Source organism: Carassius auratus, unplaced genomic scaffold (genome assembly GCF_003368295.1).
Source record: "Carassius auratus strain Wakin unplaced genomic scaffold, ASM336829v1 scaf_tig00026259, whole genome shotgun sequence".
NCBI lineage: Eukaryota > Metazoa > Chordata > Actinopteri > Cypriniformes > Cyprinidae > Carassius > Carassius auratus.
In genome coordinates this window covers 440,951-513,039 of record NW_020525500.1, presented here as the reverse complement: position 1 = coordinate 513,039, position 72,089 = coordinate 440,951, and the positions used below count along the sequence as shown (strand labels likewise).

Genomic DNA, 72,089 nt, shown 5'->3' with positions numbered 1-72,089 from the left:
GTTGGTTGGTCATCTTGCTTGGTTCTTGTGGCACTAGAACTGATTTATGACTTCCTGAGGAATTCGGCTCTCATGTTTCAATGCATACAGCTTTGATAGACTCTTTAATTTGTCTGGTTCGACTCATTTCTGTTACATATATCCCCCTTTCGATCTGCGAGGTGTTTAGGTGAAGACATCGTCTATCGCTGGAGAAACAAAGGCAGAAGAAGCAGACAAACACAGCAAACAGCAAGACAACACCTCCATGACAGTTACTGTACTGGTGCAGGCATCAGGTTATTTAGGTACACGTGGTTAAGTTCAATTAGTCAATGTAGATTAGCACATTGAGGATAGTTTAGATCATCTTGGAAATTGTTTTTATTTTGATTCATCAATCAAATTTGTGGTTAGCTTTGTTTGGTTCTTCTAGGTTGTCTTACTTTACACATTTACCATTAGTTTTCTAGTAATTTCATTTTCAATTCAATGAATTGACCTATCATGCATGGAGCTCTCTGGCTTCCATTCAGTTTAGAGTGGCTGGCGGATATTAGGTGTTGCGAGTCAATCCTAATATCAGACCTTCGACCCTCGCAGGGTGTCTAGGCGTTTCACCTACTCAGAAAAGAGGGGAAGGAGAAGGATAGGTAAAAGAAGAACAAAACAAAACAAGGCTGCTGTGGGTTTTCCTAGCATGGGTTACAACTACTATTGAGCTAGGATGTCAGGTGCAGCTAGTGTGTCATGAACCTTAACTTAGTGTCAGGTGTTCTACCTATTGTGAGGATGGCTGTACGTTTCTTCATGGTGGGTATGTGTAACTTTGTTACACTAAAAGTTGGATATTCTACCTGTGGGAAGGATATGTTTGTTGACTGTGTTATCAGTAGATATGTTTACCTCTGGGTGTAGGTAATGTTGTGTGTTACTGGTGTAGTGCATGTGTGGTCAGATCTGTTCAAGTCTGTGTTGTATCCCCCTTTTTCTAGCATGTCACTGAAGACTGGCTCTCTGCATCCTTGGCTTGGATGAGGGCATGTCCATGGTCTAATGAGGGGTCAGTCCAGCAAGGCAGGAAGTTCTTTAGCACGCAGTCGGAGGCAGTTTGGCATGGCTGTGTGAAGCTGGGTTGCAAAACTTTGTCTCCTATGTTGCATTCTTCTTGTGATGCCTTCTGGCTGTAGCAGACTTTCTGACCTTCTGTGCTCTGGTGGTTGCTGTTGCACAGACAGGGAATGTGGTTCTTGGAGTTGGAGTTCATTTGACAGTTTGTTAGTGACTGTGTTAGGTGACTGAGGTGATGTCTTTTGATACCTCAGATTTTTCTCAACAGTTGGCCGTGAAAGACTTGTTCGTTCTGGGTTGTTGTTGAACAGGTGCTTGTCATCATGTGGTGCACCAGGTGATCACCGGCCTTCCGTTCTGTCGCTGGTCACAGCGAGCATGACTCAAATTTGTGGTCACCTGCATGTAAATTGTCTTGAAGGAACTCTCTTAGTTGTTCCATGACTTGTTCCGTGTCTTCTAATGGTAAGCGGTTATGTTCTTGTGCATACTCAGCACTGTGCGTGTCTGAGTGGTGCTGATGTGGGTTTTGTTGTCGCTTACCCACACGAGTTGCTCTTGGATGAGTCAGCTGATTACCTTTGGATATCTGGTTAGGTTTCCAGATGTTCTTATCCTTTTGGTTTCTTCAGAAGCGTGGCTGGTCCCATGGATTTTTCCAGCAGTTGGGCTGAAAGCGGTCGTGGATATGGGATTCACGTTCTCTGTGCTCTTGATGGAAGACTCTGGTGTTGTGATGCCACTGGGTGTCGTCCAGTGCAAGGCTTGAGTCTTTGTTGACAGAGTTCAAAAGTGTGGATGTTTTGTTACCTTTCTTTGAGGCCAACTTCTGCTTGTTATAGGCCTTCTGTGTTAGGTCACGCACGTGTTGGATGGTCATGGAGTTCGGACAGGCCATGACACCTAGATGGTGACTGACTCCGGGGTGCAGATTCTTTAGGAAGAGGGTTTTGAAGTTCACATCCTCTTCAAGGTCAGGGCTGTTGTGTGCACCAAAGTAGGCTTGTCTGAGTCGGTTGTAGTAAGCTTGTGGAGTCTCTTGACGACCTTGTTTGGTTTCCAAGGCAGTTAACAGTCCATGTTCAGACTCTGGGTCTGTAAACTCTTTAATCAGGACCTCACGAAGTCGCTGGTAGTTTGACTTAGTTTGACTGGGCTGTCGATCTAGAAAGTTTCGTACCTCGGGACTGGACGTGGCTCTAAGGAGGTATAACCAGTCTCTGTCAGTCACATGAGGTCTCACTTCCAGGTGAAATTCGATATCTCGCAGGTAAGCTTGGATGTCGTTGCTCTCTGTGGAGTTCGGGTTGAACCTGCTGATGTTTTTAGACAGCTTGTTGAGGTCTTTGATGGTCATCCCGTGTGCAGCTCCAAGGTCTTGGACGGGAGGTTTTCTTTCGTTGGCAGGAAAGGGTTGTGTGGCGAAGGCAGGTGAGGTTTTGGGTTGTGGCCCTTCGCTCCTTTTGTCATATGCCAGTTCTTGGACGTGGGACTCTGATCTGCTCAGCAGTGATGAGGCTAAGAGAGGTTTCTCTTTCCTTGGCTCTTGTTTGTGCTTGTAAGCATTTTGGAGTTCTTTTCTGACCATGTAGAGCTCATCGTTGGTATTGTCTAGTTGTTGGGTCAGATTGTCCGTTTCAGTTCTGTACCTTTCAAGGTGGTCTTTCAAAGCACTATTTTCAGAATTCTTGTTTCTGATGTCTATCTTGGCTTTCTCTAGTAGCTGTTCGGCATACTGGAGTCTGTTTACCAGGTCTTTATGAGCAGCCGTTGTATGTTGCTGGTCGAGCTGAGCTGCTGCCAGGGCTGCTTGGAGCTTCATAACTTGTTCCGTTGTTTCCTGCTCCCTCTCGCTGGGTGCTTTGAGTTGATCTTGAACTTTCACTTCCAGCTTGTCTATGTGACGTTGAGCTCGTGTCAGCTCCTCTTGAAGGTGGGTGATGTGCTTGTCGCTCAGTTTCAGCTGGGTGGTGAAGGCATAGCTTAGTGAGCTCGTGATCTTGACTAGCTCCTCGTGGTTGTTGTTCTGGCTTGAATCTTGTGTCAGGAATCTTCTCAGGATTAGGATTATTATTAAAAATAATAACAGTTCAAATGTCTTTGGAGTGAGGCTGTCTGTCATGCCTCTCAGCCAAATGTTCACATCTTCCCCATGGGAAATGGGGTCTGCAGTCTGCGGCATGTTGGCACGCTGGGGAGAAGAGAGACTGACACAGATCTGTGTGGAGTAAAAGCCTATGTGTGGTTGGACAACTAAGTGTTGTATCAGTGATTGTGAACCACTAGTGAAATGTGGTGATGATTGTGTTGGTCTCAGGGTGTCTAAGTAGACTAGAGATGCGAAGACTTTGTCACTCTAATGAGGAAGAGGAAAAGAGAGACAGAGGTGAAAAAAAAATTCAAATGACAAGCAAAATTTCTGTTTTTCAAATGAGGAAAATTATTTTTTCCAATTAAATATTATAAAAAACGTAAACAATATTATTATCTTTCTTGCTTTGGACAAAATAATACAATAGTAATTCTGATATCTCTTTTCTTAGTCTGACAGGATTGACACCATACACCTTACAGTTGGACCGCTCATCAGGGAGTCTGCGAAGGCGACAGTTTCTCAACACGTATCTCTATTAAATTGATCTCAACGTTGGATGAGATGCTAAAACTTGGATTGCGTTTCCAAATGTAGGGAGGTTAGGAAGAACAAATGAGAGGATGATTACAATCAAATTCATAAGGATGATTCGTCGTCTTTGGCACGATTGTGTGTTTAATTCACTTAGAATTGATTGAGGGTTCTTACATGTCCTACAAATGTAAAAAGAGAAGAGGAGAGTAAAGGAGAGAGAGGACGGAGATGGTAAGTCTCAGTAGCGGTTATCTCAACTACAAGGAGAGCGTTATGTTAGTTGCTGCACAACTAATCAAACAAAATAAACTTTAAGTGAAAGAGAGTTGTCTTTCTAATTTATTTGAACTCCTAGTGAGGGATAACAATGTCTCCTTTTAGGGCTCAGGTTTGTCGTTCCCAGGCTAGGATACACAAAGTAAAGAAATAGTAAGAAAAAGTAAAATTAAAAAAAATAATAAATGGGCAAAATATGCAAAAATGAAATTAAAAAGAGGAAATCAATACGTAAAACAATAGTGGTTAAGTGTATAACCAAAACAGGAAGGGGGTAAAATGCATTCAAATAAGTAAAGGTCTATATATTCAGATGGGTAATAAATAAATTAGGAAGAATAAGTTTACTTAAACTTCCAAAGTTCAAGGCTTAAGTCTTCCTAAAATAATTAGGCCCAAAAGAGAATACTAGAAATAAAAGATCATGTGAAATGATCTGAGAGGGAAATTTTAAATGCTTCAAAATAAATGTAATGTTTCAATTAAATTTCAATTTGACAATTAATAATTGTGAGTCAGTATTTCCCTTTCTAGTAAAATGAAAATAAGTGGTCTAGTGAGAAAAGAGAGCGATAAAAAGAAAGAGACTAACAAGTGTTAGTTAAGATGTTTAAAATGGTTAAATCACGTCAGCGTCGCCCAAACACACATTATTCTACCACTGGATGGTAATGCTAACGGCTAACCTTTGAGGCTAGTGGCTTTAGCATAGACTTCAATATAAATGCAATGGTTTCGTTAGCTTAGCAACACCGTGGAGTTTGTTTACACTAGTGCGCTGCGCGTGCACAGTTCAGAGTTGCTCCGGAAGTGCGTTAAGGCTTCCGCGTCACGGTCGTCACTATGGCAACCAAAACACACTCTAGTGGATAACGTTAGCACATGAATCGTTGCATTGTTGCAAATACAGTTAAGCATGTAACATGAAATGTCGGCTCATTTCAACCCTGTACGGTAACACTTTAGAATAAGGTTCCATTAGTTAATGTTAGTTAATGTATTAATCAACATAAACAAACAATGAATAATACATTTATTACTGTATTTATTCATATTCGTTAATGTTAGTTAATGAAAATACAGTTATTCATTGTTAGTTCATGGTAATTCACAGTGCATTAACTAATGTTAACAAGCACAACTTTTGATTTAAATAATGCATTAGTATATGTTGAAATTAACATGAACTAAGACTTATAAATGCTGTAGAAGGATTGTTCTTGCTTAGTTCATGTTAACGAAAGTAGTTAACTAACATTAACTAATGGAACCTTATTCTAAAGTGTTACCCACTGTACAAATAACAACAACGCTTTTAGTTGGTTATGTGGCACTTAAACTCTCAGTTCGTATAGAGTTAAATTTATCTTAATTCAGATATAGCAGCTTCCTGCTGTAGTTAGGGGGGGACAGCGATAGCGACCTTCTGCAGATCTGAATCTCGGTGCCAGTTTCTCTGGACACAAAAAAGTTTCCTTCGCTGTTGGTACACAGTTAAAATTTACTTGATCAAGCTTTTAAACACTCCCATTCAAATTACTCTCGGACACACGCAGTGTTACGCGAGATTGCATTCACTTTGTGAACGGATACAAATGGGCAAACATTGTTCTCTAATGTTTAACGTTAACTTAGGGGAGTCAAATATCAAATTTGATTCGGCAGTGGAACACGCACTGGCAATCAAACTATATGAAATATGAATACGGGGGCTTTGATAAATAGATTGAGGAACACGCTCAAAACTATTCTTTATTCACCGATTTATATCCCTTTTGAAACACTAACAGTTTAGCTCCGTTCAGCAAACAGTGACTGAGATAGCGTTTGAGACACTGGAACACGCAGTGAAATCAAATCAGCTATAAAACAAGGCATTACATAAATGAGGAACACGCTCAATTTCTACCTTATTGTACGATCTCAGATGTTTACTTTTAAGTTCACTTACTGCTGTTAACAACGAAGAGACGGACATGAGTTCTAGCTGCTTTCATTCATTTGAGGGGGGCGCGCGCTGCTTACGTCACGGGTCACACAAACACACACACGTCTCGCTAGCTTTCATCTTTCATTCCTTTAGCAAAATCAAAGATTAAATAACTTGGTTTATGCTCACAATTTAGATTAAACTGCCCGCATTCTCCACCATGATAAATGTAAGGGAAACAGGTCAATTTAGATCAAAGGTAATCATTTAAGATTTTAAAGGGAATTTGAACAGAATCACTGTTTCACAGCTGATCAATGAGACGCCCTGCAATTTACTGAACAAGCCGTTTAACATAAAATCTGCGCTGGATATTAATATCCAAACTATAGTGAAAACACTATTAATTAGCACAGTAACAAGATCGGCATTTTAAGACATTAACTTGTAAGCACAAAACACAAGATACTTCTCTTTTCAATATGAATAAGGCTTTATTAGATAAATCTAAGACATATAAACTAATCTAACACATAAACGCACGCACTCACACATTCACACAAGTTGCAGGAAGATCGAAAGTTAGCAAAATATGAATTTAAGAGAATGGAAATATGGAATCCCAAGTTCACAGCAATACGTTAAATTGCATAAACATGAACAACCATCAATCACGTAATTAGCGCTCGCATTGAGTTCCTCAATGAGGTTAATTATATTAGATACACCAGTAAAGGTCACAGTTTGGAGGTAAAGTTACTTGCATCTCCTGTGAAGAAGGAGCCTCGGTGAAAGGGCTATCCCGAGGTCGTTGATTGGCTGGAAGTTCAGTCTCTGAAGTGACGTCTTGGGAAGCCTGTGGTTGTTGGGCGTTGGCTGAAAGTGCAGAGTCGTGTGGGCTGGTTGGAGCTGAACGGACGTTACAAAACTTAACTCAGAACACGAAACTCTCAAACGGAAAAGAAAAGAAATAAAGTTTGAGAGACTAGGTTGTGTTCCTTCTCATCGTGGCATAGTAGCAGCAGGCAGGCACGCTGGAACCGCGCTCAAAGAACAATGATGACTAATCGCATGGCTAGATGCTACAAGCTAAAGCTAGGTAGCAAAGCTACAAGCTAAAAGCTAAGAGCAGGCATGACTAATAGCATGACTGATAGCATGAGCAAGGCTGGAACTAAAAGCCGACATGGCTAATAGCAGCAGCTAGGGACTAAAAGCAAAATTTCATGGTGTCCAAAGTATTTAAACTTCCCTGTTGGCCACACCTCAAATGTTGTCTTGACCAATCAGATATGGTCTTGGCTCGGGGGTATCATAAATCATTTGTTTATCTTACCAAGCATGTGGTTCTTGCCTCGCAGGGTCTAATTTTGGACATGATTCCTATAACACGATTATGATATATTTTACGAATAAATGATTGTCAGGACAATATCAAGAAAGATAATTCGATTATATCAATACTAGACATGACTATGTATTCTATAGTTATCAAAAGACATACACAATAAGTGATTATACATGTTAGTCAAATGTGTGGGTTACACATAAATGAATATGGAGTTAAGCAATGGAATGATTCATTTATAAGTCTTTTTGAGTTCATTCTGGTCCATATATATGAACAAAAAGCAGTTTCTTTGCCATTCTCTGGCAAAGGGATGTTCTGTGAAGGTTTAAAGCCCTTCCCCCTTAGGAATTTCAGTCTGGTTCTGCTAGGTGTGGGGGGGGGGGGTCTTGCTTGGTTCTTGTGGCACTAGAACTGATTTATGACTTCCTGAGGAATTCGGCTCTCGTGTTTCAATGCATACAGCTTTGATAGACTCTTTAATTTGTCTGGTTCGACTCATTTCTGTTACAATAATATAAAGATTAGTAATACAAAGCATTAAAAAAAAAAAGTTTTATTAGTGTTTTTGTGCCATGATGGTGAGGGCGGGAACATATGTGACATAGCCACGCACACTTACTAATCAGAATCAGAATCAGAAAGAGCTTTATTGCCAAGTATGCTTACGCATACAAGGAATTTGTTTTAGTGACACAAGCTTCCAGTACACAGAGACAACAACACACAGACAAAAAAAAAGAGATTTACAAATTGGCAAATAAATAAGTGTATAAACAATTGTGCTATAAATGATAATGGAATAGGATTGAGTGAGATGCAGGAATGTTCTAGGATGGAGGGTTAACAAATAAATATAAGGATATTGCACGTTTATAAGCATAAGTAGGGAACATTTAACTGTTCATGAGGTAGATTGCCTGGGGGAAGAAACTGTTCTTGTGCCTTGCTGTTCTGGTATTTGCGACTCTGAGGCGCCGGCCAGATGGCAAAAGTTCAAAGATGGGATGACTTGGATGTGAGGGATCCAGAGTGATTTTCTGAGCCCTTTTCCTCACTCTGGATGTATACAGCTCTTGAAGGGTGGGCAGGGGAGCACCAATAATCCTTTCAGCAGTCCAAACAGTTCTCTGTAGTCTTCTGATGTCTGATTTTGTTGCTGAACCAAACCAGACAGTTATTGAAGTACACAGGACAGACTCAATGACGGCTGAGTAGAACTGTTTCAGCAGCTCCTGTGGCAAGTTAAACTTCCTCAGCTGGCGAAGGAAATACAACCTTTGCTGGGCCTTTTTCTCAATGGAGTCAATGTGATTGTCCCACTTCAGGTCCTGAGAGATGGTGGTTCCCAGGAATCTGAATGACTCCACTGCAGTCACAGGGCTGTTCATGATGGTGAGTGGGAAAAGTGCAGGGGGGTTTCTCCTAAAGTCCACGGTCATCTCCACTGTTTTGAGCGTGTTCAGCTCCAGGTTGTTAAGACTGCACCAGACAGCCAGCTGCTCAACCTCTTGTCTGTAATGTAACGGATATGCAGATCATCGATTCATGTGTTTAATTCAGATTTTCCAAATGAAACTCTTTTTGCACCAAGTGCCTGGCCTGGCGCCAGCCTGGCTGGACTTAAATTATTTACGATGCCCATGCGAGCTTCAAAGAAGAAATGAAAACCCCCAACCACATTCCAACATACACAAAAGGAAACCTTTCGTAAAGTTCCTTACTTTTGTAAGTCCTTATTAATATGTATTTTAAATATGTTTATGGATTGCATAAAATGGTTAATCCTTGTTATGTGAAGAGTATAAGTTGCAAGCTCATACTTTAGGAAATGTCTCTCCTCACTTTAACTTCCTCAAAGAGAGCCACGTTTCTGCAACCCCCATCTTTGCAGGTCGTAAAACTTTACGACCACCCTTGACACTGGAGAGGAGAGAAGCCAAATCTTCTCCCCAATGCATTCTATGGAATGAATTCGTTACCTGTTAGTTTTTATGTTTTATAAATGTATTACGTATTCCCTTTTGGTACATTTAGATGTTTCCCAACATCTGCAGTGTTATCATGTGTTAAGCAAATCTTTAAATATGTGTAATTCTACATTTGAATGTAACTTCATGTTTTGATCACATATACCTATTATGTTTAGTCTTGTTCTAATCGTCATGCTCTGACAGACCCATTTATCTAGAGCAAAGTAATGGAAAAATGTATGTAATCTGAAGTACGAACCGATAGAAACATCCCTGATGGAATCGGACAAGCACTAGATCACCAGGGGGGGTTGTCTCCACAGAGACAAAGGAACTTTTCCCTCCGCTTCAGATCGCGGACATTCATTCGATGCTCCCTCGAAAATGGGCGTGAACTATTTCAAGCTATAAGAATTGACCAAACAAGGTCCACCCTCTCTTCTTCCACTTCTTCTCGTTCTTGGTTCTCGGACACGCTGCTCTCCTGTGCGACCCTCCGCGCGGCCTCGCGCCGCGCTCATAGCGCAAGCCCCCCCCCTCAGCACAGGGGCTGAGAGAAAAAGCCATTTTAATGGCTCCTTTAGAAGCTTTCGTTTTCGTTCTTTTCTTTTCTTTACTAAGTTTATTCAACTATTCGCCTCTCCACGCAAGGAAGACGAATTCTGGAACATTGTTTGTTGAACCTTTCAAATACCGCGCGAGGACAGAACAAAGGACCACGTGCTCCACGCTCACGCCAAGATCAAGCGCAGCGTGCACGCGCGTCACATGGCCTCCGGCACACGCCACGCACATTGGACATTTTGCAAGTATCAGTTTTTCTATGGAGATTTAAATGCTGTTTTAAATTGTTGCTATGATCTGATTTGTTGTTGGCTTCCAAAAGTTACTGACTATGATTTTCATACCTGAGCTCCTTATGTGATCTCATTCTATTTTCTCTCTCTCTCTCTCTCTCTCTCTCTCTTTTATTTGGATTCGTTATGTCTTGTATAAAGCTTACTGTTTGTAGTGTCGTACGTATATTTACTCCGTGTGATGTGTAGTTTGATGTATTACTAGTTTAATTAGTAAAAACCCATATACTGACGATTGGCTTGGACTCCACCCCACTCACATTATGAGTCACTGAGATGTCTGATCTATAGCTACAAGCTCTAAATTTAGAAACTAAATTTATCATAAGGATAGGATAATATTTTCATGGCCAGAGAATACTTTTCCTTGAATTATAAGGCGTGATAACTTTATTGAAAATTGATAGGTCAACAGTGGTTTGCTGGACATACCACTGTTTGATTTGCAGTAATTTACAGTAAGAGATATCACAATAATTGGTATGAAGAATGGAATATTGACATATTAATGAGTAAGTTACAGTGCCCTGTGATTATTTATTGGTATAGGCAATTGAGCTATTTTTCATAATCAATCAAATTTAATGTAACTGTCATCTGAGATATAAATTAATCATATTCCTGATTAATTATTCAAATTCCCTATATATCATTTGAGTTAATTATTCAGTAAAACTCATTGTTGCTACAGTAAGCAGACGCATCACCGTCCTGGATGAGGCCGATGACTGTAGTGTCGTCTGCAAACTTTAGGAGCTTGACAGAGGGGTCTTTAGAGGTGCAGTCATTGGTGTACAGGGAGAAAAGCAAAAGGGAGAGAACACATCCCTGAGGGGCACCAGTTCTGGTAGAGCAGGTGTTTGATATGAATTTCCCCAGTCTCACTAACTGTTGCCTATCTGTCAGAAAGCTGGTGATCCACTGACAGATAGAGCTAGGAACAGAGAGCTGGGTCAGTTTGGTCTGAAGGATTGTTGGGATGATGGTGTTGAAAGCCGAACTAAAGTCCACAAATAGGATCCTCACATAAGTCCCTGTTTTGTCCAGATGTTGCAGGATGAAGTGCAATCCCATGTTGATTGCATCATCCACGGACCTGTTTGCTCGGTAAGCAAACTGCAGGGGGTCCATTAAGGGTCCAGTGATGTCCTTCAGATAAGCCAGAAACAGTTTTTCAAACGACTTCATGACGACAGACGTTAGAGCCACAGGTCTGTAGTCGTTAAGTTCTGCTATCTTGGGTTTCTTTGGGATGGGGATGATGGTGGAGCGTTTGAAGCAGGAAGGCACTTCACACAACTCCAGGGATCTGTTGAAGATCTGTGAAAAGATGGGGGCCAGCTGGTCAGCACAGATTTTCAGACAGGCTGGTGTAACACCATCTGGGCCTGGTGCTTTTCTTCTTTTGTTCTTCTTGAAGACCTGGCGCACATCATCTTCACAGATTTGAAGAGTAGGAGGTGTGGAGGGTGGGATTGCAGGATGTGTTAATGGTTGTGTAGGGAGATGGTCAGAATGTGTGTTAGGGGTTTCAAATCTGCAATAAAACTCATTCAGGTCGTTAGCAAGTCGTTGATTAGCCTCAGTGCAAGGGGATGGTGTCTTGTAGTTTGTAATGGCTCTTAGACCTCTCCACACTGAAGTTGAGTCGTTGGAAGTAAACTGGTCTTCCAACTTTTTAGCGTAGGTCTTTTTAGCCGCTCTAATCTCTTTGTTCAGTGTGTTCCTGGCCATGCACACACTCTCTTTGACACACACCCATATGCACAGACACCCCCTCCCCTCTTGTATCCAAGCAGTTTTAGGCAGAGAGCAACCCATACTAACCCCACCCCAAAACCTCCTTTTTACTGCCACACCATACTCCCTCTGCCTCCCTCTCCATCTACCCCTCTTCTCTATTGGAGAACAGAAACTAGGGGCAAATAGCAAGGGGAGGGATTGGAGAATGTATTACTTGTGTCTTGTGTGTATACTTCTCTGTAAGACATAGGGATAGAATGTGACTTCATATTATTTTGGAATGCTTGAATGATGATATTTTGTGAAATTAGAAGAATTTCCATTCGCAAAATGCAAATATACTGTATTTTTGTATGTACACAAAATAATCTTTTTATTTATTTATTTTTTATTTTTATTTTTATTTCTCACAAATTAATTCTCATTAATAACAGAAATGACAACTGCTGGTATTTTTTGTGCATGTCCGGAGGTGAAAAGATTGGATAAAGGTGCAGTGGATGATGTGCTTACTCACTCATAATGCCTGACTCTCTCCAGTCTGTCTCTCTCTCCCTGCTGTGTTCATTCAAAGCAGTCCATTAGTACTCACACAAGCTGCCCACAAACACATTCAGCAACACTGCTGTCACAAACAAATACATAATTAAATCACACATACATAGATTTCTCCATGAAATTATGAGAAAAAAAAAACATACAATTATATAGCATTGATATACACTAACTGCCTAACAACATATTACTCACATTTATCACATTTATTTTGAATTTTCTTTTTTTTTTAGATAGTAGAGGAAAGTGAAAGGGTTGGTGATTGGCTGTAGTAAAATTTCTTTAATTTAGCTAGTGCTTGGCTGCTGTTTTGTTCCATGCTGTGGTGTTTTACATTCATAACACACATACACTTATTTGAATGAAAGAAACACAGTAATGCATTTGACTACTTTTCTTTTCTATTTATTTTTTATTAAAAAAATATACCCAGGTACTGACTGGTATAATGTGTAAAACAATAAGCATGGTTCTCCACTGACAAATCTCAGTCATACAGAAGAGTTGCACAAAGCTATCCAACCACATTTTCCAATGGCTTGTCCTGTATAGAGTGACACGGATTCTAGAGCCTATTAGCATTTCTGGCCATAGAAACAACCTAGATGGATCCATTACAGGAATAATAAAAATCCTAACTGCTTAAAAAATATTTATATTGCTTATAAATGTTCATATAAAATAATTTGATAAGCGAGAAATATTACTAGAAAATCAGAATTGTCATGAAATTTGCTTTGTAAATCAGAAGAGAGAAAATGAGCCAAAAGTGAACAGACGGAATGTGTGTCAGACTCTTTCCCATGTTTTGTGTTTTGCTTCCAACGTGTTCTATGTCCTGAGGCCCATTTCACTAAGGAGGTTCAACAAACTCTGAGTTTAAACTTGGACTCTGAGTTGACTTACCCTGAGATGGGAAACTCTGAGTTTTAGGTTACAGAACAGCTGAAATGACATGGTTTAATCAACTCTAAATTGACTGACTCTGAGTTAAGCGTGTGCACCACAGCTATAAAAAGCCATTATCAATAGACCGATATTACGATTCACCATGGCAAAAGCTCCCGCCAAAAAGCCATCTGCATACTTCCGACTCAATACAAATGTAATTCTTCTCAGTGTTATAAAATCACAGATGAAAACTGGCAGAACGTTAGATTAATGAACTAATAGCTAATAATCTCATGAGGAAAAAATATATATAAAATAATAATATTAATAATAATATTTTAAGTGCATTTTTCTTATTTTCCAAATGATCTGCCAATAGAGTAAGAAAAATACGGCAGTGGCTATTTACACTAAGTGGAATTAACATACTTTGTTAGCGATAGATTCTATTTACAGTAGGCTTAGTGCAAGTAGCTCTAGAAGCTATTTACAGAAAAAAAATTACTTTGTGTAATTAAGTAGTGTAAGTGTAAATAATAATAAGTTGCTAGTTATACTTTATACTGGCAGATACATTTGCACCTCAGTATTGTTATACATTAACAGGATGCAATAATAACAGATTGTAAATTATTATATTTATTACAATTATAAATAGTTGTATCATTATTAAAAACTTGTTAGGCATTTTACTTCCATTTTTAGAAAATTTTGTTCATTTTTATTGAAAATAAATTCTAATGTGACATGTGATGGGAAAAGTGAGAACGACCTCGGCAAGAGCCGAACTCTAACCCAATCAATCGCGTTACAAGCTAGATCCTCTTCAGGAACTCGAGCTGCATCGAGAACGATTGGGGAACGCCTCCAGCTTGATGTCTCAGTTGCACAAGCACCAGTTGCACAAGCACCAGTTACACAAGCATAGTATGCCTAATATTATAATAAGCAGCATTAATGAGAGTGGAGCTTGCGCCGTCTGCTCTGAAGGGGCTGATTGTGCTTTTCTCGCTGTTAAGCTGTGCTTTTCTCACGTTAAGCGCTCCGCTCTCGCACCGGGCCCCCTCTGAGGAGTGTGTCCGTGCATGCGATATTGCGGTTATGGTCGCGCTGCTTCTGAGGCACGGCGGCGACCGCGATAGCGGGAATCGCACATGATCTGGTGAACGGGTTGGAGGCAGCTTGTCCTATCTCCACCCGTGTTCACTAGATCTAGAGCTCGTTCTCGAGGCTTGGAAACCAGTGCTGCAGTTTCTTCACCCTCTGAGACAGCTCGCTGCTACTGCATTCTCTGTCGCCGGGCATGCTCTGAGGAGTGTGTCCGTGCATGCAATCTTGCGGTTGCAGTCGCGCTGCTGCTGAGGCACATGATCTGGCGAACGGGTTGGAGACATCTCGTCCTATCTCCACCCGTGTTCACTAGATCCAGATATAATATAAAATAAAAAAAGACATGCGTGCTGCCAAGGTAACGCGTGTATTACATTGTTTTGTTTTTATGTGAGTTTTTCTACACCAGACTGTGTTGACTCATCTGGTTGTTGACTACATTTAATTCTGCATTTAATGCCACACCGACAACACAGCAGTGGTCTCTTACATCAACCATCAAGGAGTTCTGCACTTACCCCTTTAAACAAATTAGCGTACCAGATCCTTGTGTGGTCCCAGGGTGAACTCCTCTCGTTGAGAGCAGTCCACATTCCTGGGCATCTTAATATGAGATCAGACATCCTGTTGAGGCAGGGGCTGAGGCCCGGGGAATGGTGGCTTCACACCGAGGTGATGAAGCAGAGTTGGAGAGGTTGGACAGATTCGAGTGGATCTGTTTGCGACTCGAGACCTCTGCGACTCCCCTCTGGCTTCCTCTGACTCATCCAGCTCCACTGGGGCTGGACGCCATGGTACAGGCATGGCTGAGGTTTCATCTGTACATTGTTGCCCTGATTGCTCTGCTCCCGGGAGTTCTGGAGAGAGTGCGCCGGGACAGAGTCCGGCTGCTGTTCCCGTTCTGGCTGGGCTTGATCTCTGGCCTGATCTTTTTTGACGGCACTCCCTGGGAGGTTCCCGTCAGGAGAGATCTTCTCTCGCAGGTGGAGGGTGCGCCCCCGCACGGAGCATAGAAACTGTAGGTATGGTCTCTGAGGAGGCACAACTCTTAGCTTCCGGTCTCTCAACCGAGGGTTGTTAAGACCGTTCTCCAATCCAGAGCTCCCTCAGGAGGAAACTGTATGCCTTGAACTGGAAGCTTTTCACTTCTTGGTGCAGAGACCGCCAGCTCAACCCAGTTAACTGCCTGGTTGGTACAGTGCTGGAGTTCCTGTAGGCTCTCCGCAGGGTTGACCCACTCCACCCTGAAGGTCTATGTGGCGGCCATGGTGGCCTACCGCGCCCCTCTCTGTGGCCAGTCAGTGGTGTGCTGAGGCCTCCGGTCAGAAGAAGCTTATGCTAAGTGGTGATAAAGATGCTATCCTAAGCCACGAGTCCTCTGATCTCCCCTCTCCTGGGGGTCAAGACTCACTCCTTCTGAAGTTTGGCCATTGGACGGTTTGTCCCCGATTACTGTAAGGCTCCTGTCTCCTTCTCTTGCTTAAGCTGTGCTCCTCCACACTAGGCAGAGATTTGAAGTCTGGCGGCATGGACATTCTCGTTCCCCAAAGTTTCTCGATGCAGCTCGAGTTCCTGAAGAGGAATGTCTAAGGTTACCTATGTAACCCTGGTTCCTCGAAGGAATGAGATGCTGCGTCGCATTGCCACACTTCCGGCATCTCTGGCCAGCACTTGCTTCATCTTTTGAGGATGATTATTGGCTTCGCCGCTCATGCTTTTATGCTTCCTGGTCTCTGATGTCACCCGACCATGGCGTCTCGTCCTACCATTGGACTGATTACACATGTTATTAGAGACATCATGCTGGAGGCGTTGCCCAATCGTTCTTGACGCAGCGTTCGTTCCTTCAAGGAACCAGGGATAAATACATAACCTTAGATGTTTTCCATGCCCAAAACATTACTGCCTACACCACTGATGCAGTTATTCACATATGTCATATTTAACCTTATGTATCGAGGGAGCAGTGTTGTGCCTGAACGCGTTAATTGAACGATAGTTCATGAACTCGTTCATATTTTGGGCGAACGTGAACTGAACGTGCTGTATTAATGCCTGATGAATGTTACTGTCAACTCGTTCATTCTGGTGTCTGTGAACGGCACGCTCTCTCAGGTTAACTTCGTTCAATAGGGTGCCAGATTTCTATAGAGCCTTCCAGGCGAAAACCCGGCTAAAACACACCGTAAACGGGTCTAATATGTAGCGGAAAAACGCCCAATCTGGTAACACCAGCCACCAGTGTCGCACCGTCGTCCACCGCATGCGTGACGCGTCATCAAAAAAATATAAAAATAAATAAAAAGGCATGGAGGCGACAGCAGCATGTAGCAAGAAGGCGTATGATCATTTAAATAATTTTATGAATTTTTTATGATGTTTATGACAAGGTCGGTGAGAATGGGAGACAAAGCATTAAAGCAACAATGGGGAAATGCTGTCCCCTCAATGCTAATGTAAACCCTGGTTGGATAAGGATTAAAAATTGGATATGAAGATGAAATCTGACGCATAGCTTCATTGTTAAAACTGATAAAATAATTGCTGTCTGTGATTCTATAAGGGCTGTGGCAGTAATTGTGAAAAATAATAGCTCGCAGCAACATATGGAAAAAAAGAACTATGAACTATTTCATTTTTGGAACTTAGTGAACTTACACTGCGAGGGAGGGCGGAGCTACAGTAGATTCGCACTTATTAATAGAGACTCTGAATAATCTTGTTTTCCATTTGCATTAAGATTATTTTTATTACCACACTGGCATATAATTTTACTCAAGTAAAATGCACTTAATTTAGATCTCCCCCAGGAAACAAGATTAAGTATCTTATATCATTTTTCTTATATAGAAAATCAATCTTTATTTTATAATTTGTGAATAATTTTTACAGAAAAAAAAAACACTTAGTAAGAAGAGCATTTTTCCAGCGTGCATTAATGAAGTGTTTAAAAATGGGGAGGAGACCGAAAGAAACTCTGGGTTTATCGAAGAAAACCTGCTCCTGACCAGATGAGGTTCATAGAGTAAGTTACCATGGTTAATGGACTCTGATTAAAAATTAGCTCTCTTTCAGAAATGGGATTGACTTACCCTGCTTTCTCGGGTTTGACAAACCTCCCATTCTGAAACAGAAAACCAAAAGGTTCCCTCATTTCAGGGTTAACATACTCAGAGTTTTAACTAAACCTCTTTTGTGAAACGGGCCCCTGGTTTTCCCATGTGTTATGTTTATGTCAACCTCCTCAGCTACATGTGTTTTCATGGTTCCCTTAATGTCATTAAAATCTTCTTGTTGATGTACTCCTCATCTCCTCGTTCCTCGCTTCGCACTCCCTCACAGTAGCAAACATGACAGAATACCGGACCAAAACAGAAACAGTGAGCAGTGAGTGTTGTGTTTATTTATTTATTTATTTTATTTAACCATGCTTCTTTGCAATGAATATCAGCTATTTGTGTTTTCTATAAAAAAAAATCCCTCTAGGAGAAATTTTAGGTTTGGATTGAAAAATTAATCTGATATTTTTATTCTTACAGGAATGAGAAAATAGTTTTATACCATCAACTATGAACTCCGGATGCTTCCTTTCGCTACTGCCAAAAGTAAGGTGACTTTTCATAATGTTTTAACCCATTGTGAATAGCTTTAACAACTTGATGAAACTCTTTAAATGGAATGGGGAAATTGTAAATAAAATATAAATTATAAATTATAAATTATAAATTTTAAATTTATATATATATATATATATATATATATATATATATATAATTTAAAATTTATATTTTATATATATATATATATATATATATATATATATATATATATATAATTTTCTTATATAGAAAATGGGTTAACATACTACTTTTGTAACAACTCTTTTGTGAAACGGGCCCCTGGTTTTCCCATGTGTTATGTTTACGTCAACCTCCTCAGCTACTTGTGTTTTCATGGTTCCCTTAATGTCATTAAAATCTTCTTGTTGATGTACTCCTCATCTCCTCATTCCTCGCTTCGCACTCCCTCACAGTAGCAAACGTGACAGAATACCGGACCAAAACAGAAAAAGTCAGCAGTGAGTATTGGCTCCAGCCCCAGACAGGGAATATATACATTTTTTTTATATTTGGCATTACTTTATAAGCTAAAGCTGTATGATAGGCCATTTTAATTACTGTTTGTTTCATAGACAATCGTATATGATAGTAGTAGATAATAGTAGTAGATGATGATAGATAATATTACATGATTGTGCTTTTCTCTGCTGTTCTCCAAAATACCAAATAATACATGTTTCCATAACAAAACAAAACAATTGTCAGTATTTTGTGCAATAAAATCACAGACATTTTGCCAAAATGGTTTTACAAAAGGGCAATGCCAAAACAAATGTACCACAGTTTCAGGGCAACTGAAGCAAAAGGAGCAACTAAAACCAACTTCAGGGCTGCGTTCAGCTCCGCCAAAATGGTGCAAGACATTTGTGGAAATAGTGGTGCATTGAACACCCTGTTCTGATGACGCTAGAGTTGCAACTTTGGCAACTGAGAAAGCCATTCTTTGTGTTCTTTTTGAAGAATTTTCATAGCCTGGTGAACAGTATAAGTACATGTTTAATTCTGCAAAATATGCTCAGTATTACAGTGATCGTCTTTGTCATCCAGAATAAAAGAGAACATCCCAATTCGAGTGAAGGGATTTGTGGAAACCGTGGTTCCTGATTATTGTGATCCAACATTTCCCTTGCATTTTAGGATGAAAAGACAAAAATTTCAGATGAAGGATAATCCAATTCTTACTTCTGAGACTGTGTTATGATCTACATGACCATAATATTTTAATTTTGAGTATTAGGCTTATCATTATTGCTGATCACTGTTGTTGTGCAATGATATTATAATATTTACCATTATATAATCATTGGAGAATAGAAAGGTTTATGAAAGTGTCACTCCACAATACAATAGCAAATTATATAAATATGTAGGCTATAGCATTTTTATGCTACATTAATCTAGGGTGACTGTGGCGAGTGGGGCGGGGCCGAGAGGCGTGGGAACGAGGAGTGAGGCCAGGTGTAGTGATTGAAGATGAGCTGCACCTGCGCCCCACCGCCAGTATCAAGTCCCACGTAGGAGATGGAAGGATATAAAACTGGAGCGACAACCATGAAGGACGAGAGAGGACCAGGCCTGGGACATTATTTTATGTTTTGGCTTTTATTTGTGCGCGTCAGTCGCCCGTGAGGGGCTGGTGCGCCGTTTTGTATTTATTTTGAATATTAACATTATGTTTTGATTGGGCGCCGGTTCCCGCCTCCTTCTTCCCGATGAGTATGGAGTTTTTATCGTTACAGTGGTGCCGAAACCCGGGAGAAGGAGGGACGCGCTGCTGAAGATCCCTCGCCGCTGTGGTGAATCCGCGGTGCCCTCGAGCAGGCGAAGTATGTGCCGCCATGGACGCTCGAGGCGGTGGGCTGGAGCGAGTTGCCGGGGACGGGCGAGCTCGCTGCCGGCCGCCCACGATATGGAGGGGCGGCTGCCGTCCGTGAGGGAGCGGAGGAGTCGGCGCTGTTCGCCAGGGGGCCGGAGCCTGCCGCCTCCGTGATGGAATCCGGAGGGGCAGGGAACGGGGGACTCCTGCCACTGCCCAAAATCGGAGGAGCCGTCGCCGTCCATCGGGCGGCAGAGGAGTGTCGTGCCGTCTGCCGAGGGCCGTCCAGTGCCACTGCCAGGCACCGCGGAGGAGATCACCCAGCTGGTGGAGGGCCGAGCAGCAGTGCGTCTGGGAACCGGATTTTTTTTTTTTTTTTTCTCCCCTCTTTCGTCCTTGTCGCTCCTCCTTCCATCTCCTTTTCTCTCGCCTCGTCTGTCCTACCCCCAGGTTCCCGCAGGTCCCCATGAGCGGCCCCCCCCGGAGGGGGGGGGGGGGGGTTTGGTAGAGCGCAGTCTCGGGACTGGGGGTATGTGGCGAGTGGGGCGGGGCCGAGAGGCGTGGGAACGAGGAGTGAGGCCAGGTGTAGTGATTGAAGATGAGCTGCACCTGCGCCCCACCGCCAGTATCAAGTCCCACGTAGGAGATGGAAGGATATAAAACTGGAGCGACAACCATGAAGGACGAGAGAGGACCAGGCCTGGGACATTATTTTATGTTTTGGCTTTTATTTGTGCGCGTCAGTCGCCCGTGAGGGGCTGGTGCGCCGTTTTGTATTTATTTTGAATATTAACATTATGTTTTGATTGGGCGCCGGTTCCCGCCTCCTTCTTCCCGATGAGTATGGAGTTTTTATCGTTACAGTGGTGCCGAAACCCGGGAGAAGGAGGGACGCGCTGCTGAAGATCCCTCGCCGCTGTGGTGAATCCGCGGTGCCCTCGAGCAGGCGAAGTATGTGCCGCCATGGACGCTCGAGGCGGTGGGCTGGAGCGAGTTGCCGGGGACGGGCGAGCTCGCTGCCGGCCGCCCACGATATGGAGGGGCGGCTGCCGTCCGTGAGGGAGCGGAGGAGTCTGCGCCGTTCGCCAGGGGGCCGGAGCCTGCCGCCTCCGTGATGGAATCCGGAGGGGCAGGGAACGGGGGACTCCTGCCACTGCCCAAAATCGGAGGAGCCGTCGCCATCCATCGGGCGGCAGAGGAGTGTCGTGCCGTCCGCCGAGGGCCGTCCAGTGCCACTGCCAGGCACCGCGGAGGAGATCACCCAGCTGGTGGAGGGCCGAGCAGCAGTGCGTCTGGGAACCGGATTTTTTTTTTTTTTTTTTTCTCCCCTCTTTCGTCCTTGTCGCTCCTCCTTCCATCTCCTTTTCTCTCGCCTCGTCTGTCCTACCCCCAGGTTCCCGCAGGTCCCCATGAGCGGCCCCCCCCGGAGGGGGGGGGGGGGTTTGGTAGAGCGCAGTCTCGGGACTGGGGGTATGTGGCGAGTGGGGCGGGGCCGAGAGGCGTGGGAACGAGGAGTGAGGCCAGGTGTAGTGATTGAAGATGAGCTGCACCTGCGCCCCACCGCCAGTATCAAGTCCCACGTAGGAGATGGAAGGATATAAAACTGGAGCGACGACCGTGAAGGACGAGAGAGGACCAGGCCTGGGACATTGTTTTATGTTTTGGCTTTTATTTGTGAGCGTCAGTCGCCCGTGAGGGGCTGGTGCGCCGTTTTGTATTTATTTTGAATATTAAAATTATGTTTTGATTGTGCGCCGGTTCCCGCCTCCTTCTTCCCGATGAATATGGAGATTGGAGATCGTTACAGTGACCAAACGTGCCATTTTCCCAGGACACGTCCTGGCAAGGATTTCTATATTGCCTAAAATATCCAAGTTTTGGCTTTGTTTGCACTGTGCAGACCATTTGTTGTATGACAAAGAGTACCGTGAGGGCTCTAGAAAGCAGACGGCTTCTTCTGCTTTTGAATCGCTCTCATGGTACTTTGATGTCATACACTGATCGGTATACTCAGTGCTGCTTCAAGTCAAACACTAATATTTACACATAATATTACTAATATTTAGTATTGGTATCGCTTTGACCATTCTCTGTAGATCCCACATTCTCATGCACCATGATTGGTCGATTACGTACAATGTCTCCATGTTATTGGTCAAACGATCATATCCTTCATTAAGTACGATAACAGGAAACCAAAGCCAAAACCTGGATATTTTAGGCAATATAGAAATCCTGGCCAGGACATGTCCTGGGACAATGAGACATTTGGTCACAGACCATGTGTTTAGCACAGCTTCCTAAGGAAAGGATATGGACCAGAAGACATTGCAACTACAAAATGACAATTACAGTAGACAGACATAAAGAAGTTCCAGATCTATACATTATTTCAGTTATTTTGCCTTTAATTTACAAAAATATGCAAACAATATGCTTGCTCTTTGTGAAGGGTCTTTTTTTAATTTTTTTATAAATGACTCAAAAACATAAAATCCAGCAACTCAACATACAACAGCAATGCTTCACAAAACAAATATCACACCTTTAGACAAATTGGCATACACAAAAAAAGTCACACACACACACACACACACACACACACAAAAAAACTAAATGTTTCCTCCTTTTTCCTAATTAGACATTCAGTATACATATAATTAAACACAGTGAGTACATTATATTATCACAAATTTCTCCATAAATTTTAACTAAATTTAATTATTGTTATTTTTAATTAATTTAACGATTAAGAATAAATTACATTTAGGAATGCATTTTGCTAATTTTTGTTTATGGATGTAATATTTACCATGTAAGATGTAAAAGTTCACCTCATATTCAAACATTTAGCTTAAGTGTGTGAAAGAACATATAACATCTTTTACAGATAATTTATAATTCACCTTTCTTGGGGCAAATAGAAAAGAACTAACGTCAGAACAAAATTTTAAAGATACATCACAGTTGTAAAACAAATGATCCAAGTCTTCCTCATGTTGTCAATGTCCATGAATTTTGATAACAAAGATTTACATGGGTAGATTTTGTGAAGTATTTTTAAGTGTACCTCTTTAACTTTATTTGGCATACAATTTTTATTTATTTATTTATTTTTTAACCATGCTTCTTTCCAATGAATAACAGCGATTTGTGCATTCCAAAAAAAAAAATTCCCTCTAGGAGAAATTTTAGGTTTGGATTGAAAAATTAATCTGATATTTTTATTCTTACAGGAATGAGAAAATAGTTTTATACCATCAACTACTGTATGAACTCAGGAAGTTTCCTTTCGCTACTTCCAAAATGAAGGTGATTTTTCATCAAATGATTTGACCCATTGTGAATAGCTTTAACAACTTGATGAAACTCTTTAAATGGAATGGGGAAATTGTAAATAAACATAAAATCTTCATAGGACTATCCATGACAAAAAAAATTTATATTATATTGCCATTTATATAATAAACTAAATGGTGTTATGAGCACAATATACAGAGTGAGACCTTTGACTGTATCTAGATTAATTATGGAGCTAAATCTTCTCTCTTTAATTTCACTATCGTTACTTATTTACAAAGATTAAGTGGTAACACTTTAGAATAATAGTCCTTTAGTTAATGTTAGTTAATTCATTAATTAACATGAAGAAACAATGAACAATACATTTATTACTGTATTTAATCATCTTTGTTCATGTTAGTTAATGAAAATACAGTTTTTCATTATTAGTTCATGCTAATTCAGAGTGCATTAACTAATGTTAACAAGCACAACTTTTGATTTAAAAAACGCATTAGTAAATGTTGAAATGAACATCAACTAAGATTAATAAATGCTGTAGAAGGATTGCTCTTGCTTAGATCATCTTACCTAAAGTCATTAACTAATATTAACTAATGGACCGTTATTCAAAAGTGTTACCGATTAAGTTTACCATCACTTGATTATAAGGATTTCATTGCTTTTCATAAAACTGTGAACTGATTCTATGTATTCTTTTTTCTTCCCTTTTAGCCATTTGAAAACAGGACAAGGACAGCCTTAAAGGGTAAGTTCACCCAAGTTTGGAACACAGTTTAAGATATTTTAGATTTAGTTCGAGAGCTCTCAGTCCCTCCATTGAAGCTGTGTGTACGGTGTAAACTGTCCATGTCCAGAAACGTAAGAAAAACATCATCAAAGTAGTCCATGTGACATCAGAGGGTCAGTTAGAATTTTTTGAAACATCGAAAATACATTTTGGTCCAAAAATAGCAAAAACTACGACTTTATTCAGCATTGTCTTCTCTTCCGTGTCTGTTGTGTGAGAGAGTTTCAAACAAAGCAGTCTTGATATCCGGTTCACGAACGAATCATTAAGTTCACCAAATCGAACTGAATCGTTTTAAACATTTTGCATCTCTTATACGCATTAATCCACAAATGACTTAAGCTGTTAACTTTTTTAATGTGGCTGACACTCCCTCTGAGTTCAAACAAACCAATATCCCGGAGTAATTCATCTTCAGTTCTCTCTTCACAGCAGTTCAGTCAGTGTACTGTTTGAGTGCATGCATTACTCCGGGGTATTGGTTTGTGTGAACTCAGAGGGAGTGTCAGCCACAAAGTTAACAGTTTAAGTAATTTGTGGATTAATGTGTATTAGAGATGCGAACAGTTTAAAACGATTCAGTTCGATTTGGTGAACTGAATGATTCGTTCGCGAACCGGATATCCAGCTGCTTTATTTTGAGCTCTCTCTCATAACAGACACGGAAGAGAAGACAATGCTGAATAAAGTTGTCGTTTTTGCTATTTTTGGACTAAAATGTATTTTCGATATTTCAAAAAATTCTAACTGACCCTCTGATGTCACATGGACTACTTTGATGATGTTTTTCTTACCTTTCTGGACATGGACAGGATACTGTACACACAGCTTCAATGGAGGGACTGAGAGCCTTCGGACTAAATCTAAAATATCTTAAACTGTGTTCCAAAGATAAATGGAGGTCTTACAGGTTTGGAACAACATGAGGGTAAGTTAATAATTACATAATTTTGCTATCTGGGTGAACTAACCCTTTAAGGAAAGCTGTTCTCTGCATTTCCAAGAGACAAGACTATACCTCCACAGACTAATGTTGTGTTTGTACTAAACCCAGAGCAGCCCTGAATGAATCAACAGAATGAACCTGGACCGCTCATATTCTAATACTATAGACTGCATTTGAAAAGCTTTGCACAGGCTGTTTAATGCAGATAATGTACTTAAGTAAGTGTAATTGATAAGTGTCTTTACACCCCATCCTCATGAAGTGCTTTGAATGGCTAGTCATGCACCACATCAAGTCTAAGGACCCCTTCCAGTTCCCATATCGGTCCAACCGCTTGACTGATGATGCCATCTCCACTACCCTCCACTCAGCACTCACACATCTGGACAAAAAGCACTCATATGTCAGAATGCTGTTCATTGACTTCAGTTCAGCATTCAACACAATCATCCCTCAACAGCTCATTTACAAACTGATCCAACTGGGGCTCAACACTTCGCTGTGCAACTGGCTGTTGGACTTTCTGAATGGAAGACCTCAGGCAGTACAGGTCAGCAGCAACACATCCAGCACCATCACACTGAACACTGGGGCCCCCCAAGGATGTGTGCTGAGCCCCCTCCTCTTCACTTTGCTGACCCATGACTGCACACCTTCACACAACTCCAACCTTTTTATTAAGTTTGCAGATGACACGACTGTGGTGGGTCTCATTAGCAACAAAGATGAGACAAACTACAGGAGCTAGGTGAGCCGCCTGGCCGAGTGGTGCAGTTACAACAATCTCTCTCTGTGACAAATCTGCCTTGTTGTCACCGCTGAGGGAACAGCACTGGCACGCACACACAAACATATTTGCATACATACCCCATTCACTCTTCATTCCCGTCCTCACCTGTTGTTTCTCCATCGGCAACGGGGGTGCACATGCCGGTCTGATGGATCACGGACATTTCTCCACACCACATTACCCCTTCAGTCCATAAGCATACCCGATCATTTCATACACACACACATCGTCCGTGTCTTGTGTTTTGTTCACGTGTCTTCGTACGTTTGTTTGTTTGTTGTATGGGCGTAGTCGGGCTTTGGCGGGTAAATGTTGTGTCGGCCAAACCGAGCAGACGAAGAGCGGATACTTGTGGCAAAACAGGGGGGTCGCACCTGCGCAGTGCCGCCAAAGCCGGTGAAACCATTTTCTTGTGATTAAGGGGGGATTATATGTGAATTAAGTGTTTGGTATTTATGTGTTTCGGTGTTGTTAATAATGATGTATTATTACAATGTATTTATTTGATAATTACCAGTGAGAAATGCGGATTAATAAACATTTTGGGTGGGTATAATGTAACTGGTAAGAATTTAAATATTATATCTATACCTCTCAATGGGTGTTCTCAAAATAGGCGGAGTCTGGCCTATAAAAAGGGAGGCCAGACACATAATCAGGACTTGTTAACCAAGTCAGAGCGAGAGTGCAACTGCGGTGCCTCAAGCAAACTGTTTACTGTGGATACATTTTGGAAAGTTTTTCATCTTTATTTATTTTTATTTATTTTGGTACTTTTTAGGTTTTTGTGTTCACCTGTCTATATATATTTCACTGTCTGTGTTTTTGGCACTGTAAATAAATTACACCTTTCACGAGAGTGCTCTGCGAGTAACCCATCACTCATTTACATCCACACGGACCCAAGTTACCTTTATTCCCTTCCCCAGAAGCGAGCAGTGGCGGTCGCTTCATCACATTTGGTGGCAGCGGTGGGATGGCTACTCGCAAGACAGCGCCAAAAGGCAGAAAACCCAGGGCGGGGTTGAGGTCACAGAGGAAGATATCAACGATGGAGGATGAGGCGTGGAATTCAGCTGAGACTTCAGAGGAAGAGGACATGATGGCAGAGCTTCCTGATACCTCGAAAAAGTCCAGGTCACCACGGACGGAGCCAATAACTCCAGTTGCTACAGCAGGTGAGGGAATGGTTTCCCTAATGCGTCAGTTCCTAGATGCCCAGCAGCAGAGAGAAGAGAGATATATGCAGGAGCTCCGGGGTCTTCTTAAGTCTATCCGGCAGTCGACTCGGCCTGCTGAACCATTGTCTGACAATGACAGCTTGCGAATGGATCTACCAATACCAGCTACACAGAGGTAGTGGAGCTATTATCTGGTTCCATTACTGACGGGGCAAGCATTGGAGGCGTACCTGGCGATGGATGAGGAGCAGGCAGAGGTGTACGCTGATCTGAAGGAGGCATTTTCTGGAGAAATTCAACATCTCACCAGAAACATATCGGCAGAGGTTCCGAACACCTACTGTTCCAGCTGGAGAGTCACCATCCGAGACTTATCATTGCCTAAAGAACCCATATTAGCGATGGGTACGACCGAGGGAGCATTCCAAGGATGAGGTTGGTGAAGCCATTGTCCTTGAGCAACTACTCCGGGTTCTTCCGTATGATGCTCGCACCTGAGTAAGAGAGCATGAGCCAACTTCAGGACTGGTGGCGGCTAAGCTGGCGCAGCAATATCAGAACGCTCATCGTGGGGGTCCACGCACTCAACCATCTAAAGGTACTGTCCGCACGCACTTTGGGGCTGAGAGGGGTCATGCTGAACTGTCAGACAATGTGCAAAAACCAAAGTCAGCAGGGGGGAAAGAACTGGTATGCTTTTACTGTCAGCAGCCGGGGCACAAAGCAGCAGTATGTCCTGCGCGTAAAGCTAAGCTGACCGGGTACTATTATGTGCCAAGTGAGGGAGACTTTGACTTAGATTGTGTGAGGGAAAATCTAACAATGTGCAAAGTGACTATTAAGGGACATTCAGTACATTCATTATTGGACACTGGATGCTCTATCCAGTCAATGTTGAAATCCTGTTATGTAACAAATGTTAACTATCTGAATACTGCCTCTATTCAATGTGTACATGGAGATGTGAAGCAGTACCCCAGAGCTGAGGTATTGGTGGAAGTACAAGATCAAGTGTACCTGTTGAATGTTGCTATAGTTGACAGTTTGCCTACAGACATGATTCTGGGACAAGACTTACCAGTGTTTAATGACCGGCTACAAGCCACTGTTAAAGTCTCTGGAAAAGCCATTGTAAACCCGGTGGAAGTCTCTTGTTCCGCCATTACTCGGTCGCAAGCCAGGGCAGGTCTTCAGCCACTGCCAGATCTTGATTGTAGTCTGTTGCAGGGCGGGACTAAGGGCCCGAAAAAGTCACGCCAACAAAGAAGGCTTGAGAAGTACCTCAGTACCCCCATCTCTGAGCCTTCTGTAGAGGGTCTCGATGTTAGTGGCTGGCAGGTACTAGGGAATATTGCTGAGTTACAAAGAAATGATGAGACGTTAAAACCTTTGTTTGAGAAAACTGCTTCGGATAAACCATCGAATCTGTGTAATGAGAGGTATGAGCTATTGAATAATGTGTTGTATTTGCAAGTCAATGATGTGACCCGTCTTTTTGTACCAACTTATTGTCGTCCACTTGTATTGCACTTAGCACACACAGTTCCGTGGGCTGGGCATCTAGGCCAACAAAAGACATATGCACGCATCAGCTCACGGTTTCACTGGCCAACATTATATACTGATGTACTGACACACTGCAACACATTCACTATATGTAAAAAACCCAGTGCTGTGACCCGGCGGAGCAAAGCACCCTTGCAACCTCTCCCTGTGATTTCTGAACCTTTCAGGCGGATTGCTATGGACATTGTCGGGCCACTGGAGAAAAGCAGTACAGGTCACCAGTACATCCTGGTAATCAGTGACTATGCAACGTGGTATCCAGAGGCTTTCCCACTCCGTACCATCACCACACCAAAAATTGTCCATTGCCTTGTACAACTCTTCTCCAAGGTAGGAATTCCAGAGGAGATCTTGACGGACCAAGGGACAAACTTTACGTCAAAGCTCATGGGGCAATTGAACCGACAGTTGGGCATTACCGCTATTAGAACAAGCCCATACCACCTACAGACCGATGGCCTGGTGGAGAGGTTCAACCAGACCCTCAAAAATATGCTGCGGAAGTTTGTTGCAGACACGGGACTAGATTGGGACAGGTGGCTACCTTTTGTCCTATTTGCTTACAGAGAAGTTCCTCAAGCATCGACAGGTTTCTCACCGTTTGAGCTACTTTATGGTTGGCAAGTGCAAGGACCACTGGACCTCCTGCGAAAGAGCTGGTAGGAGAGTCCTGCAGCCAAAACCAAGGAGAAAGGCATTGTACAGTATGTGTTGGAGATGAGAGACCGTCTAGAGCAGTACCGAGAACAAGCGAAAAAAACCTGCAGGCGAAACAACAAGCACAAAAGCGGTGGTATGATCAGCATGCAAGACTACGGCAGTTCCAACCAGGTCAAAAGGTATTACTCTTACTACAAACCTCAACACACAAGCTACTGGCGAAATGGCAAGGGCCATACACTGTGGTCCGTAAGATGGGGCCAGTGACTTACGAGATCCACCATCCCGACAAGGGGAAGTCCAAGCAAACCTACCACCTTAACCTGTTAAGAGAATGGAAGGAATCACCAGGGAAAAAACCTGAGTCAGCGTTGATGGTACGGATGGTGAAGGATGTGGAGGAGGAAGATGGGTCTGAGGTTGCAGAGAGGCAAGCATCTGTGGTGAGTCTAACTCACTTAGAGGACATCAAGCGCCAAGAATTGGAGAAGCTACTAGACCAGTTCTCCACTTTGTTTCGTCAGAGGCCTGGACAGACAGAGATAATACACCACACCATACACCTTACCGACTCCACCCCATCCCGACAGAGACCTTATTGTGTACCTGAGAGACTGGTGGAACCCCTAAGGAAGGAAACTGAGATGATGAGAGAGTTGGGAGTGATTGAGCCATCATTGAGTGACTGGTGCAGTCCCATGGTCATCGTCCCAAAGAAGGATGGATCCTTACGTGTCTGCATCGACTTCCGTAAGCTCAATGCCCAATCCAAATTCGATGCATACCCAATGCCACGGATAGATGATCTGCTGGAGAGAATAGGAAAAGCCAAGTACATCACTACCCTAGATCTCTGCAAAGGATATTGGCAAGTGCCCCTAGAGCCAACTTCCAGATCCTACACCACTTTCAAGACTCCGTTGGGGCTCTTCCATTTTACTGTGCTTCCTTTCGGACTGCATGGAGCTCCGGCAACATTTCAGAGATTAATGGACAGAGTCTTGCAAGGATGTGAGGAGTGGTCTGCAGCGTATCTGGATGATGTAGTCATACACAGCAACTCCTGGCAAGAGCACTTACAGCTCATGAGACAGACCTTGGAAAGGATAACAGAAGCGGGATTAACATTAAATGTGACAAAATGTGAGTGGGCAAAACAAGAGGCAAACTATCTAGGTTATCATCTAGGCAATGGGCAACTATTCTAGTCATTGAACTAGTCATTTCTAGGACTGGTGGGCTGGTACTGACGGTTCGTCCCGAATTTCGCCTCTGTTGCCACACCCCTGACCAACCTGCTGAGCAAAGGCATGGCAAATCCGGACTGGAGCACATCTTCTCCTTTCAAGCTTTGAAGGAGAAGATGTGATCCAGTCCGGTCCTGCAAAGTCCAGACTTTACGCAAAGGTTCCTAGTCCAGGTAGATGCCTCCGCTACAGGACTTGGGGCAGTCCTGGTGCAGGGAACCCGGGAAAATGAGAGGCCAGTTGTATACCTCAGCCGTAAGCTTTTGCCAAGGGAGACTCGCCGACAGATCACCGAGCCCTGACCTGGAAGGCTAAACGTGGTTGCCAACTATCTGTCCAGGTTTCCGGCAAGTACTCGGCTTGAAGAGGGGGAAGGTAATGTGAAAAACCTGTTTTATTGTCACCGCTGAGGGAGTAGCACTGGCACGCACACACAAACATATTTCCATACATACCCCATTCACTCTTCATTCCCGTCCTCACCTGTTGTTTCTCCATCGGCAACGCAGGTGCACATGCCGGTCCGATGGATCACGGACATTTCTCCACACCAAATTACCCCTTCAGTCCATAAGCATACCCGATCATTTCATACACACACACATCATTGTTCACGTGTCTTCGTACGTTCGTTTGTTTGTTGTATGGGCGTAGTCGGGCTTTGGAGGGTAAACGTTGTGTCGGCCAAACCAAGCAGACGAAGAGCGGATACTTGTGGCAAAACAGGGGGGTCGCGCCTGTGCAGTGCCGCCAAAGCCGGTGAAACCATTGTCTTGTGATTAAGGGGGGATTATATGTGAATTAAGTGTTTGGTATTTATGTGTTTCGGTGTTGTTAATAATGATGTATTATTACAATGTATTTATTTGATAATTACCAGTGAGAAATGCAGATAAATAAACATTTTGGGTGGGTATAATGTTACTGGTAAGAATTTAAATATTATATCTATACCTCTCAATGGGTGTTCTCAAAGAAGGTGGAGTCTGGCCTATAAAAAGGGAGGCCAGACACATAATCAGGACTTGTTAACCAAGTCAGAGCGAGAGTGCAACTGCGGTGCCTCAAGCAAACCGTTTACTGTGGATACGTTTTGGAAAGTTTTTCATTTTTTGTTTATTTTTATTTATTTTGGTACTTTTTAGGTTTTTGTGTTCACCTGTCTATACATATTTCACTGTGGACCGTCTGTGTTTTTGGCACTGTAAATAAATTTCACCTTTCACAAGAATGCTCTGCGAGTAACCCATCACTCATTTACATCCACACGGACCCAAGTTACCTTTATTCCCTTCCCCAGAAGCGAGCAGTGGCAGTCGCTTCATCACACTCTCTGAATGTGGAGAAGACGAAGGAGATTGTTGTAGACTTCAGAAGAGCACACACTCAGCACGTTCCTCTGACCATCAAAGGTGCAACTGTGGAGAGAGTGAGCAGCACCAAGTTCTTGGGTGTGCACATCACAGAGGACCTCTCCTGGACTGAAGACACAGCAACACTGGCCAAGAAATCAAATCAGCTTCTCTACTTCCTCCGCAAACTGAGGAGAGGCAGAGCCCTGCCCCCTATCATGTACAACTTCTACAGAGGCACCATCGAGAGCATCCTGTCAAGCTGCATCACTGTGTGGTATGGCGCCTGCAACGCGTCCTGCCGAAAGACTATGCAACGTATAGTGAGAGCAGCTGAGAAGGTCATTGGTGTCTCTCTCCCCTCCCTCCAGGACATTTATGGAACCTGTCTCACCTGCAAAGCCCTCTGCATCGCAGGTGATCCCCCCCCACCCATCACACAGCTTCTTCAGCCTGCTGCCATCAGGGAGGAGACTGCAAAGTCTCCAGGCCAGGACCAGCAGACTGAAGGACAGCTTCATCCACCAGGCTGTCAGGAAGCGGAACTCACTCCCGAACTTGCCTCCCCCTCCCCTCTTCTGCCCCAGGCACCACTGAACTATGAATATACCTCTATATTATACTATATCATATATAATATTACCTACCAAAAATACCTCTTCCGGTTTGTCACAAGTTTCGGAAAGTTTTTTTTTTCGAGTATGGCTCTGTGTGAGTTAGATGGAGTGGAATTTCCTTATATGGGTCCTAAGGGCACTTCTGCCGGAGGAGCACATGCTCCCGTAGAGCAGAGCACAGACATTCACTGATCAGAGCGAGAGACCGAATTGTCACAAAAGAAGTGTGTTTTTGGTTGCCAGGGCAAGACAACCCTCCACAGATTACCAAAAAAAAAAAAAAAAAAAAAAAAAAACAGCATTAAGGGACCAGTGGATGGAGTTTATTTTTACAGAGCATTCACAGAGTTGTGCAAGTGTTTTAGTTTGTTCCCTGCATTTCGAAGATGCTTGTTTTACAAACAAGGCCCAGTTTGACGCCGTATTTGCACATCGTTTATTTCTTAAGGATAATGCAGTCCCAACGAAAAAGGGTCACGATCGTGTGTTGGAACCGCATGCGGTGAGTAAAACTGCTTCAAATATCTCTGTGTTGTTAACTTAGCTATCGGCGCATAAGCACATCAAGTAAATAACATGCGATGTTGTCATCAAACTGCACTTTCCACATGTACAGCTTAAAAAAAAAAAAAAAGACGACATAAAGTGGAACTTAGTCATTTTCCAAAACCGCTAAGCAAATATATACAGTTTCAGTACATACCACATAGAGACGTCATTGCTGATGCTGCTCTTGTTAAATTTCAGCCTCTGGATCTGATTCTGGATAATAAATATACGCTGAATCTGACTGTTAGCCATGGTTTGTTTTGGATGTTTTTTTCCTCACGGTAATGTCACAGCTTCCAAATGCTCTCAACGCAAAAGCCTACTCGCGCTCGTGATTCTTTAGCTTCGCCCACACGTCACGCCTCCAGCCACTCGTGTTTTTCCGGGAAAAATCGGTACAGACTATCTTTCTCTCATGAATATAATAAAACTAAAGACTTTTTGGAGTTATGAAGGATGCAGTACTACTCTATAGGTACTCAAGATTAACAGGATATTGAGTGAAAACGAGCATTTCACCCCCCCTTTAAATAAAATAACTGCTCTTGAGCCCTTTGCCACTTTAATCAGGCTTAAGCTTTTGTTTTTGCACTAAATAATCTTTTATCTGCACTGTTGTTCACTTCATTGATTTGCACTCTATCTGCCTTTTGCCTTGCTCTGATTTATTTAACTTTATTTTTAATTTTATTATATGTCTTTTTTAACATTCCCTTATTGTATAGTTCTATCTACATTTTATATTTTGATCTAGATTTTTAGGCTTTAATGTTAATGTTATCTGTGTGCACCGGGGGTCTGAGAGTAACGCAATTTCGATTCTCTGTATGTATGTACTGTACATGTGGAAGAATTGACAATAAAGCAGACTTGAACTTGAACTACACAAAAACTACATGAAGTAAATAGCCTAGAAATGAAAAACACATGTGTGTGTGTGTGTGTGTGTATTGTACTGTACTTGAGCTCATTAATTAAACACAATTTGGAACTCATGTCCAAAGTTTTTTTGTGTTGTTGTCATAAGTTTTGTCTTAATTTGATTAATAATTATTACACAAATAGTATTTTAAAATTACATTTCAGTTTTTTTTTATTTTACGCTTTAATTAACTATTAATTTATTCTTCATTTTTGTCTATTCTGTATTATTCCACCCTTTATATTACATATTCTTCTTGCTATTATTAACCTATTGTTGTTCAGTTATTTATTATGGTATTATTCATATTATACATAATTTTATGCTATTATAAATCTATTATATCACATATGTTATTGTACTGTTGTAATCGATTCTCATATTATTCACTTTAAGTTGTACTACATATACTTTTTAATATAACATATCACTTTTACTATATTTCTACTGGGAATGAGCTGTGTTCCGACCTGAGACACAAGAGAGAAAAAAAAGAAAGAAAAATGTCGGGATTGAAAACAGAGGAAGCAATAAAACAACTACATTTCATTTAATGTAATTACATTAAATGCATATGTCATAGTTATACTAAATTAACATTAGAGTTGTAAACCGAAAAAATAAACGAAATCAAGAAGTAAATGTGAGCTTTCACAATTCCTTACGAAAATTTATAATTTTCCAAAACTAACTAAATAACTGGAGGCAAAGATTTTTTTTTTTTTTACTGCAAGTAGATCACAGACCTCTGAAATCTACTTCCATTTATTCAGTCTTGCCCTCACTAACATGGCGGACGCGTTGACGTATCGCGACAACGTCTCAAAGCGGCCAATGAGGCGTCTAGGTATTTATATGTCTATGCTTGTTTTAATTTTAGGTAAAAAAAAAAAAAAAAAAAAAAAAAAAAAAAACTCCAGGTCGACAGATGGCAGTGGTGTGACGCCCATAGATATCTATGGTATGGCCGGCGTCAATGCGTGTCTTTCCGGCGGAAATTTTCAACGGAGATTTCCGTTTCCTTTTCGTCGCTGGAAAACGTTTAGCGGACACCGTGGTAGTAGAAGAGTGTAGAAACATTTCAGAAAATTTTGTAGCTTTAAATAACTAGAGGGTTATTTTTTATCAGCGTAATTTGTGACGGACGCAAACAACGGGAATTAAATAGTAACGAAGAAACTCTATATTCCACTGTAGAACAGCCGAATAAAGTGAGAGGTACGTTAACGTTAAGTGTTTATGTTGAGGGTTCGTTTGCTATCGAAACCCTTCTTTAAAACATTATCATGATAATCATAACATCTGTCAAAATGTTATAGTTGCTACAGTTATAGTTGTTACTTGTTATAAAATCAAAGCATTATACGAAATTAATTTTCAAGCATAACACCAACTATAAAACTAACATTTTTCCGATGCCTTGACTTCTTTGAAAATGTATTACTTGTAAGTTATACGGGCCTCATATGTTAATAGGTTTGGAGCCGCTAATGGATCAATGGAGGCAGTTATTGAACTGAATCATGCATCAATTTATTGCTCTGATTCGAAGTCAGACTAAGTTAATTACAATAATGTTTGAAAGAAAGGTTTTAGTCAGTCACAGTTTGTAGTGAATTGTAGTAAATCATTGTTTAATTCTATGTTTAAATTCTGCATATTTATATTATAAATGCTTTTTTTGTGATTTTGCCACTACATCTTCATTTAAGTTGTAATCACATTCATAAATTTTCGTACTGTTACATTATTTGTCATTGTAGATGTCTGAACTGGAAAACAATCAAAGAAGGACATAAAGAACAATTACAGACAGCTCTTTGTAACCATAAGGCTTATCTATTATTGTGAAACTAATCATAAGCTTAAACAAGTTTGTGATATTAGTATTGCATATTGTTTGTTTGTTAGATTTTCCCTCAGCATGTCACTGCCCAAACGTGAGGTTGATGAACTGAGGCCATGGGTGGAACGTACAGTAAAGAAGGTCCTTGGTTTTTCTGAACCTACTGTGGTCAAAGCAGCATTACATTGTGTAGGAAAAGGCCTGGACAAAAGGAAAACCACAGGTAAGAAGTCTAGTACAAATATAGTGATGACACTGTAGTTCTACTTCAGGGGTGAATGTCTGGATAGATGGAAGAAACAAAAAGGCACACAGTTTCAAATCAGTTCAATATAAGTTTATTTGCATATTGATTTTACGATACAAATCGTTGCAAAGACACTTTTAAGTTTCTACAATATTTAGTAGTAGCTAATCAGTGGTGACTATCAGTTTATGTACATATGATGTTGTTTCTTTGCTTCTTCTCAGTCTGGCTTTTGGTTGCTTTTTGCCAGAGTTCTGCAGTTCACAATGTTCGCTTCACCCTCAGAAAAAGTCTCAAGTGAAAGATTCACCTTTTCCTGCTTACTTCAGTCTTTCTCCATGCTGAAGAGTGCTCTCCTCTTTCAGGAGGGGAGGGGAACATCTATCAGCCCCTCCCTCTTCTTCTCTCTGCAGCTGTGTTTGCTGCTTTGCCACTTTACAGAATCCAGTTCATTGCCTCCCTTTGTCAAGGCACTGTTTCAGAAGTCATCTGTAGTTTGAACACTCAGAGACTGCATTAATCAAATGTACCTACGTAACTTCTGACCAAATTGTTTCTGAGTAGTCGGCTCTTTTTCTAATTTTCACTTTTCAACCTCCTCTTTCAGTGGTCCCTTAGTAAAAACAAAATCATCTGGTTGAAAACAGCAGTTCTCTTATTCTATGTTAGTAAAGCAAGTTCTTCATTGCAGAAAAATAGCAAGCATTATTTCTTAGCAAAATGCAGAAATCAGCTACCTTTATTATCTAAGTATACTGCAATTAAACAAAATAATCCTTCCTTTTATAAAAGCATGACATGCGTATGGTAAAATAAAGACTTCAATCATAATTTTTCTTCTGCATTTCCAGACATAATTCAGAATAATCTGGTATTGGTGAATTAATGTTTACCAACCAATATATATAAAAAATCCTATTATTTTAAATATAATAATTTCATTAAATATTTAAGCAACTAGTTCCATTCCCATTGTAAAATGCCTATGGCTTTTGAATCAAAATTCGTATTAACTTTGTCACCCATCTTGTTCTCATTCAACATTGCACTACACCAGTTATTTGTTTTAGTTAACTCAAGCCCAAATCTCTGAAAATCTGTACTGGATTAACTTTCATACTGAGTCCCAGGGATAACAAGATACACATTTTAGATGTCTTCACATATTACATATAAAGTTTTAAGCACATGCAATCTTTTAAATTAATCTATTAATACAAGTTATTAAATAATGCATATACTATTTTAATTAATTTATCATTTATATATTCTGCATAGTCCCTTTCTTGGAACATTTGTATTTATTTATTTTTTCTCTAAAACAACCTTCATACAATTCACTTTATTGTTTTAGGGCTCCTGCACTCATCCTTTCTTATCACCAGCCACGCCCATCTCTGTAACCTAATCACATTCAAGTGATGGTCCAGGAGGGGAGAGCACCTCTTGCTTCACTAGATTTAGAGTTTTTCTCATATAACTACAGCCAGTCACACAGACACTTACATTAAATCATACATCAAAACTACTCTACACTCCTCCAGAGTGACCTGTCAGTTCTACTCGCACTTTCACTGATGCAGTTCCTCAACACAGTAAAAAAGCAGTACTCTGCAGGAATTTTTGCCTTCCCCTGCAGCCCTCTGTATCTTCCCTATGACTTCTACAGAGCGGTATCCAAAGGACTTTTCCGCGCGTTTCTACATCTGTTTCCCGTTTATTGCTGTCTTTCTTAGGCCAAGTCTTCAATAAACACAGACTCTTACATACAATGTATTTCTGCCAACACTATCTAGATTCAAATAAGGTCACATCAAGGCCTTCCTTACAGTATACCAAATATGTGTATGCAGTTTTTCTTCTCGAAACAAAACCCCACATTTTTATTTATTTAGTTCTAAATTTGAAAGAGCAGATTTTAAGTGACCTTATCGCTCAGAACTGACCAGTCAACAACACGCACTAATTATATAAGCAAAAATGCTTACCTTATTCTATGGTGGCCACAACTGTGTGTGTGTTGCTCATCAGTCAGCTCAAAAGTAGCCGGCAGCCATATCACCCTGGAGCCCAAGACCTGTTGCCCACTGAAGCTAAGCAGGGCTGAGCCTGGTCAGTACCTGGATGGGAGACCTGAGAAAACTAGGTTGCTGCTGGAAGAGGTGCTAGTGAGGCCAGCAGGGGGTGCTCACCCTGTGGTCTGTGTGGGTCCTAGCGCCCTAGTGTAGTGATGGGGACACTATACTGTCAACAAGCACCGTCCTTCGGATGAGACGTTAAACTGAGGTCCTGACTCTCTGTGGTCATTAAAAATCCCAGGATGTCTTTCGAAAAGAGTAGAAGTGTGACCTCGGCATCCTGGCTCAATTCGCCCATTGGCCTCCGTCCATCTGCTGATTGGCTTCATCACTCTGTCTCCTCTCCACCAGTAAGCTGGTGTGTGGTGGGAGTTCTGGCACACTATGGCTGCCGTCGCATCATCCAGGTGGATGCTGCACACTGGTGGTGGATGAGGAGATACCCCCTGACTATGTAAGCGCTTTGAGTGCCTAGAAAAGCACTATATAAATGTAATGAATTATTATTATTACTACTATTATTATTATTATCCACTCTGCTGCTCCTTTCCTGTCCCTGTTTGGGCGACAAATGTAGTGTATTTTCGTGTGCCATGGATCTGAGGAGTCATACAGTCCCTGGGTTTTGTTTCCCAAAGAAATATTTTATTTTCAAGAGAAAATAAAACAGAGAAAGCTCTGCAGAACAGTCTCTCGAGTCTGTGTCAGTCATTAGCCATTTCAAAGATTTTATTAAATTATGTAAATGCTTATTTCCTGAATGTTGACGGCAAACAAGAAACTATTATAATAATAGTATAAAAAAATAATATAAAAGCAATTAATACTTTCTGTATACATTTTAGTTCCTTTGTTTAACAGTTCTATCTGATCTTTAGACAGACTTCTGTCAGTCTTAGACAGAACTGTTGATGATGACTGCAAACAAAAGGGAGAATGATGTGCTCAGGCGCTATCAGAATAAAAGTCCCGCCTTTAATGCATCAGCCAAACAGAAAACCTTATCGGCCAATGCAGATATTTGGAAAATGCCATTAATCGGCTGATTTATCAGTCTACCACTAGTTACGTGGAAACAAGCCAGTATTAGTAAGTCATTTTAACTTGTAAAGCACATTTACACACAGCGCAAAACTGACCAAAGTGCTGTACAATGAATAGCTAAAAAGACAATAAAAATATAAACACACAGATTCAATAATCATAATTATATAAAACATTAATAAAAATAAGCCTTCAATATCAGCTCACACCGAAATACAGAAAACAAACAGAGGTACCAGGTTAGGGAACAAGGAAAGCCAAGGAATAAAAATGAGTTTTTAACCTGGATTTGCATGCAGCAATGGAGCGGGCAGATCTAATATCCTGGGGGAGCTGGTTCCACAAACGTGGGGCAGCAACTGCAAAGGCTCTGTCACCTCTCTGTTCAAGCCGTGAGCGCGGCACAAGCAGGAGCCCTTTGTTTGAAGATCTCAGTGACCTGAACTGAGTATGGTTGTACAAGGTCTGTGATATAGGTTGGGGTGAGCCCATTAAGTGCCTTAAAAACAAACAATAAAACTTTAAACTGAATCCTAAAACGAACTGGGAGCCAATGCAAAGATGCCAAAATGGGGGTGATGTGCTCGCGTCTCCTAGTGCCAGTTAAAAGATGCGCTGCTGTGTTTTGTACTAACTGCAGACGTCTAAGTGATGATTTTGGGAGGCCCAAGTAGAGGGAATTGCAATAATCCAGCCGTGATGTAATAAAGGCATGGATAACTGTCTCAAGATCGTTAAAAGATAGGAATGACTTCAGGCAGGAAATCATTCTGAGCTGGTAAAAACTGTTTTTAACAACAGAAGTAATCTGTTTGTCAAGACAGAGTTCTGAGTCAAGAATGACACCCACATTTCTAGCATAGGGTTTTATAAATGAAGTGAAGTTACCTAAATGTTGTACCACAGTGCATCTTGCCTTGGGAGAACCAAAAACAATCACTTCTGTGAGTATTAAAGGGAGCTTATGCAAAATTCACTTCTACATGTTTGAACATAAATGTGCGTTGGGCAGTATGTGTACACACACACACACATGTTATAATAATAAAAATCTGCTCATTTCTCTATTTTAATTCAAATAAATCATAAGCAGTGTCTTAATGGTTACTGATCACAGAATCCATAAACTGTGACATCACATAGCCCCACACACAATTGTTACTGTGAACAATGACAATAAAGTTGACAGATGAATTAAGTGCATTTAAGTGCCATCAATGACAATAAGGTTGACCGATGAATTAAGTGCCATTTCAGTTGGTTTTAAATAAAGCATTTTCTGAGATGCACATTAAACATTAAACACATAAAACATTAATTAAATGTATCTTTTAATTATGGAACATTAACTTAACTTTTTTGTAGAAAGTTTTTATTATTAAAAATAAAACATGGAAGATTTTTTTAGTAGTATAAGCATACAGTACAGACCAAACGTTTGGAAAAATTACTATTTTTATGTTTTTGAAAGAAGTTTCTTCTGCTCATCAAGCTTGCATTTATTTGATCAAAAATACAGAAAAAAATGTAATATTGTGAAATATTATTACAACTTAAAATTATAGTTTTCTATTTGAATATACTTAAAAAAAATAATTGGAAACAGTTCTGCTGTCTAATATATATTTGATGAATAAAAGGTTAAAAAGAACTGCATTTATTAAAAATAAAAATAAAATTCTGATTATATATATATATATATATATATATATATATATATATATATATATATATTCTAATAATATATTTTCTTTACTATCACTTTTTATCAATTTAACACATCCTTGCTGAATAAAAGTATTGATTTTATTTTAAAGAAAATAAAAAAAATTACTGACCCCAAATTACTGACACAGTAGTGTATATTATTACAAAATAATTATATTTTAAAAGCACAGCTTTTTTTTTTTTTTTTTTTTTACTTTTTTACTTTTTATCAAAGTATCCTAAAAAAAAGTATCACATGTTATGAAAAATATTAAGCAGCAGAACTGTTTCCAACTTTGATAATGAATCATCAATATTAGAATGATTGCTAAAGGATCAGGAGCTTTGCATCACAGAAATAAATGATAATTTAAAGTATAATAAATTTAAAAACAATTATTTTAAATTGTACTATATCACAATATTTTTTTTCTGTATTTTTGATCAAATAAATGCAGGCTTGATGAGCAGGAGAAACTTTTCAAAAACATTAAAAATAGTAATGTTTCCAAACTTTTGGTCTGGACTGTGTGTGTGTGTGTGTGTATATGTGTATATATATGTGTGTGTGTATATATATGTGTGTGTATATATATATATATATATATAATACAAAATAATGCATATCAATATTGTTTTTGTTTTTTGTTTTTTTTTTGGGTTCTATTTGATGGTCACACCATATGCCGCCATGTGAGGACCAAACCAAATTTCCAGGTTCTCATATGAGAACCAGTGTGAAAAAACATGTGCACCCCTGCATAAATATCTCGAAGTGGTAGTGGGCTGCCTGGACCAAAAAATGCAAGGGCCGTGTGAAGTCATTGTAAAGTAGTTCTAATTTATATAGATAAGGATGATGTGTGGGATGTTTACAACTGGTGTTTGTAGCATTTGAAAAAAGGGCAACACTGTGCAGAATTACTCATTGTGTGTTTTTAAATGGGGCTTAGGGTTTTATGAGGCTCTTTTCATTAAGTGATGTTTTCTTCTTTTAGACCAGCTAAGGCCATTTCTTGATGATTCAGCAAGCAGCTTTGTTGAGCGTCTGTTTGAAGCTCTTGAGGAAAGTAGAAACTCCCGTGGCAATAAAGGAGCAGGAGAGAAGAACCGCAAAAGAGAGCTGAAGGTATAGTTTTGTGAGCCTCCTAAATTTACAGTTTCTGAAGGGCTTTTCACATTTCAACTAGTCATTGTGGCATCTTGTTTCTCGTTTCACACTGCTTATAATTTACCTGGGGTAACCATTAATTTTGGGTGGTATCATGTTTTTCACAGTGTACACAGTGTACATCGCTAAATCCTGGATTCTTGTTTGCATGTATGCTGTGCCAGTGTCATTTATTGAAAGAACACAGCAGTAAATTAAGTCATTTTTTCTGAAACTGAGTAGGGGGGGCAATATGACCAAAATCTTATTTCATGGAAGTTTTTTTTTTAACTTCAAGTTTTTGTGAAATCAACATTTTTATACGATTCTCATTATTCTTGTGACAATATCACAATTGCCACAAGACTTAGCCGTTTCACAATTGTGATATTGTTAAAAATCACAAAAAAGAATAGTATCTTAAGTAAAATTAAACAGTCTGAAATAAGAATAAATTGCAAGCAAAAAAGACAAACAACACTGCATATTTCTAAGTGTATTTAATTAAATATAGATTTATCCCTATTAAAGTTGCAAAATTTATTCAGTTTAGAACATTGAGAAATTATCTCTTTGTTTTATTAACATTCATGTTAATCAGACATACCAAACATACCAAAATGTAAGATGCTTACCACTTGTTTTTAAACTGTACCACTTAAATGCATTTAGATGACAAGCTTTTGTGATATTGCAGCATGGAAATGTCACATGAGTGTAACAGTGAGACTATAGTCCAAATTCATTTCCAGCTCAAAAGATTTGATCTCATGTCTAAGAGCAGCATATCACCCACACCTAAAACTGACACTTAATGTAAGGTGGAAGTCATGGTTAAAGTCTGACTGTATATCTTGTCTTTTTCTTTTCTATTTTTCTGTATCTTTTTCTATTTAGGAAGTGTTTGGAGATGAGATGGAAGGAGTGAAGGATGGAGACAATGTGGAATCTGTGGTAAAGAAGAAGAGGGTGCCTCGCTTTGAGGAGGTGGAGGAACCACCTGTTTTACCTGGACCCCCTACAGAGAGTCCTGGCATGCTCACCAAAATGCAGGTAACACACATACAGATACACCATCAGTAAAGGTTGACACTAGACACAGAGGTATTTGATGGAACACATACACTGTAATAAAATGGAAACCATTTAATAAAATGTAATGTAAGTGTGATCACTGTTATACTCAGAACATATAATGACTTGATTGAATAAAATGGATATTGCTCAGTGTGCAGCACAAGAAAGAAAGAATTTCTCATGTAATTTTTTTTTATGTACTGCCAGCATCAGTCTTAAAGGGATAGTTCACCCAAAATGAAAATTTTATGTTTATCTGCTTAACCCTTTGTCATCAAGATGTAGGTGACTTTTTTTCTGTAGTACACAAACTGAGATTTTTAATTGAAACCGTTGCAGTCTGTCAGTCCTATAATGTAAGTAGATGGGAATCTTGACTTTGAGAATCATAAAACATATACAAACAAAACCAAATTAAACCCTGCAGCTTGTGATGATACGTTGATGTGTAAAAACACAAAACAATTGGTCTGTGCAAGAAACTGAACAGTATTTGTTTTTTTTTTTTACCTATGATTTTCACTGCAATGTTTAAACTATCCTGAGCACCTCCTGAGTGTGTTCGATTTATCTTCTTCAGTCATAAAGTAAGAAGACGACACCTCACGCACAGGTGAAGAAAAAGAGGCGGACGTGCTCAGGACAGTTCAAAATAAGTGGCAAAAAACTATATAAATACTGTTCGGTTTCTTCCAGATACTGATCAATTTGTCTCTATACACACCAATGTGTCTTCACAAGCTGCAGGGTTTAACTTGGTTCAGTTTGTGTATGTTTAATGATAATCAAAGCCATGATTCCCATGACGCCCTCGTCCTCAAAGCCACTTGTCTTGCACGTTTAAGTGTTTATGAATAGATTAAATGAAACGGGACAAATTTAATCTTGACAATCTATGTATCATTATAAAGATCTAAGCCTCAAGCATCGACGACAGATCGCTGTTTTTCAATGGAAAGCTTATAAAGACTATTTGCTACATTTCAATTCTGCGACAGAATTGTTTGCGTCCGTTATGGAATAACTCACGGCCGGAAACTGCGTCTTGGTAGTAAAAATACATCATGGTTTTGCAGTGTACAGTGTCACAAACAGAATGAGGTGATCCACCGAAAAAAGAATGAATGAAAAATAGGCGGAAGATAGTCTATTTGAATTTGGCGCTCCCTCTTTTTTAGGTAGGTCTTGCATTAGTTTTTAGGTACAGAAATTAAAGTAATCAAAACCGCATTGCATTTTGGACTATAAATTAAAGATTATTCTTTAAGTAAAAAAAAAAGTGAATGATTTGTAGAGGTTTTTAACTATCCCTTTACTACTATCTGTGATATTGTATTTTCAGATCAAGCAAATGATGGAAGCAGCCACCCGGCAGATAGAGGAGAGAAAGAAACAGCTAAGTCTTGTGACTCCTAGTCCTATTGTGCAGGTAAAAACAAAACAAATACAATACCAAGAACTTGTTTTTTGATTGGCCTTTAGTACTTGTGTTTAGAAAAACACTAGGGAATTTAAAAAAATGGTGGTGTGCCATAGAATAAGAGCAGACTCTAGGATCATTCTGTGTAAAAAAAAAAAAATATATATATTTTTTTTTTCAAAAATATTTATTGAAAACCTGGATTTAATGTCTAACATGTAAGACTATAAATTTTTATTTTTATGAGAACAGTAATTTGACCACATTTCGTCATCTGTCGACTTTTATTTTAATTTTTCCCGTCGCTCTGTGATGAAATGGACCATCCGATCAGATTAGAGCTTAATCACATGTGTGGATCAGCTGCTGTTACACAGAGATTTTTTTCTTTGGTATCTGAGAACCATATTATCTATGGTATCTTTGGAAAAGACTAGGGATGGGCGTTTTCTGCAAATATCACATTCGAATATTTGAGCTCACAAAAATCGAATATTTGTTTATTTAAATTAAGTTTGAGACAGGCGTTATTTTTCAGCAACATTTATTGTTTCCTACATTTTGAAAAAGCTTGCACACAATAAGCTTGAACATTACACATCGTGTTTTGTAGCTGAAAACCTTTAACAATGCGTGCAAAAAAACTAAAGTACAGATTAAAAGTGAAAAAAAGTGTAACATACACTTAACTTTTGAAACTTTTAAACTGTCAGCAAATCTTTTTTGCTTTTTTTTCTATTGTTTTACATGTTCTTGTTAAGAAATATGGAAATGTAAACATGATCAGGGGAAAGTCGACTCCTTAGTCTGTAAACAATAAGGCCGGCCGCGGAGAAAGTGCTAAGCAAATAAGTTTTGTGAAGCGCTTCGTGTTTTCATTTCACCACTGAATGGGATCCTCATCTGGTGGAATACATGGCTCCATTTATTCGTTGCTTGAGAGATGCCGCAACAATTTTCTTGAATTCGGTCACTTTCTGTGATTCTCCACAGCATATTTGAAGTACTGTAGAACAGCGGTCCCCAACCTTTTTAGCACCAAGGACCGGTTTAATGACAATATTTTCATGGACTGGGCATTAAGTTGTGAAGCATAAATACAACAAAATAAAACCATACGACTGGCATAAAAACTCTGGTATTTTGTAAATATAATAAACATGAATCCACTGTGCATTCGTATGCAACTTTATTAGCAGCATCCTCGTAACATCGTGCCAACATAACATGGATAATATATAATGAGCGAGTACATCATGAATCCATTTTCAAACCGTGTTTTTGTCTTATCCTTAATCACTATGGTACACCTATAATAAGTGTTTATATTCGGACTATTTAAGTCTGTTTGGGCTCGGCAACGCTGCAAAGTAGCACAGTACCTGCGTGACTTGCCGCAGATGTAAACCGAGAGAAGTAGCTCCGGCTACAATGTTCTTCCGCCAGACGCGAGGGCCAAAAGTTTCCGACTGCAGCTTTAATGTAAGTTATTTATTCTTTCTTGTGCGGCCTGGTACCAAATGCCGCACGGACCGGTCTGCAGCCCAGGGGTTGGGGACCGCTGCTGTAGAAGACCGCAGTTCTTAGGGGCCGTTCACATATCGAATCTTTTGCGCGCTCAAGATTGTTATTTCCAATGTAGGCGTGCGGTATGCGCCCATTTCTTTTAAATCGCTTCCACACCGCATAGAGTTAAAAACATCTCAACTTTTCAGAGAGCCGCAAGTGCACCACAGGTCATGTGACAAGAACTAAACATTCAGCTTCATACATTCATTTCAACAACGTTGAAAGCTCAGCCAAGATGAAGGAACAGCTGATCATAGCTGTATATGGATTGCCATTTTGAAATAAATGTAGAGCTACTGAAAGCCATTTTTTTCTGTGCTGCAAATCCATTTATCCTTTGCTGAAATTTCCGCGTCTTCATGGAGAGAGCGCATCATTGTTGCCTAGCAACGGCAGACGCCTCAGGAGTGCTTCTGCCCAATCGCTTTGGAAAGGAGAAAGTGGCGGGCCTAGCGTTTTCCATGCATTTTTAGGCGCGATATGTGAACGGCCCCTTATTCATTCATTAATAATTTTTTTGCTTGCATGCATCTTCAGATATGCCGTGGGGAATCACAGAAAGTGACGAAATTAGGTTTTATTGTGACTTTTTTTATTTTATTTATTTTAGAAATTCGAATATCATTTTTATTTATCGAATAATTAGAGCAGAACGAATATTCGAATGTTCGACTATCCGTGCACACCCCTAGAACAGACTTAATTTAATTTCTATTAATTCTCCACTGAATTATGTGATCTGGAGTGTCAATTTTCTTAATCATAGTAATTTGAGAAATTTACTTTTACATTTCAGGTATTGCAATTTCACCAGTAAACACAAATGGTATATTTTACCTCATCTGTGGCCTGTTCTTCGTGCGTCGCTTATTACATCCGAGATCAAATGACACATCCAAGATGATATCATCGTGCTAATCCTGATCTGGCTAATTGGGTTCTTCGAACACACCTGCTGTGTATGATTAGTATCGCTGGATTGAGTTATGTGAGAAAATTGCGCGTTCATGTGTTTTCTTAAAAGGGGATATGTATCGATACTCGAAACCATGATCAGCAGTGCAGCGATTGGCTGGTGGCAAGACTGCAATGTAATGATGTCATATAATTTAAAACGACACCTGTCGAAAAACTTGACAAATTTCTGGATTTTATAAGGAAACAGCCAAGCATACAAAACTTCGTAAATGTTATAACAGATACATGAAACAGATAATAGATACATGTTTTTACTTTATTAGAATTTTTTTCATTATTCCCAATTATTTACATTCGCAATTTATAATAGTTGCGCAGTCTTTACAGTTTTATTTCAATGTAGAAATTATCTATTCATTTAATTTTATATTTGGACAGATTTGTTACGTGACCGCATTAATGACAGTTTCTTAAGGGTCAATATTATGATATCTGCATCTCCTGCGCTCCATCAAGCCACTCTTATAATAGCAGTCATCACTCAAAATAATGCACGACTCTATTATCTGTATAGCATGTGTGTAAGACTCTAATACACTTATGAAGTAATAATTTTATGACAAATATTTCAGTGAGTAAAACTGGCTGTGTCTATAGAAGGCTGTTATGGACTTCCGAGCAGGTTTAAGCTAACGGACCTGTTGCTATGACAGCAGCTCCAGGATGAGCTTCGAAGAACCAAATGATCCAAGATCACGCCAAATCGTCAACATTCAAATCCAGCTAACTGAGTTAGCGACGTACGAAGAACGGGCCCCTGGTCTATTGATTTATTATAGGCTTTTTATTATATAAATTAATAGACTTATGCGAATACTTATGCAGTCTCTCTGAAAACTAAACCGATGACAAATGTTGCCTAGAAAATGTAAAACAAAATTCCAAGTAATTCCACTATAATTCCAATTTGCAACAGCCTATTTATCTATTAAAACAACAATGGTTGAGTAAGTGCATTCATCACAAACAAAATATAGTTGCGATCTCATGATAGAAGGGATAGAGGTTTCCCCAATAACTGCTGTACACAAAGCAGCGATCCACTCATAAATGTTGCTTTGTCAGACATTACATAGATGGTCCTCACTGCAGAACACAAGATCCCAGGGGGTGAGGTTGGATCCAGATCGAATTCCTTTCACCTTATCCATCTCCACCCCCTAGAATTGGAACCAACCCCTGGGCCTGGATCTTTGTTCTGCAGTGAGGGGCTTCTGACATTACATGCAATATTAAATTAAAATGGCATCCAAACTTTTCTGAAGACAGTTGGTTTCCAACAGAAATACAGTGATATAAATAAAACACCGAGTTTAGATTTTGGAATGTGCAGTGTTCATGTCTTTTCAACAAAGCCAAGGCATTTTGGAAAATCTATTTGTGGCAGTCAGTTTTGATATTGTGGCAGGTTGCCACAAATAAATCAATGTATAATAACCACTGGACCATTGTAGTGATGTATAATCGTAATGTACACTTTAGCACAGGGATAGGCAACTCCGGTCCTGGAGGGCCACTATCCTGCAGAGTTTAGCTTCAGCCCTCATAAAAACTCACCTGCATGTATCTATCTAGTAATCCCGAAAACAGTGATTGCCTTGTTCAGGTGTGTTTAATTAAGGTTGGAGCTAAACTCTGCAGGACAGTGGCCCTCCAGGACCGAAGTTGCCTATCCCTGCTTAGCATGAGCTCTTGTTTTTATCACTTTCAGTTTAGTAATTTTAATTTCTTTAAGCAGTCAGCAATTATACATTTTTAATTTTTAATATAGTATATATATTTCTTTGATTTACCACCCAATTAACAGGGTTTTTGTAGAGTTGAAAAATTGTTTTATACCTCACCTCATAGCCTAGATTGGTTCCCTCTCAGACAGACTCTAGTGCTCCACAACCCATCCTTCCAGCAGTGGGTGCGACCCAGTCCATCGCTCCCTCTCAGGCTGCTAACTTCATGAATGACGCTATAGAGAAAGCCCGCAAGGCAGCTGAGCTGCAGGCCAAAATCCAGTCCACACTGGCTATGAAACCTGGAATTCTGGGAGCTTTGGGAAACACAGGGCCACATAACCTGGTAGCCCTGGCTAACCTGCACGCCATGGGCATTGCACCACCGTGAGTATTTTATACATCTAAAATTAACAATTCTTAGAATGAGCATGTAGACATTCTTGGCAGCCCTGACGATGAATATTGGGAACAATTATGTTTTCTAGGATTTTTTTTTTTTTTTTTTTTTGATGTTTAGGATGAATGTATTGCTAAAAAGAATTAATGTTAAAGGTTTTCTTATATTTGCTTACAGTAAAGTGGAACCACGTGAGGTCACAAAGCCAACACCCCTAATTTTGGATGAGCTTGGACGAACTGTTGATGCCAGTGGGAAAGAAGTTGAACTCACTCATCGTATGCCCACTCTAAAAGGTACCATGTGCTGCCACAGAAATATGAATCTCTCACTTTTCTTTATTACTAATGTTTTTTTTTTCTCTCTCTCTAGCCAACATCAGAGCAGTGAAAAGGGAGCAGTTTCGGCAGCAGTTAAAGGAAAAGCCCAGTGATGACCTGGAATCCACGTCTTACTTTGACACACGTGTGTCCATCAACTCTGCACAGAGAGCCAAGAGAGGGTTTAGGTTCCATGAACAGGGACGCTTTGAAAAGATCGCACAGCGCATACGCACAAAGGTGGCTAACAGCATGCTTCTTTTTATTTTTTACTCTAAAATCAATAGATTCAAATTAAATAAAGCAATTACAAGTGAGAAACAATATTATCTTCTGTTATCAGGCTCAGTTGGAGAAATTACAGATGGAGATTGCTCAGGCTGCTAAGAAGACTGGCATACAGGCCTCCACTAAACTGGCTCTTATTGCCCCCAAAAAGGAATTGGGAGAGGGGGAGATTCCTCACATAGAGTGGTGGGACTCCTACATTCTGCCTTCCCACATAGAATTGTAAGAGTTAACAGCTTTCAACTTTTAAATGTCAATAGACAACTAAAAATCATGGAAGACCAATTGTATTAGAAATAATGGTGGGCCGCTATCGGCGTTAACGTGCTGCATTAACGCGAGACTCTTATCGGGCGATAAAAAAAATATATCGCCGTTAATCTATTCTCAAAGTTGGGTTTGGAGCTGGGTCTATACTAAGCAAGCTATGATGACTTTCACCTTGATATTTTATATAACCGACTGCCTGAGGCCAGCCTAAAAAGATGCTCAGGACAGTTGACGGGCCACTGCTGCGCATCGTCACGAAAGCTAATCTTTTTCACATGTTTTTAAGCCTTACCGCTTGTCGATTTAAACATTAAAGCATCCAAACACAAGACACTGAAAAGCTGAACAGAGTAGCACGTGCTGTGTTAGGTGCGCACGAGAGAGCCGTGTATCACGGACAGCGACACTGAACCGAGCTCTCTTCTGCGAAGTTCTCCTCAAAGTCCCTCCTGCACCTGAACCTGAACGAACAAATACAAATCGCAGTTTGAACAAACAAAAAGATGTGAAAGAGCACGATTTAATACTCGTGGTGTTCAGGGTTCACACAGACAAAGGCATCTCGAGACGCTAAAAATAAACACTTGAACTCAAAACACTTGAACATCGAATTTGCTTATTTTTGCTCTAGTCCCGACAAATACATTCAAAATATGTCAAAATATCCACCTTGGAAATTATGCTCGAAAAAACTCAGTTATTTCTTAAGTGAAAGTAAACCGTTGAGGAAAAAAATGGGATGTGTATTAAATTTTTAATGCGTTCATCGTCTCTTAAAGTGACTGCGCCTAATTGAGCTACAGGCTGCTGTAATGTTACTCCAAGAAAATGAAAGAAAGAAAATCACTCACGACTCTTGACTACTTTGTAGTTTTAACGATCAAACCAAAAATTATTCAGACACCAGATATATGTTTTTATATATATATAGCAAAACTGTAATGTGAGAAATGTTGAAGGTGTCTGAATAATTGTAGGTTTGATTGTATATTTCATTTTTACTTTGAAGACTATCCAGTGCTTTTTTAAATTTTAATTAGTTAGTTTCTGTACCTTGACACCTACAAACTTGAAAAAAACTTACTTAAACATTGTCTAAATAGCACAAATAAATAAAAATAAACGAACATACAAATTAAACAATTTCAAATAGGGCCCACTGGTACAACCTTCACCGGGTCCCCGCTGACCCCAGCTACGGCCCTGCTCATGCAGCACAGACTCGATGTGCTTTCACACAGGACACTGTTCTCTACTCGGTACATAAACGATCGATGCACTGCTGAAGACGCAACGCTCCTGGAACGCAACTGGAATCCGTTAACATGGGTGCATGGCTGCACTGCAGACGGAGTATGTGTGAAACAGGCGTACGGTTGTTTGCACCTTGTGCCATGTGGAATTAGTTTACAGCTTTTTCAAGCAGTTTGTGATGCATTTTGAAAACAGGAGATGTACATTTCTAATGCACCATCTAGCTTGATAAACCCCTTCTCGGAGACTTACTGTTTGTCAATTTTATTTGGATAACACACATATTCTGAATGACGTCGGCAGAATTCGAATGAGCCATTTTAATCTAGATTAATTTCAAGATCACAGTGAGATTAATCTAGATTAAAAAAATTAATCTATGCCCACCTCTAATTAGAAATAAATGTTTTTAGATTAAATGGTTGAGCCAAGGGTAAATCTGGCAGTCATGTCATTCATTTTGATAATTCATAATAGAATTTAGTGAAATTGGTCTCATTACATTTCTTCTGTTCAGATCTGCACATATAAATTTTGATGAGGTGGAAATGCATGGAGTCACCAACCTAGTTGAACACCCAATTCAGATGGCCCCTCCAGGTATTGAGGAATACATGCACACATCAAAACCTTCTACAAGCATAAACTGGTTGGATTTTAAAAGATTTATCTAACCTTTTCTGTTTCTATTTCTGTCTCTCTCTCTCTCTCTTTGTCTTTATTTTTTCTAAGTGGATACAGATAAGCCGGTGACTCTGGGTGTGTATCTGACCAAGAAGGAGCAGAAGAAGTTGAGGAGACAAACTCGCAGAGAAGCCCAGAAAGAGTTGCAGGAAAAGGTCCGATTGGGTCTTATGCCCCCACCTGAACCTAAAGGTACATTACCAGCTAGGCACTGGTCACAAAGGAGGTTTAAAATGCTTTTACTGTTATCGTACCAGTTGAGGGTTTGGGCACACCTACTCATTCGTTATTACAGTTGTTTTTCAGCTTTAGATAATTCACATCATAACTTAAAATGTATATATATATACACACACACACACACACACATATACACATGTATGTTTTTTTTTTCAGTTTAGGAGCTTGATTATAGCTTTGTGCTCGAACTATCTTATGTTCCTGTTTGTGTGCAGTGCGAATCTCTAATTTGATGAGGGTTTTGGGCACGGAAGCTGTGCAGGACCCCACTAAAGTGGAAGCTCATGTTAGAGCACAAATGGCAAAGAGGCAGAAGTGAGTAATTTCCAATTTTCTAGTTCTTTAGTTTATTTATAATGCACATTTAAAACTAAGTGCTGTACAACAATGATCAAAGAAAAAAAAATACATTTACACAACTTCAGTTTGCAATGTCTACAGAAAACAAGTGAATTTTCAAAAGATTAAAAAAAAAATGATAAAGATGGAGCAGCTCTTAGTGGAGCTGAATGGTGAACTGGCTTCCAGTCCGGAAACAGCATGCTGTATTCACAACTAGCCTGCAGGTGTAGTTTCTAGCTGAAGGAGATCCCAGCCCATCTGCCACGTTTCCTCCTATGTTTCCTTTGTGTTGGTTCGAGAGGCCAATGTCATATACAGCCCCATATATCCAATAGCATGGATATGCACGGTTCAAAGTTAAACTGTTGCATCAACTTTGCTGGGCACGAAAATCGGACTAAATCTCATATGAAAACTTGCTGCGTTGCATATCTTGGAGACAGGTTCTTTACAGAACACAATGCTGCAGACAACAGGTAGCCAAATGGCTGTTTTTCCATGTTAATGGATTAAATATTTTTACGCAGCTTTTTAAAAATGCCGGGTAGCTGGAGTTTCATTTGCGTTTGGTCAGTCAGTGTACACTTACATTACTGATAGATCCTTTAGAATGGTTTTAGACTCTACTGTGAAGTAGGAGCCAATTGATTTACCCCAAACAGAATTCCTAGAATTTATGTTCCTAGTTTCTACACTAGTGTGTGTATGTATCGATAGTGCTATGTATCGTCACAGAGATTTTACATTCCGAGTATCTATACAGGTGGCCCTGTATCGATACTCTGACTTATGCAGCAGTGGACCACACTTAATTTGAATACAAGAAGAATGTTTAAAATGGAGTAGAGAAGTGTGAGGTTTCAAAAATAATGAAGCAGTAACTAGGTTTAACCTGACCGCAGAGGAACACAACTGGGTTGCCTATTATAAAGGGACGTAATTCCTGAAACAGAGTTTCCCACTTGGGCAATATGGAAATATCTGCTGAGTGTGCTACTTATCTCTGGCAACCATGTGCACGTGCTCTCTCTCTCTTTCTCTCCACTGTGGATAAACCCTCTTGCTTTCTGAAAACACCAGTTATGCCGCGTTTCCACCGAAATTACCCAAAACATTTGTACAAGGAATTTTAACCCCCCAGACCTTTTGCTTTCTGCGTTTCCACCGCGGTCTAATGTACCGGGAAGATTAGGCAAATAGACCAGTGACGCAGATCTGCGCGCATTTCTCAATACAAATTATGCTGATTTTGGACTTGCATCCTCTGTAGTTCAGACTTTGCACATTCGACTCGGGAGTGTGAGGTCCGCGATGACTCATATCCGGTAAATATGCAAACAGCAGCATGCTTGATAACATCAGTCAGCTTGCCTTGACTAGTGCAATTTTGACATTATGGTTGTTATTATTAAAATGAAAACAGGCCTATCTATCAACAAACTCCATCTGTCCAAATTCATAAATAATGATATTAGAATAATGTTTTACTTTATAACATACAAAATATGAAATGTTGGAAAAATGCAATAAATATGATTATTTAAATATGATATTAAACCACCAGTAGGTGGTGGCAAGTCACTGTCTTAATGAGTGAATCATTGATTCAACAGATTCGTTCAAACGGCTGATTCATTCAACAAATAAAGCAAGTAACCGGCTCACTGAATCATTGACTCGTTTAAAAATGAATAATTTTGTAATGAAAGATTGTGTGTTGCTTGGGGATGCGTTACGATTCTGCTGTGGCTTTGCTTATAGTTATTTTTGTTTGAAATGAAGTAAAAATGATCCACAATGTCTCTAAATGGTAAGTCAGTTAACATTACTTGTTTATTTAACTGAAGATGTATAAAATCAATATCACTTTTGCAATTGAGTGAAGTGCACAATTAAGAAAAATCAACATTACAAAATATATTAAAGAACATGAAATTCCCAGCATTAACTTTGCTAGGTCAAAGATTTCCATGGACAGCAAATTGGTAGTCAGAGTTTACAATGATAGTGACATTTTTTTCTGCATCTTTCTTTAAAAGTTAAATGATGTCTCAACATCCAGTGATTAAAGGCTGCATTCCCCTCATAGACGGTATAAAAACAGGTTCCCCTCCATTGTCCATTATCTTGTTGCTGATTTCTTCTGAGCGTGATTCTGACATCCCTCCCACTCTCTGCTGGAAAAACTAAAAGAATCACAAATCTATAGTGGCAGGTTTATTAGGAAAAAATATAAACGTTAAAAAAAAGAAACTTAGGAGAATCAGTGCATTTTGAACGAGTCATTTACAATGAAACAAAATATTATATAAATTTGCCTTTTTTATTTTCATTTTAACATATAGATAAATTGAATACATACCTTTTTTTGTTAGTCAAGGTTTAGTCGACTAAAAGTCTTTTAGTATTTAGTCACACAAAAAAATGTCTCAGAAAAACAGACTTAAGTTACAAATGTTTTTAAAACTGTTTTGGTTGCCTTGTGTCTCATGTTTCTGTTCAAATCCGAAATAAAATAAATACACTTATAATAAAAAATAGACCTACTTTACTGTGGGCCTAAAATACAACCTATTTACAGTATAGGCTGATCTCTTGGTAAATAACAAATAAGATTTAAAAAGGCTTTAACAAGGCTCAACAATTAACAGTTCTGCTGTTGTTACTACAGCTGCTGAAACTTCCACTTTAGGAATGAATTAATCAAGTTCAAAGGCAAGATTTGCAACAGAAAGCAAAATCCAAACCACTGAGGGTTATTTAAAGTAAAAGTAAAAAAAAAAAACTTTAACCAGGGCAGTATTGCAGTTATCTCTCCAGACTTCCAGCACTTCTTTCTAATGTAACACTTGATCTGTTGCGGCGGCCACTTGAGGTCTCCAGTTAAACTAAAGTCCCGCTCTGCAAATGCTTTGGAAGCTGGCATTGCCAGAAGGTCTAATGCCAGGGGTTTGAGCAGTGGATACATGGTGGAGCTTTGAGAAGACCAGAAATCCATGCCAGATTCTTCTGGGTTTGCATGGGACAGGGATTCTTTGAATTGTTTAACAACTTGTCTGATGGAGGCCTTGGAGGTCTCTGTCGTCATTATCATTGTCAATCAGGGTCTCTGCTGACACACTAGTGTCAACAAAACAAGCAGATGCAGCAAGAGGAGACATGTTGGCGACAAGCTGAAGGGTATAGACCAAACATGGGGTCCTCTCCAAGGTTCCATATCTGATCTCTTATTTCCATTAAATCCTACAATAACTATTAATCAATACAATAGCACTTTATCACTACAAATAAAACATATTTATTTCAGTTTCTTTTTAGATTCAATATTAAATCTATTACAGTGAACAAGCTTTCTATAATAAAAAAACACCATTCACAGACTGACCTTTCGTCTGCCTCTTCTTCATCACTATCCTTGGAATCGTTCTCATTAGAACTGATGTCCTCTTCTTCAACCCGAAATGCAGAAACCATGTTGCTTGCATTATCCGTTATTATGATGATGATGATTTTTTTTCCTTTGGGATACCCAATTCTTCTGTGCTTTCCTCCACAAGAGTGACAATAGAATAAGCAGTATGTGGGTGAACAATTTGCTTTAGGTTTAGTAGTATGTGTTTAGCTTTACTGTCCTGAACATTGAAATAGCAAGCACTGACAGCCAGGAAGTTGGCTGTGAGCCCCTTTTTAGTCCATATGTCAATGCCAATGGTTACTTTACGGACCATAATCTGTCTGTTTTTGAATGACCTTTTCAGCTTGGTACATTTGGTCCACTAGATTTGTAATTTTGGTCTTTTTTGGCACAGTCAGTCTTTTATTTTCTCCATCATGTTGATTAATTCCTCATCTTCTACTGTCCATAGAGGGTGGGCTGTCTGAGCTACCCTAGCTATAGCCTCCTCTTTAATGCGTTGTTCCTGGGAGTCTGGCTTGTACTTGATGTAAGAAAAGAATGCACCTGACATAGATGGTCTCTCCTCTTTCCTGGCTGGTTGCTTGACCACATCTGGAATCTATTTTAAGAATAGATACAATTCATTTAGCCTAATGTTATGGGATATGCATAGTGGCACTTCGTATAAGTTGATATTCTAAGTTGATAACCTGCTGTTTCAAACATTAAGTAAAAAAAAAAAAAAAAAAATCCAGATAGGCCTATTTTATGACTCACTGTTAATACATTTGTGATTGAATCTCCATTAGGCTACGGTGTTCATTACATTTGCATTTAAGCCTAACTATTGGAGATGTTCCGATACCCTTTTTCTCTTCCCGATTCCGATACCTGATACAGAGTACAGAGTACTGATCCGATACCTGGGTGTGTATCTGTATATACAGCAGTATATACTACTAGCCCTGTGTAAATTGCTAGAATTATTTTATGGTGTACTTCAGACTGATCCCTCAATAAAACATGAACAAATACATGGTGAACTACTGTATTCATTACAGTATTTTTATTATCTGACATGAATTTGACAGTATTATATATTTTCTTAAGCGAAAAAGAACTTCAAATGCAGCCAAAAATCTAATGCCGCAAACTAAAAAATGTATTTTAGTTTTACAATATAACTGTATAAAAAACTGCAACAAATAAGTCTAAGAATATAAAAAATGATATATTAATCAGATAATCTCTTTACAACAAAACAAGTAAAAAACAACCGTCTACGCATAATTATTATTATTAATAGAGACGTATTATTATTACTACATAGAGACATGGCTAAATCTACTAATATATATATATATATATATATATATATATATATATATATATATATATATATTTGTCTAATATATTGTCAATTTACTTATTGTCAATGTTAAACCAAACATTTATTTTAATGGGCTACCATGAAGATATTTGAGTGTCTGTGTTTATGATATGACAGTTTTCTCAAATGAAACGGTAAATTCTCATGAAGTGACGGTTTATGCGTTCGTGTCCTCATAAAGTGACACACAGCAGAGACTAAAAAACAGCTAGCTCCCGCGCATCTGCGCCCGTCACCCACAAAGATGTAGAATTTGCAGGAGTAATATTTAAATAGTATTTTGCAGTTTAATATTCACAAACACTAGTATATATTCGGCTACTGTCTGGAGCCCTGCGCTTTGACTAACACGGAAGCGACTGAACGCAGTTGCGGGTACCGAATATACTTGGGAGTCGGTAACTACCGGTACTACAGAGACATACTGCTAACCACTGATCTATAATATAGAAGCGGCTTCACTGTCTGTTGGCAGTTTAGAAAGCGATGAGCGATCCAGTCATATATAGATCAGTGCTGCTAACGCGTTTTCATTTCTTCTTCGCTGCTGTAAACGGGTTGCTTTTGGCAACACAGCACAACTTCCATGCATTCTGAACAGCGAAGAAGAACCGTGCAGTGGTTAGGCAAAGCTAGCGGTCATAACTAGGTCTTGTTTAAGAAAATGGTATCGGATCGGTATATGGGTTCATGTATTCGCCGATGCCAGAATTTGTTGTGGTATCGGAGATATTTTCGATACTAGTATCGGAATCGGAACAACTCTACTAACTATTAATTTTGATTATGAAAAGTATCAGTAAGAACATATATTGGAACTTGACTGCACATCACATTTTTTTTACTTTATTGATATTGCTTTTAATCGTAATGCAAAGACCGGTCATCGGGACGTAAGCTGTCATGTACAATAAAAGAGCCTGCGCAGTAACAGGAAATATAATTTAACACAAAAAGCCTGCCTAGACGGTGGACTTGAGTTAAGAATTTTTTTTTCTGCGTGTGGATGAATACTTTTTCTATGCACACACTATTTCATTTCTTGATAACGGACCGCTGCTAACTATAACACATCGTTGCCATGAAAAACAGAGCATTGCCACGGACACACAGGATTCTAACCGTAGAACGGAGCGCACTATTTTCTTTAGTGGAAGCAATACAGTCCTTTTTAAATCATAATTTTGTGTCAAATTATTGATTTATTTGGTAGGTAGCAATGTAATAAGCGGGATCCGCTTCATCGGGGTCCTAATCAGCCTGTTGGGGTTGTATTAGCTATAACAACATTACATAAGCTATAACAACCTTACAGCTCTACTTTATCCCTTACATAATTTAATATAAAAACTTTTTTATAATAAACTTTTTTTAAATAGCCAACTCAGAGTTTTTATTACAAAAAAATGTTAATGAACAAACATGCATTTACAGCACCCCCACTTTCTGTGCCCGTGATTTAAAGACCCACACATGCATGTGGCAAAATAAGTTAGTTAACATAAAATACATATAACCGTCTTAATGTGCCAAAACACCATAGCCAACTGGTTGATTTACAGCATAGATGCCTATAATCAGCATTAGCTTATGAGACGTTAATTTACCTGAATGTGTGGGTGGTTAGCATTTAGATGTTGTTTTAAGGTTGGTGGTGTTTTTCCCCGAAATTCTTTGTCCGCAGTGTTTCCCGTCAGTTATGATGATACATTGACTTTGTCAGTATCATTGTACCTAAAATGCGACCAAATATCGAGCCTCTTCCTTAGACCTAGCATGTCGTCGTCACTCATGTTCGCTTCGGGTGTTGCGTGTTCAGTTTCGTGTTGCAGTATGAGACCTGTAACTTTAGCAACAGCATGAAGCCGCAAACTCGTAACAGCTGATGAAAAGCTGAGACGATTGTAGACGATTGTTTTTTTTGTTTCTTTTTATTTTCAACAATAATGCGTTAATTTAGTCTTAGTCAGCATTTTTGGACAGTGGTGCAGTCTTGTCATCCTCTCGTCTTAGTAATGAGAAAAAAAGGTAGTTGACGAACATATTTCATCTTATCTCATCTGAAGAAATTAACACTATTCTGAGGGGCCTTTTTTTACCCGGAACTTCATTTGGAAACACACAGAGTACCAGTCCAAAGTCCCTAGTTCCTGGGTAAAGTTCCTGCAGTGGAAACGTGGCTTTAGATTGCAGCTTAGCAATCTCCACTTCAATATTCTTTACTCAGTTGGGCTGCATGATAAATTGCTTGTGATATTTAACGCGCATCTTGTCAGTAAAGCCGGTTCTGTAATTTGTGGTAAATCTCCATCACATGCATGCTTTCACATGGAGCAGCATTAAGTATACAGAGCCGTTGTTCCCTGACAAGCTGCATAAACTACAATCATATTGTAATGATATTTCAACTCCATACTCATCGGGAAGAAGGAGGCGGGAACTGGCGCACAATCAAAACATAATTTTAATAATTTAAAAATAAATACAAAACAGCGCACCAGCCCCTCGCGGACGACTGGTGCGCGCAAATAAAAAGCAAACATAAAATAATTTCCCAGGCCTGGTCCTCTCTCGTCCTTCACGGTCGTCGCTCCAGTTTTATATCCTTCCATCTCCTACGTGGGACTCGATACTGGCGGTGGGGCGCAGGTGCAGCTCATCTTCAATCACTACACCTGGCCTCACTCCTCGTTCCCACGCCTCTCGGCCCCGCCCCACTCGCCACATACCCCCCGGCCTGCGAGTCCCGAGACTGCGCTCCACTCCCCCCCCCCCCCCCCCCCCCCCGCTCACAGGGACCTGCGGGAACCTGGGGGTAGGACAGACGAGGCGAGAGAAAAGGAGATGGCGGACGGCACGACACTATAGTCCATATATGTGACGTGGTGCTCCATCATGCTGGAAGATGCATGGATCATCACCAATTTGCTCATGGATAGTTCAAAGAAGTCACTTCTTCGGGACTTTTTGATACCATTCTTTATTCCTGTGTTTTTGAGCAGAATTATGAGAGAGCCATGGGAACGAACGTTCACTTTTCCTAACAATCGATTTTAGATCAGAAGGGAGCTTCAGAGAAAATAACTTCACCAGTCTCCTGCTGTCCAATCCTTTTACTACTTGCAGAATTTCAGTCTGTCCTTGATGTTTTTCTTGGAGATAAGTGGCTTCTTTGCTGCTCTTCTTAACACCAAGCCCTTGTCCAAAAGTTTTTGCCTCACAGTGCGCAGATGCTCTCACATCAACCTGCTTACATTCCTGAGCAAGCTCTGCACTGGTGGTGACTTGATTCCTGGCATTTGCTGGACACTCCTGTAGACTTGACCTCTTTCCTTGAAGATTTTGATGATCCAGTAAATGGTTCTTTTAGGTGCAATATTCTTTGTAGCCATGCGATGATGTTCTGCACATGTTTCTTTGGAGGTAACCATTGCTAACAAGAACAAAAAGATTGGAAGCATTTCTTCCCTTATTTTATTGCGATCAGTCTGCTCTTAAAATCTGATTAGTATGATAGTGATTTCACCTGACTATAGTACTCATTCACACTTTCACATGTACTGCTGATATGATTAGTCAATTAATGTTAATGTCAATGAAGCTTTTTATTTTTATACTCAGAAATAATGTACAATACTGGTGAATACAATTAGTTGTTTATAAACATGAAAAACATACATTCCACTTCCCCTCACTCCACGACAAATTATTTAGATTTAAAGGTGTTAAGAACAGTAATAAAATAAATATTAAAATAAAATGTTTTATAGTAGCATACATCATCAATAACATTATAAATGACAAGCCTTAAAGGTGCTGTAGGGAACTTAAAAAAAAATATTTTTTTACATATTTATTAAACCTGTCATTATGTCCTGACAGTAGAATATGAGACAGATAATCTGTGAAAAAAATCAAGCTCCTCTGGCTCCTCCCAGTGGTCCTATTGCCATTTGCAGAAACTCCATCGCTCCCGGTAAAAAATAACCAATCAGAGCTGTGGTCCGTAACTTTGTTTGTGTTCAAAATGTAGAAAAATGTATATAATAAGTGAGTACACCATGAATCCATTTTCCAATCCGTGTTTTTGGCTTGTCCTGAATCACTAGGGTGCACCTATAATAAGTGTTTATATTCGGACTATTTTAGATTGCTTCGGGGATACCGCAGCGGAGTAACCCAGTACCTTTGTGATTCTTCATAGACATAAACAGAGAGAAGTAGTTCCGGCTACGATGTTCTTCCGCAAGACGCAAGCAGTTCTGTTTATTAACCGCTAGAGCGTCAAAAGTTCCCTACCGCAGCTTTAAAAATTTTTTAAGGAAAATTGAAACTATGGACCAGTGAACTTGGGCTTATTTACCTCGTTTCATATACTGTTATTCAGCATGAATCCAAATATAAGTGTTTCATTTGCTTGATGTTAACTGCAAAATGTAAGATGCTTTTCATTTCAGACTATTAAAAAAGTGACTCATTTAGGAAAAAGGAGTAACCCTTTCAAAGAATATTTTATTTGTTTGCTTGAATGTATTGTGTTTTTAGAGCCCATGAGGAGGCAAATGCAGCACGCAAACTCACAGCAGAACAAAGGAAAGAGAAGAAGGTGAAGAAACTTAAGGAGGATTTGAGTCATGGGGTTCACATTGCTGTTTACAGGTACAAAACATGATAAATCCACTCAACATTACATTATCTAATATGCTGATTTGCTGCTCAAGGAACATTTCTGATAATCAATGGTAAAAACTTTTTTATTTTTTTGTGTGGAAACAATACCACTCAAACATTTGTAACACTCAAACAAGAGTTTTTTTTAAAAGAAATTTAAATTGTTTTTACTAGGGTCTCTCCACATCCAATTACGTTTTTTCCCCCCTCATCTCATTTGTAAACTTTTAATAGCATTGTTCTTACTGATTGCACAATTTGTTTATCTGTTTTGCCTTCAGAATCCGAAATCTGCATAATCCAGCCAAGAAGTTTAAGGTGGAGGCCAATGCAAACCAATTGTACCTCACTGGCACTGTTGTCCTTCACAGAGACGTCAACATTGTAGTAGTAGAGGGAGGTGTGTGAAAGTGATTAGAGAATCTCTATAGATGATTCTCTTCACATATGGTTATTATTATTATTATTCTCAGGATTTTTATTCATCTATTAATTGACTTACTCCCTGAAGGCCCCAAAGCACAGAAGAAATTTAAACGACTGATGTTAAATAGAATCAAATGGGATGAGCCGAATTCCAAGAGAGATGGTAAGGGAATTTAAGAGTGATAGAAGATCTTTTTTAAGCTATGATTTATAGCTGACATTTGATATTCTGTTTTTCTTTTAGTGCCTCAAGATTCAGATGATGAGAGTTCCAGAAAGAATAATAAATGCACATTGGTTTGGGAGGTAAATGCATATCAGATATATTCTTATGTATACCAATGAAACTTTTACCATAAATTTTGTAGTTTGTCTTCATGACTCACCATTGTGATACAACTATTTTATTTTTGTCACCTTTGCATGGCTTTTATTGATATGCAATGTTTCTTCTTAGAGGCTTTGTGTTCTTCAATCCATACTTTTTTTCTCTCTCTCAGGGTACAGCCAAGGAACGTAGTTATGGGGAGGTAAAGTTTAAACAGTGTCCAACAGAAAGTATGGCTAGGGAACATTTTAAGAAGCATGGCACCGAGCACTACTGGGACTTGGCTCTGAGTCAGAGTGTTCTGGAGACAACTGATGACTGAGAAACTGACAAAGCTCAGTCGAAAAAGAACAAAGAAACCATGGAGCCTTTGGCATGTGCACCTTGCACGTTTTTTTTTTTTTTAAACCTTTTTTTTTTAATCCATTTTTTTTTTTTTTTGAGAGAGAGTGTGAAGGAAATGGAATTAGACTGTCAGAGAGAAACCGGTATATGTAAATATAGTTTGAGTGTGTAAGAGAAGGATTGTTTTCGTACCTGCAATACAAGTGTGCGAGGCTTAAGAACAAGAGCTGGTGTAATGAATAGGATATTAAACCTTATGTGTACTGCAGAACTTTACCATGCTGGAAGCTTGAATAAGAGTGAACTCTGGTTTTGTATCTCTTGTAACAGTTTTGTAATGTAGGCTGTGCGGTCTTTGATCTTGTCTTATTTCTACTTTGGATTCATCTTGTTTGAGTCTTGCATCTTGTTCTCTCTACATTTTGATGCAGTCTTTTCAGTAAATGAGCTTCACTCCAGAAACTTAACTAAAAAATTAATTGACACTGTAATTTGTTACTGAATGCACAAACAAGAGCATTGTTTTCTGTATGATAGAAAACTGGTGATTCTAGTATGGCTAAAATAAAGAATGGAGAAATTCATGAAACAAAAGTTCACTGAGTTCAACTTTAGTCTAGGGTGTGTAGATCAATAAGCACATCATATTCTAGTTGGGGATCTGAACTAGTTTAATCTTCTTAATCACTTTTGATTTATTAAAAAAAAATTTGCTACAGCATACAACAGCCAAACGCTTAGGCAGCAACCCTTCTTCAATAAATCATTCACATAAAGGCTTGCTGCCGAAACGTTTTAAGTCCCTTTTTTTTTTTTCTCCAAATTTCATGTCATGGATCAAATACAAAAAGTACAACTAACTGGATGCCAATGTTTAAAGCAAGGGGAAAGTAATTATCTTGCTTGCTTGTTGATACAGGCTTGGTTCATTTTATAATTCAGTATATTTTATGATTTTAAGTCCTCCAGTCAAATTCAGTGGTGGTACAATGATATTTGAACCATGCATTATTTGTGGAGTTGATTCAAAACTGATTCCTAATTTTGTTCTTGTAGTGCCCACATGACCACACATTTTTATATATCTCCCTAATTAAACATATCCATTTCAACTTCTCAGTTAAGACTTTAAAACTCAAAGCGGACAAGGGAAGTATCCTTTGGCACCCTTTATTCCTTGATTTTGTCTAAGGGAGCATGTATACCAATATGCATTCCTCAAGCTGCTCTAGCTATTAAAATGCAGATGGCTTGTAACAGCAGATGCCAGTTAACCTTAGTTAAGATATTTTCTTACATAGCCATAGTTAAACGTTATCATAGGAAAATATATTGGTGCTTACAATAGACTGTAAATTTATTAATAAGCGCCATACCAGATTCCAAGTGATCAAGGGTATTCCAGTTACTTGGGTTCCACCAGTTGTGGGCACAATGCTTACATCCAAATCCACAAGGATGTTACTGAGAGAAAGGCATACAACTTGGAAGCTGTACACCAAGTCCATAACCTGAAATGGGTGTGTTCTACCGAAACATCCAAAATGTTTATGTTGTGGCTACTCCAGAGCTAGTGTTGGAAATGGTGGTTGAGAAGAGCCTGATTCCAGTCATACATTTTACAGTAGTCTAAAAAATTTTTTAAGTCAGAATCATCAAAATGATATGAGACCATGGGGGTATCCCAGAAAGCAGGTTCTGTGACATACCAGGGCAAGTTTATGGAAAACCTTTGAGTCCAAAAGGGAAATAACTTTCAGTGTATTCAAATAGCCATAGAAACTTATGCTTTCAGCATAATCAGATCTGGACCAGGTTGTGCGTTCATGTGAACATATTCTGGGTTAACCCACCTTCTCTGTTTGGCCACTCAAACTACAGGTTAAAAAACAAATGCTTAAGGGACCGTATTAACAAAACATTTATCTTACCACTAAGAGTTCTCCTAAATGGCAGTAAAAGTTTTCTCCCATTCATAAAGCATCTGAGACAAACCTTTACTAAGGAATAGAGGGAAGTCTAGTTTAGGATTGACCTTTTTGCTATGGATGATGTCAGCATACTCATTAACTATGTACACAGTGATGGGTTGATAGTCTCTGTCAGAGATTTATGTTCCCACATTCAAATAAAGATTATAAAATGAGGGACATGTGTCAATATTTAAACAAGTAAATGTTCAGCTTTTTGTCAGCCTCCTACATGTATGCTTCTCAAAAACAATTAGTGGATATGCATATAAACAATTTTAATTACTGGAGTAAAACAATCATGGCTGATGGAAATACATGCAAATGTAAAAAAAATGGACATAAGAAAAGCTGTTACTTATTGCTCAACTAGTGAGTGGAAGCAATATATACAAATATAAATCAAAGGAAATTTTGGAATTAGGGTAACCTCCAAAAGCAAAGGTCATACCTTTTTAAAAGGTCATTATCGTCAAATGTTTCTAAACTGTTGATGTTCAGAGGCAGATTGCTAACAACAACCATTTTAGTAATAGTTTGTGGCTTGGTCTTCATGACTTAGGAGTTCTCTTCACTACTCCTAACCTTTCACAGAAATAGGTGCATCTCCCAAACAGTTTTTTGAGGCAGTTGTAGCCACTAGTTTATGGAGCCAAAAGAGTATCAATAAAGATAAATGCACACACTACATTCACATATGCACACATAGGATTCATACATGCACACACATAATTCATAAATACACACACAGGATACACAAATGCGCACAAAATTTACAAATGCACACACAAAATGTAAAAAGCACAGAAGATTCACAAATGCTTACAAAATTCAGAAATGCACACACAATTCAGAAATGCAAACAACATTTACAAATGCACAGGACAAGATTCAGAAATGTATTTCTGATGCACACACACATATATCTTGATTTAAAAACTGCTTGCAGTCTGTGAACTGCACTGCATTTGTGTGTGAATTTTGAGACTCCTCTGACTTGGCTTGACACACAAATGCCTTTTTTTAAACAGGGAATGATCTGCAACCAATCAGATATCTCCCTTGTTTGAGCCAATCACAAGAATGCACCCCACGTGGGGGATTGTTTACTTGTAAGCCAATCAGCGAACGACTCACTTTCCTCAATCAGCGAACGACTCACTTTCCTCAGCGAACGATTCACTTTCCTCAATCAGCGAACGACTCACTTTCCTCAGCGAACAATTCACTTTCCTCACGCAGCGAACGACTCACTTTCCTCAGCGAACGACTCACTTACCTCACGCAGCCGGCGACTCACTTTGCGCAGCCGGACACCCACTTTGCGCAGCAGGAGACTCACTTTCCGCAGCCAGAGAGTCACTTTCCTCTCACAGCGAACGACTCACTTTCCTCACGCAGCGAACGACTCCCTTTTCTCACGAGTCACGCAGCGAGCGACTCACTTTCCTCAGCGAATGATTCACTTTCCTCACCCAGCGAAGTTGAGCGAACGATTCCCTTTCCTCACACAGCGGCGACTCACTTTGCGCAGCCGGAGAGTCACTTTCCTCTCTCAGCGGACCACTGACTCTTTCTTCATGTAGGGACCAAATATTATAATTAAAGTGACTTCTATATTGCATCAAAAAGAATATTTAGATATACTTAAAATATTCAAAAAGGTATAATTTTGTTTTTTCTTTCATTAAAATATTTCAATAAAATGAAATAATTGCCTATTGCAAATTTATGAATCCATGGTTAACTTTTTTTCTGCAGTCACAGTCTGGGCTATATGTATTGAGACATTTTTAAATTTATATTTTGTAAAAAACAAAAATAAACCTGAATTGTAATCTAAACATCTGTATTTCCATACAATTTCATAAATAGGTTGTGTGAACGCGTTCATGTGATTGGATTATAAGTAAACAACCACGTGGAGTGCGTTCTTGTGATTGGCTAAAAGAAGGGAGACATCTGATTGGTTGCTGATCATTCAATGCATTTGTGTGTCAAGCCAAGTCAGAGGAGTCTCAAAATTCACACACAAATGCAGTGAAGTTCACAGACCGCAAGCAGTTTGTAAATCAAGATATTGTGTGTGCATCAGAAATACATTTCTGAATCTTGTTCTGTGCATTTGTGAATCTTGAGTGCATTTGTAAATGTTGTTTGCATTTCTGAATTATGTGTGTATTTCTGAATTTTGTGTGCATTTCTGAATTTTGTATGCATTTGTGAATCTTCTGTGCTTTTTAAATTTTGTGTGTAAATTTGTAAATTGTGTGCACATTTGTGTATCCTGTGTGTGTATTTATGAATCATGTGTGTGCATGTATGAATCCTGTGTGTGCATATGTAAATGTAGTGTGTGCATTTATCTTTATTGAGACTCTTTTGGCTCCATACTAGTTCTACTAAGTGTCTTCATGGTAAAAACAAGACATTTGCAACAGGATGGCAAATTCATTGAGTCACCATGGAAATGGACACTAATAAGTATCTTTTTTCTTTCATTTAAAGGGGTCATATGATGTTGCTAAAAGAACATTAGCTATTTTGTGTATTTGGTATAATGAAATGCGTTTTTGCGATTTGATTTTGAAAAAAAAAAAAAAAACATTTTCCACATACTGTTATTAATTATTATTTATTGTTATTATTATGTAATTATTGATTCTCCTCTATGCCCCGCCTTTTGTGAAACATGTTTATTTTTACAAAGCTCATCGCTCATTGAAAAGTGAAGTATGCTCTGATTGGCCAGCTATCCAGTGCATTGTGATTAGCTGAATACCTCAAGCGTGTAATGGAAATGTTATGCCCCTTACTAAACTGATGAGAGAGCTCTGTGCATGAACTTTGTTCCAATTTACATGGTCCCTACGCAGTGTTAATTGCTCCCTACTGCCTGAGCAGTGGAAATCTGTTGAAGTTTATTTCACTTTGGACCATTTAATCATGGATTTGCACTGCGCAACGTCTTCACACATGGTGTGACATCATATACCTCTGCATATAAATACAATTTAAAGATTCATGTCTTGCACACTTCAGTTCACTTTAAATGGAAAATATATGTTCACTTCCAACTGGAATCATGTCCGAATATTCTGTGATGACCATTTCGCAGGGCATTTATGTTCATATAGAACAAAGTCTGAATTGACAAGAGAAACATACAAATTATGCTTTTTTACGTGTTGCATTGCATCGCGCTGCGTAAACATAAAACCATGTCTGCATTTGTGATCAGACAAACAACAAACAATACTGTCTAATAAAACTTGTGTTTGAATCATCAGTAGCAACTCCTTTAAATATGTAAACATACTTACAAACTGTGTGTGAGAACAAGTCGGCATTGTAGTCTTCTCTCCCAGGATCAGAAATACAGTCCTCCATAAAATGCACTCCACACATCTGAATATTTTATCTGTTCTTGAGCAGTGTTGACAATACAACTTAACAACTGATTTTCTATGTCCTCATTTGAAAGACCAAACAAAGTACAAAGTAACACACAGTGTCTCCACAACATGAAGGTGGCAGCAACAGCAAGAATACAAGTTGCACCTTCTGTCTTTGCATGAACATTTGGACAGCGTTATGCAAATCTTCCCACATCTTGATGTTGACGTGGGTGCGTGTTTGAATTGGGCCATTTAGGAGGGTGTGGTTGACTCTAAGCTTTTATAAATAATATCTCTTTGGATTAGAGACTTTAGACTTTGCAACTTTACAGCTCTTCTTTATGTACCAAGAGCTTGTAACTCTCCAAAGAGAAAAATAAAAGTTGAAATCACCACATATGACTCCTTTAATGACAAGTTGTATTCTTTACAATCCACAATTTGTATGTCTCCCTTTTCAGACACACCAATACATGTCTTGCATCAGGTGTGTTAGATAAGGGAGAAATGCAAAAAACGGGGCTACGTGTCCTCGATGACTGACTTGAGAACCACTGCTTTAGGCATATCACCACCTAATTAGTGGTTGTGCATTCATTTATATTGTCAAGTGTTTTTCTTCTTAGCTGTGCTTAACCCTCACTTGATAGGGAGGCACCAGCCATGAACATTAATCTGGGTTTCACCCAATAACCAGGCCTCTTTGTCATTTTTTATTTTGTCTTCACTTTTTGCAGCCCAGATATTTACAGGTGAAAAACCTTAAACCAGAAAACACCAACGATTTACTAAGTTGCACATTTTTTATAAAAAGAGACAAAGGGCTCAAAATTATTAATTATCAGCTTGACTCTAAACATGTGTATGTAAAGAGACAGATTTCTAAAATAATTGAGTTTGAATTCATCACAGATCTTAAATTACAATTTAAACTACAGGAGATAACGTGAATTACATAAGTAACCAAACACAATGAAATGCTCACCAATTGAATAGTTAAGCAGTGAGTTTAACCCATATAAATACTTACAATACATATTCACTCCCATTAAACTACAATCTACATTTTTTGCATTAAATATTTGTGATTTCCATTTTAGACAAATGTTATATTTGGACCATGCACACTCTTAAATCATGTCTTTGCAAACAACAAATTTAGTATACATTATCCCACACATCAGAACACATATCAAAATTAAATCACTAAATAAGTCAAACTGCACTAATATTGACCAACCACTATATACACAATACATTCCGTGAACTACCACATGAATATTTACAAAACACAGATACTACAGCGCACAAACACAAGTGTCTTCTCTCACCCACACCTCAACACCTCATCAGCGTGCAACAATCTACAAGTGACACTAGCAACAAAGTCTGATTAACATGGTAATCTTAACCGGCTGTCTGTTCAGTCTTTTGAATTGGTACCAGAATTGGTACTAGATTCCGCACAGCTTCAGGAAAGTTTGATGAAATTGCAGCTTTCCTTTCTCGCACTACACTGGCGTTGTTGCCGGTTCTAGCGGACACATTGATAAGAAATGCGTGCGTCTTTTTCTACTCTAGTGCACACAGATGAGTGATAATTAATTCCACCTGATCGCTGATGAGAAGGGGCGTTTGCTGCGACACCTCCCACTCAACCTTTTTGTTCTTGGACGCAAAGGTTGCAGAACTTTAAAGCGAACTTACACTATGGAGACTTCTCCTCTACAGGCAAGAGGACCACAAGTCGTCTGACATCTCTGCACAATATCATTCCATTTGACCTCTTTGCCTGGTCACTAGAAACTGAGGACTGGGTCGTTGGCTTTTGATGCTGGACTGATTTGGTTTACTGATTTGCTCAAACTTTGAAGAGCTCTCTTAGAAACCCTAATGGCAGCTTCAGCAGCTCCATTTCGATGTGGCGAATCGGCAGGGAGCACTTTCCACGTCCAGCTTGTCCCATTTTTTACAGCATACTCCTCCAGGCTTATTGTATCTTGCCTAGGTATACAAGTTATCCAGAAAAGATATTGCACCAATAAAATTAGTCCCAGGGTCTGACCAAACCTTAAAGGGGTGGCCCCTGATAGCCACAAATATTTGGTAGGCCATAAGGAAGCTCTCTGTGGACATACTACTGGCAAGATCTATGTATATAGCCCGGCTTGCCATGCAGCAGAAGATGACCCCCCAGAGCTTCATGGACAATCTTTTTTTATGTCATCTCTCACCAGGTATGGTCCAAACAAGTCAACAGAAGTAAACTTGAACGGCACAGCGGGTCTTGACCTTTCTACTGGTAGATCACCCATCACATGTTGGCATAATTTCGCTCTAGCCTTCCGGCAGTGGATGCACTGGTTCACAACTTTCTGGGCCAGCCTTCTACCTTGTATGACCCAAGCCTCCTGCCGCATCCTTAACAGAGTGCCAGCAACCCCTTCATGTCCTTTCTGATGACTTTGGCACGCCAATAAAGTCCCCAGCCAGGTTCTTTTGAAATACTGTATCCGGCATCCGCACAGTAACAGCCCACTAGCTTCATCCTTGTACACAACCAGTCAGTCTGTTGTGGTGCTGGGGAAAGTAACTCCTTCTTGCGCTGCTAGACACAGATCTTTGAAGGCATCCTGCCTCTCTGCCACAGTGACAATGCCAACCAACGGAACTGCCTCCCACTTTAACCTTCCCCTGGCTCTACCATGAAGAAACTTCTTTGCCGCTCTCCAGGCCAGCGCTAGTGACTTTATCAATTGTGCTAGGCTACGGAACAGTTTGATATCCAGCAGGCTTGTAACTGCAACCCCTGAAGGTAGCCAATGCAGATCCACTGGGGGCTCCTTCTTTGCTCCAGCCCGGGTAAGAGCAGCAACAAAAGCCTTCTTCTGGATACGTGTGAGGTTTTCTCTTGCTTCAACAGCAACATCCTTGACGGACTTCACTGGCCACTCATGGGAGACTTAAGAACTTAGGACCCAGCTGCCACTCTGTGCCTTCGTCCAACTCCCTGGGGCTTGCCCCTCTGGAAATAATATCTGCTATATTGAGTGGCACAGGAACCCACCACCAGTCTTGGACATTTGTGCTGCCTTGAATTTCCCCAATTCTATTAGCACAGCCTTGACAGCGCCCCCCTTATGGTCTAGAGGCGTCAGCCTGGCCTTGGATTCGACCCACCGTATGATCACGTCTTTTGGCATTTCCACCATAGATACAATGCAGCGCCGTATGAGCGTTCACTACCAGCAGACCTGAGTAAGAATGTGATACCGCGGAGCACGGAGGATGGGTCAGGAGGTGTTAAGGCTCTGATGAATCTCAATCAGCCAAGCTCAGCATAATCTTCAAGGAGGCAGATAGCGTCTTCCCAGAGGCCGTCGGACAAAGGTACGTCCCATGTATTTTCTAATGGACTATATTTGACTTTCGCCTCTTGAAAAGCTCTCCTTACCAAGATGGCTCCCTTCTTCTTGACAGGTGTTACAAGACCAAGGGGATCGTTCAGCCCAGAGACCTGATTTAGGAGCTCTCTACGGTTAAGTGGATTTGGCACCTGCGCCCTTACTTCATCTTTCAACAGGTTTTCCCCCAATCTCATTTTCTTTTTCTTTTTGGAGAAGTTCACAGCTACCATCAAGCGGAGTTTGTTACTCTCTGGATCATAACCAAGATCCAGAGCTTTGTTGTTCTCTTCGGAGAGTTGGTTTGGAAGGACCATCACCGAGGGTTCTTTCCTCTCCAGGTCTCTGGGCCCTGGCCTCCCATTTTGGCCCGAGTAGACCCACAGCTTCATGTAAAA

The 72,089-nt window shown here is 39.8% G+C and overlaps 1 protein-coding gene across 1 annotated transcript; it reads left to right on the top strand.

The window, feature by feature from the left end:
- Positions 1-34,715: 34,715 nt before the first annotated feature.
- On the top strand, positions 34,716-63,508 carry prpf3 (PRP3 pre-mRNA processing factor 3 homolog (yeast)). The gene is made up of 17 exons (XM_026250978.1): positions 34,716-34,939; positions 35,633-35,790; positions 41,642-41,772; positions 42,691-42,846; positions 44,213-44,299; positions 48,710-48,951; positions 49,142-49,260; positions 49,337-49,524; positions 49,628-49,794; positions 51,614-51,696; positions 51,829-51,972; positions 52,236-52,335; positions 61,695-61,808; positions 62,102-62,220; positions 62,332-62,409; positions 62,491-62,552; positions 62,747-63,508. Exons 2-17 carry the CDS (start codon positions 35,646-35,648, stop codon positions 62,894-62,896), a joined length of 2,085 nt encoding a protein of 694 aa, XP_026106763.1. The 5' UTR covers positions 34,716-34,939; positions 35,633-35,645; the 3' UTR covers positions 62,897-63,508.
- The last annotated feature ends 8,581 nt before the right edge of the window (positions 63,509-72,089 follow it).

Coding starts and splice junctions, on each gene's coding strand:
- prpf3 (XM_026250978.1), top strand. CDS start 35,646: ATGTCACTGCCCAAACGTGAGGTTGATGAACTGAGGCCATGGGTGGAA. Junction 42,847..44,212: donor GCATGCTCACCAAAATGCAG/GTAACACACATA, acceptor TTGTATTTTCAG/ATCAAGCAAATGATGGAAGC. Junction 51,697..51,828: donor AATTCAGATGGCCCCTCCAG/GTATTGAGGAAT, acceptor ATTTTTTCTAAG/TGGATACAGATAAGCCGGTG.